Genomic DNA, 60,438 nt, shown 5'->3' with positions numbered 1-60,438 from the left:
CGCCGCGAGTACCCTGGCGAGAACTGTAGTTCTCTCAGCAGTGACCCCAAATTGTTTATATTACGATTCTTTTCTGTGTAGTCACATAATCTCTTGCCCCATCTTTACATGTATTCATGGGTACAACTTTAGGCAGGTCACACTCTGCTTGCATAAAAAACAACTCATACGATCCACGCGTTTGCCGCTAGTTGTACTCGACTCGTGGACGCCGCCATGACAGCTACCGGAGGGTAATGGATGACTCAATACGGCACTAAAAATTGACTACTTTCGCTTGCTGTGCGCAGGCATCGCATGACGTAATGCTACCGTATTTGGTCATTCGGAAAACTGAACACAGCGGAAAGTTGAAACCGCCACACCGGTGGACGGCATTCATGACATCCTGAACCCTTCTCGCTGGCGTCACACTTCTACAGCAATGCAAGAGGTTTGCCATACAGGCATACTGTTGCACGATACGAACACGCAGTGCTGTCCAGCATTGCGTTCAGTGGCACATGTGTATGGTTGAGAAAACGTGCGTGCATGCCGTGCACTCGGTAAAACTGTGACGTCATCTGAAAGGGTCTCTTACTCCAAGTAAAGACCAAAAATTCCGAAACACATTGTAAGAGCAGTGCAGTATGGTGCCATTAGCGAAATCCTCGTCAGACGATTACACATACGTTAATAATATTGCAACGTCAATTTTCTGTGATTTTTTTTCTGCATAGTGAAACCCGACGACCTGACACCTTTAACGGTTTTTATACAACAAGGAAGCCCCGATAGATTTCATCTGGTCGAAGGAAGTTTATATCCTTTCGTTTTCTCTGGCGTTTGAATTCAACACACAATTCCTTGTTTAATATAAAGTACAACACCCCGATCATCTTGATGTTATCTTGTACGTACAGCGGAAATACGACAACATACTCGATGGTTATAAAAAAAAACACTCAACACTAAACAGATGCGGTATTGGATGCTGCAACATGCAACCATGGCATATTTTCATGTTGTTTCAAAACAATTTAAGAGCTCGTTTACGTAGTACTACAACACACTTCCTATTTGCACAAATCACCTGGCGACCTGCACACTACTATAAATACGGTTGGGCTATCATACGAAGTGAGGTCCTCACAAAGCAGGGCTTTTAAAAACTATGTTGACTATAAAACAAGTCCACACAGTGTTTTCACCAGTAGGAGAAAGTGTACAGAACAAAAGAATGCAACACAGATCCATGGATAAGCATTGTCGACCTGAACTTAATAGGTCTTTTATACAAGGCAGTGTTCTAAACACCATGTGGAGCTACACATGTCCACACAAGGTTTTCACAAGCGTTGAAGAATATGATTTACCTTGTAGATCTCAGGGATGTCCACAGAATGAGTGCAACCAGATGCCCTACACTCCGTATTACTTCACATACAATTTAAAGATGCTATGTCAGATTTTTGGCCCCAAACATTTTTTTTTTGAGTGAATGGTATTTCAAAGAGTATCACCCGCTCTAACGATAAAAAGTTTAACTTTTACTTTTAATTGTCAGGAACCATGACAACAATTTAAAACGTTTCTTATAAAAGATATAAAAATTGGTCACGTGATATGTTGTCGGGATCCCTACAAAAATTTAGAGCACTTTATTTCACTGCTGCTAATAATTGGCGGACATTTTCGAGCAATGGCTCAAATGAAAGCTTGTAACTTTCTCGACCCCCATCAAAATACCTATTGAATTTTAAACCAAAATGTTGGGGTCAAATCGGCAAAAAATCTGACATAGCTTCTTTAACTCAACATTTTGTAGTAGTGTGCACTTTTCACTGTGCCTCTTTTTCAATCGTAGCCCAGAGTCTCGAGCCTGAACCGCTGTTTGGTAAAATCCACATGGACAGACAGAATCCCCTCAGTGTCAGTGTCTGTATGGAACAATAACAGACCTAGAAGTTCTGCTATAATCCCTTGAAACTCCGATGGGACTGCGTCATACTAAATCCAACCTTCAAGCTAAAGCAAATCAGGTTCATTCAGAGTCGTTGAACGGTATCAATTAATTAGCAATCGAAGCTAATCTGTGAAAGCCAACCAGGGAATTAGGAGTTTGGATAGAAGCCTTTCGTTTTAATGTGCAATTTATAATTATGGTAAGCAAGGTCTTATATGTTGCGTGTCAATTGAATCACTGGGGTTTTCATGGTACGGAAGAAAACACACATGATTTGTTCTAGATGTCGAGAACTCTATAATCGAAAAAAAAAAAAACATTCGGCAACAAAATATGTTAATGTCGCTAAAAGATAGCACAACAACATTAATTTGCTTTCGTTTAAAGGAACGTTACAGAAGTGGTAAGAAACAAAACTCGTGAAGATCACAGATTTACATAAAACTTACACGGTCTAATGATGATGATACTAGAAAACATCCCTTGAAATATTTCTGTCTGAAATGTTATGTTTGATGAGAAATAAATAATCTAATTTTGCGTTTTGAGTTTATCGCTCAGTATTGTGTTTTATTCATTTATGTTTTGGCATCAATGCATTGCAAAATATATAATCGTTCACTATTCTGTCGTGACCCAGATAGCCGATCGATCTCTAACTTCTACAGGTTTGTCAGTTTATGTATATGGTGGATTACATAAAATACTGTGCTTACACTGCCAGCAACTTTGTTGCTAGAAAAACCAATGTTGCAATGTTCCTTTAATAAGAAGTTCACAGTCCAATGGTCAAGTTGTATAACGTCAAAACACCCACGCTGACTTTCTTTTTTATGAACATTAAATTTGAGCAGAAGAAAAATTACAAATCATAATAAGTCATGATACTTTTGCGAGAATGAAACAACCAACATTCAAGGTGTTTGATTACGGCGTAATCATCATAATAAATCATCTTGTCATAAATTGTTTGTTCGAGGTCTCTGCTCCCCGGGTAGTACCAGATCCCTGAAAGGGGATCCCTGCTGTCACTATACACAACGGGTCGAATAGCAATCCGGGCTCAAGACAGGTCATGGCAGTTTATTACGGAAACACATTAAAAAAAACAATTTAAAAAAACATGACTGCAAAAACAGTGAATGATATCAGATCGTTCATTTCCTCCTTTGCTCAGCGTCGTTTCCCTCCAAAGGCCAAACATTACTGTAAACTATGTTAATTCTATTCATTGTTTATATTATTTCTGTTTAAGAGCTTCATGCTTCACTGTATACATTTTGTATACATACATAAACATTTAATGACAATTAACCATGCGACTCGAAAATGTTATGCACTGTATAACCTCCGTTCAGTGTTGAGTCTAAGACTAAGAGTAATGCCCAAACCATCACGGCTGCTCGTCAAACACAATCTACACCCAATACGGCAGAGCCTAAACCACAAACATCAGGCTCGAACGCATGGTTCAAAGACAAACGCAAAAACTTCATGATTTAACGCATGTTCCTATTGACAAGTTTGACAAACAGCATTTGAGGGTAACTTTACCTGAAACACCTGCGTCGTACCAGCGGACTCAGTTGGTCCAAGGCTTCCAGCTCGGCTTCCTTCAGTTTCAAAGATCCGGCAGAGGAGGAACACCCCTGTTTCGCAACCGCAGATATTCTCTTATCCACCCGGAAGATATCCATGGTTTAGAGGTGTGTATAAAGACCAAACGGAACCACAGCCTCTTCTCGTGTTTTCAGCACTCGGTTATTATCACGCATCCACACATCAGAGGCAATGTAAAGACACAATTTTAACTATAGTGTGGTGATGTATGTATGTATCACTTATACCCCGCCCCGGTGAAGAGAGACGCAGCGTAAATCGCTCGACCAATCACGAGAGCTGATGTGGATATATTGCAAGTTGTGAGCGGATCTGTTATGATTGCGTTGAACTACGGATGCTGCTTACCACTGCAGCCAGTGCCCGCTGCTCGCTATGGGGAAATGACCTGATTAAAGCGTTATGACGTCATGACGCGTTTCATTAAACAATGCTATTCGCATTAGTGATAATTGTATTTCACCATAAATTATTCTACAAACGAAAACAGCACCTGGTACGAGCATTCCGTGTCAATGGAAAAAACAACCATAGCTGAGCCGTCGTTCTTGCGGTAGACACGTTAGATAGGCTATGTCAGTCCCCTCAACAGAGAGCAGAACTGATGACGTCACACTCGTATACGTGTCTCGCTGAATAGGACATGAACTTTTATCTAAACCTGCTGGTCACCATGTTGTTTCTGAACCTGACATCACGAGTGCATGGTGGGTGATACCCTTTTATAAATAGACCACCTCATTGTGAACGACTGTCATAACTCTTGTTTGTTTACTGCAGCAGCAACAACAACAACAACAACAAAAGCAACACCATCATTAACAGCATCAGCAAAAGCAGCAACAGCAGCAGCAGCGGCAGCAGCATAATTACCATGGCAGCAGCAGCCTCATGTAAACAACAACAACAACAACAATAGATGACAACAATTTTCTGTCTCATTTTTAAAGTAGCTTTCTTTAGTACCTTCTGACTTGATGTGCAAAACGTCCGCAACTCAGTTTTTGGTTGCCATGGATGAATGAAATGAAAAAACCATCAATGAATGATTGAATGGTTAGCAACAATGACCTGTCAACCACAACACATGGGGCAAAAACAGTCAGTAAAAACAAAAACGAAAACACCAACAATGTCAGGGACAAGGCAAGGTCGTAGACCCGCTACTAAGCCCATCAGGGTTCGCTCAAGTGGGCCCAACGGCACTGCCGAGTGCCATGTTAAATTATGAACGATGGACAAATAACGACATTAAAGCATGGACGTGTACAGCATTCATGACACAAACCCCGACCTTCAAAGTGTCTATCAGTAAAATAATTATGCTCATGGGACAAGGTGTCAAAAGGCCACGCTGTGCATTATTTATGAAGCTTTCCAACTTCCTAAAAGGTAATAGCGTTCTTTCAATTATGTAGCCTCTCGCAGCTATAAAGTCCAAATGCCAGACAAGTCAGTCGTGCATTTCTTCCGGATAAGCATCTTAAAAATAATAGCGAATATTCCTGACACAATCTGGAGAAACAAATGATGAAATAAAACAGATCGGAAGGCTCGTTATAGGTACTTAACCGTAGCCTTGATAAATTTGCCATCGGTCCAAAAATAAAACAGTAATAACTGAAACCTGCTAAGTTAATCGTTCTGTCAAGAAACGTTCTATACAAAAGAAAGTTCCCAACCACACCGCTCGTTTCCCCATTAGCACAGCATCATGCTGAGTTGACACCGTTTACACGTTAGAGCACTATGCAGTACATACAATGTTCATTGACTGCAGCAATACTTTGGAATCGTGAGACATTGATCGTCAATAACAAGACATCAATGTTTAGTTAAATTGGTTTTAGGTTTCTCTATTATAATCACCGAGTATACAGTGCTAACACACATTGATGTAAGGGTAAAACCAAAGAAATCAATTCATTGAATTACATCTGTTGAAGCAATCGCACAACATCGGTAGTATTGTCTAAAGGCCCATATTCGGTGTTTCACAACTTATATACAAATTAACAAACCTGTGAAAATTTAAGCTCAATCTGTTATCGGAGTCGGGAGAAAATAATGGGAAACCCAGCCTTGTTTTCGCACGTTTCGCCGTGTCTTGGACATGTGTTTAAAATAAATCCGTTATTCTCGATATCGAGAATTGAAAAAACTAAACATTAGATTCATGTTTTTTTCTTCTTTTTTTCTTCGAATGTAAACCGCTGCAATGTAAACCGCTGCAAAGCGGAAAGAAAACACCGGACAAGGATGGATAGCATTTAGTATGTACAAATCCCAGAAATATCCGCCGTGAATTTAGCTTATTTTGTGATCGACTGCCGATCACTAACGCTAGATGGCGCTCCTCACTAAAACTGACAATTGACAGTTGGCACATAAATTATATCATTGACTCGCAGTCAAACCAGACGATTGGAAAATGCGTTTGCCGATCACTAACGCTAGATGGCGCTCCTCACTAAATTTTACAATTGACAGTTGGAACATAATAAACTATATCATTGACTCGCAGTCAAACCAGACGATTGGAAAATGCGTTTGGCGCCCTCTCTTGAAATCCAAACGCAAGCCACTGTGCCTTGGAATGATCATGGAGGTTCTTTCCTCAATGGAATGATTAAACGTTAAAGCATGTTCGGGCTAGCCTGAATGTCTGACGTCATTCTTCGAGGCTCGTGAATAACGCCAGAGACCGGCATCAGAAACAGCGTGTAGTTTAACCTATGACCTCCAACATTTCACATTTCAGGCGGCAGTACTGCATGTACTGTTTGGGCATCATGTCACTGCACGTATCCAATGATACCAAATGTATCTGGACCAATGGAATCACTAGATCTAGTGGTGGGGACCTGTCTTCCAGGGGACCAGTGTATGTTCGGGCTAGCCGCTGGTTTAGGAATTTTCATTTATCAACGGCTATTGTCGGAGTCGTGAGTATCATTGAGCCCTGCTTCGGGACATCAACGATCCACACTGGATCCACTATAACCTCGCACCAACCTCACAACTGAGTGTAGTACTCACCATTTGAACAGTTTGCCTTTTACACTTCAAAGTTCATTACGCCCATTGGTCAATAAGCAAACTTATTCAAGTACAATGCAAACCGCAGTTGGAGAACAAGACGTCCGTGACTTTAAATAAAGTTGAAGGGACTCTTTCTTACAAGAAAGGAGAAAAGAACAGAAAGATATAAAAAGATTCTTTGTAGAGATCCCTTTACTTCCATACATTATTTCTGTTTCAGAGATTAATGTATGGGGATGATCAAACGGTAAATAAATGATGGCGCTGTCCAGTTCAGTGACATTTTGAGACTCTTGACTTGATACCATAGGTTTGCAAAAAATAAATGTTTGCGAGGTGTGGGTGGGGCCCATGTCAGTTTAATATAATATATCTCTGCCAGTTGGGTTACTGTGACCGTAGGGTGTGTGGTGGGTGGATATATTTGGGGTGACCGAGGAAGCCGTTCTGATGGTTGCGTCATTGGTTTGTGTAGGTGGGGGTGAGACCGCGGGGATATTTTTTTAAGATCCCCTTTTGAAACCTGCTTGCTCCACTGTCGCTACGTTTATGGCACTATCAAGTTTTCATACTGGTGTCTACTTTACCATCTACAGAGTTTTGGTAGACTGTTATCAAAACAGGAAAGTGCAAACAAATAACCAAGAAGTTGAATAAACAAACACTATCTTAACCTAAATGATTATGAGAAACTGGACGGGTATCAATCTCAACCCTTCAGCAAAGAGGGCAAAACAGCCAAGGATACGAATCGAAGCGCCCTCTGTCACATTTCTTTGGCCATTTGCATTTAGAGTAGGACTACTTTCCCGTCTTATGCCACAACGTTTAATAGCCTGAACGTCCGACTTCAAAACTAACGGCCAAAGTGACTACCGCCCTCTATCGCGATAAACTGTTTACTATTATCATGATGCCGACTCACAAAGAACAATAACAACAGTGTATGGGTAAAAACCAAAAAATAATATCATATATTCCCGATGCTAATCTAACATCTACTAATAACAACAGTGATATTCCTCTATAAATTAACGTAATCAGCTACAAAAAAAAAGAAAAGAAAAAAGAGACAGACACAATCCATGAAGAAACAGCTGTAACTGGGATAAGATGAACTACACAACAACGTAACAATGACATTCAAGCTCATTAGCGTTTTGCTTCAGCTTTTGCAGATAAGAAACAACACAGATCCAATGTCGTTTTTACTTGATTGAAGATAGTCATCACCTAAATGCATTTCTGCTTCCCGGTAAATCTGTTACCGCCTAAAGTACAGCGGTGAGCCACCTGCAATACGGATCCTCAGGGAGACCGTTCATCAATGTTTAGAAAACACAATGTGCACAACTTCTGCCCTACACTAACCCAGTAGGGTTTCCACTGATGCCGTTTAAAGGGATTGTATACAGTGGTTTTGTTTAGAGGCGATCGATTGTTTTAGTCATAAATAAAAATGTATTGTATACAAAACCATTATCTTTGATAACTCATTTCAAAGGATGCTCGCGTGTTTCAGCAATAATGTCCATACGGGAAATACAATCCCTATATGATTACACACAGTCTGATAAACTTCTTAAAGTTTTTGTTAATACTAATTTTCAAAGTCATAAACAGACCGTTGGTTTAATCAAAGTCGTTACAAAACATTTGAGTTGATGATATCACAAACACTGCACATGTCATTACACAACATTGTGTACACAGTTTTCCCAAAGTATCTACTTTGTTAGGTTGTAGCAGGAAGTGTATGTTACTTTATGGTTATTTCATCCAACCACATGTCAGTGTTCCCAGGAGAGACACGCCGACGGTTAATATTTAAGGGTTTTCAGGAGTTGACCGTAGGCATGTTCGGCGGCATCAACTTCACAATGAAGCTTACGGTTAGAATGTTGTTTTTTGTTTTATTGATGTCGTGTCATCCCTTTGAGAGGCGGTCTTTTACATTAATTTCCGCAGCCGGTCGACTTGACCTTTAATGCCATTTGCCAAGTACCAAGAGAGGGCTAGAGATCAAGCACCACTGAACTAAAGGAATATTAAAGTCCGTATCCGAACTGGCGGCTATCGGCTACGACTGTTGCTAAGTGTGTTACTAAGGACGTCCCATACTTTAATGCATGATGATGTGGAAATCTAGCCGTAGCCATGAGCTGTAGCCGCTAAAGGTCAGGTTATGCTTGTGCATTTTTGATTAATCAGCAATACAGCACAAAGGGAAAGTCTGGGACTATACGAAACGCTCACTGAAATACAGCACCAAAACATATCCGTTGGCAATACCACCAAGATGGACCCAACAAGATATACATTTTGATCGCCAATATCCAGACCAATATCCAGACCACGGGCAAGACCTTCCAAGAAATGGATTGAGCGCGTCAAGGCAGAATGCACATCTAGAAACCCAAGATGTCTAGCTGTGAGCTACCTGACTATCACATGATAAATTGATCTTGCAAAAATGAGCAGTCATGAAACAGAAGCCGTAACACATATCACGATGGATGGTGTAGAAGGCTTTGCCTTTCGCCTGTTTTTGGGGGTTTTTTTTATCATTCAATTCAATTTCAACGACAAATCGAGATTGAGAGTATACTAATCTTGGGAAGCTTACTTAACACTGCACATAATGATTAAACGTCTAAGATTATTGAATTAAACAATTCGAGAAATTGTGATTCAGTAACTAGACGACAACACCCGATTGTGAATTAGCTTTTTATAGTAGAATTCGAACCCATAACCTTGTGGTTGTAATTGACCACAGTGAGCACTGAGGTACCATTATGCAATGGCCAAACTACCAAAGTACACAACAATTATGAGAACTTTTTGTAAGGGGTCATCATTTTTGAACAAACGTGGGGAATAATTAGTGACTGACTTTCACCAACGTGTAATGCATGACATTCGTGCAATGCTCTGCCTAATGAATACACTTGGGCACATTTGTCAAGCCCATGGGCTGAATTTATAGCAAGGGAACGTTATTGAAGCCAAAACCTTTACCATTGTGCCGTTTTGCTTGATGAACTATGAGCATGCACGTGAACAAGGCGGCTACAACCAATCAATTACTCTCACGAACAAACCCCAATAAGATTGAACCAAAAAACAAACACAAAACAAGAGAGTCAAAATGTAAAATGTAATATAGTACAAACCGAATCAAGGGCTATCATAGTCTGTGTCTACGTCACTGCAGCCAGAAAAAAGGGCGGTGGGGAAATTACTTTGCAAGACTGCTTTGCCTCGGAGTTGGAAATAATAACTCTTCGATCTTTCTTAGGTCGTCTGGCAGATGTAATTACACGCACAAACATATCCTCACAATTTATTCAAAATCGTACCGAGACTCTTTGTTGGCATTGAGCCAGCAGCTACGGAATAAATATAACATAATTCATCCACAAGACATCAAAACATATATAGGCAGAAGCATGTTATTATAGTAATTTTATTTTACACGAGAAATTTGATACTTATTTTGTAGCCCGAGGTGGGGACAATTCATCACTGGCACGACACCTTGACTGACCCAGTGCCTTAACTTGTTAATAAATTAATACATATTCAATTAGTCTCATGAGGTATGCAAGCGGGAAATGTCACTTTGGAAGAAAGAAATGGTCCCTGCCCGGAGCGCTATGGTTAATTACATCGTGCAAAAACAGCCTCCAATATTCAATGATTGTAACACAAGAAGATGGTCAGGCGAAATTCTTGCAAAACAGGTCCCGAGGTAAAATTGAAATGGAGGGGTGCTGCGGTCGTCATTTTGATGCATGTTTTTGTGCAGTGAGCTCTGGTAAATCTCCATACCCGTTATAATATTTGTTATATGTGCTTTTTATGTTTTAGGAGTCGTGTTTAGATTATTTTTTACCTTGTCGTGCTAAAATTAATTTATGCAATTAATAGTCTGCTCTTGTAATTCACACTCTCGACCTGCAGACGGTTGAGGGAAATACTTTTTTTTTTTTTTTTGGGGGGGGGGTGTTTTTGCAACCAGCCTAACACCAATTTAACCATGGTGTTTAATCCCAGTAATTAAACCCACTTAGAAAGGTCCACTCTAGGTACAGGGGTCGATTTCACAAAGGTAGTCCTAAATTAGGACTAGTCCTAAGCATGCTAAGAGATAGGACTGGTCCTAAGTTAGGACCAGTAACTCATCCTAGCTTAGGACTGGTCCTATCTCTTAGCATTGCCTAGGACTAGTCCTAAAGTTAGGACTACCTTTGTTAAATCCACCCCTGGCTCCTAAGTAAGCCACAGGCTGTCGGCAGACATCTTGAAGACTGCTACAAAGGTCAGCATTGTTGCTCTACTACCAAACAGTTTGATCTGGGTATGTCTGTTTATAGATGTAAGTATATGAGTGAACATATTTGTCAGCTACCCTTCAACAAATAACATAAACTATTACATAAATGGCACTGGACCCCTCCCCCCTCCCCGCCCCTTACATATGTGAAATAATCTAGTCTAGGATATTAAGGTTTAACGTATGGTGTGTAACATTACCAACACTCACTAACGCGGGAAAAATTCGTATGGTGATGAAAAATAAATGCACTCTTCAAGACTAACTGCAGGAGTGCTTTTGTGCTGTGTTTTTTGTCTTCAGTTTGTTGCTCCTTCTTGCAGCTTTGAAGGCTAAACTAGCGATGACCTACTGTACCTGTATCAGCCAGTGCAGCAAGGTGCCAATTGAAAACAAAAACTCAATGGATGTGCTGAAAAAGTGTACTAAGTGTAGCAATGAACGTAATGATATTTAAGTGAATAAAAGGGTAGTGACGAGTTCTTTCATGGCCATTTAAAACAGGCAGGGTCGTTGCCGTGTGATAAAGGCCCAAGACGAAGGCGAGAGCCTTTATCACACGGCACTGATCCTGCAAGGTTCTAAACGGCCGTTAAGGAACGAGTCACTAGGCCTACTTTTTATTCCCATTCATATCCATTCATATGCATTTTTGGTTAAAAGGCGTAAAAAAATAAGAAACTCTGTAAAACTTATCCATTTCTGGCGCGCTTGAGCTCTGTATGTACATGTACGACGTCCCTGTGTTGCATTGTTATGACTGAAACGCCTATAACCAACAGTTACCGGTTCCGTTCGTGCGCGTTTTGTCTTGGTGCAACACGTTCTTGTTTTCCTTTCACACACAGCCGGCCAACTACTCCTTATTGTTAATTTTTATTCATAAATACCTCAGACAGTTTCACTATTCCTTTTGGTGGAGTGCGTGTCACGTGGGAATGTTTAAACCTTTGATAATGACCAGTGTTTAAAACCGGTTGTGAGCGGATTCTCCGCGCTACTCTTTAAGCCGTTTTGTTTAGCCAAGAATATTTGACTTAACAAAATGCCTAATTTCGAACCCTGCCGGCGCATATAAATCGTTGCGTTTCGATTGTTTTGTTACCGGTTTTCCTCTATAAGATAGCGGCTGGATGGCATCATTGCAAGGTCAATAGGAATGTAAAGTACATTAAAGATGCTATGTCAGATTTTTGACCCCAAACATTAAAAAATATATTTTTTTGAGTGAATGGTATTTCAAAGAGTATACCCACTCTAACGAAAAAAAGTTTAACTTTTACTTTTAATGGTCAGGAACCATGACAAAAATTTAAAACGTTCCTTATAAAACACATAAGAATTGGTCACGTGATATATTGTTATACTATTTACTAATTTTAAACACTTTATTTCACTGCTACTAATAATTGGCGGACTTTTTCGAGCAATGGCTCAAATGAAAGCTTGTAACTTTCTCAACCCCCATCAAAATACCGTGAATTTTAAATCAAAATTTTTGGGTCTAATCTGTCCAAAATCTGACATAGCAACTTTAAATTACGAGACATTTGTGTGGGGATTAATTTTGTTCTGCTGTTTTCTACTAGAGTTGTGAGGAAACAGTTATCAGTTCCTTAAATTAAGGCTGCTATTTTGTGCCCAATTATTCCTAATGTCCATTTTTCTTGTAGAATACTATGATGTCTGTACCAGTAACCCATGTCTTAATGATGGCCACTGCTCTCTGATTGAGTACACTAATCCCCCATCATGGCGTTGTGGTTGCAGAGAAGGTTTCACTGGTTCATCCTGTGAAACAGGTAAGTACATGTACTGTAACCATGAGTACAGCCATGCCCCAATAGAGTTCAAATTGTACACTGGACCACAGGACAGATGCCAGAGTTGTTTTGACTGGACAGGTTCAATGGAAGTTTTGAATAGACATGTTATAGGCCTAAAAACGCACAACCTTGTTCAAATGTTGATTGGTACATGTAAATGGCCTAATATATTTTATTTCTGTTGAGTATGAAAGTGTCAAATATGCCCGTATATTTTATATGACAGTGAAAATAACCCTTCTTTTAGTGCATGTTGAATGTTCAGATAAAAGCAGTTTTTATTACCTATGACGCTGTGCAGACTGCTCAGATTCTTAATTAATGTTACATGTACCATGTACACTCCAACTTTACATCTTTAGAGACCAATATTGTAAATTGTAGTATGAAAACATAAATATTGGGCTACCATGGGTCTGCTTAAGCACGGAACTCTACCCTTACAGCCCAGAGCACTATGTGTTCAACAGTTAAGTTGAGAACACTCTCTAAAGCCCGACTGGCTATCCTACAAAATAAAGGAGAAGCTATTACACAGAATCAGTCATAATAGGCACTCTACAAACAGAAGAAACCCGTAACCAATGCTACTTAAAGGATTTGGGTACTTTTTCAAAATTTCCATAGATTTACATGTACATTAAACTTACAGGGTTTGAAGATAATGATAGTGGAAAGCTTCCCTTCAAATCTTACTTACTGAGGTGCTGTAGTTTTTGAGAAATGAGTAAAACAATGTCATGAATATCCGTTTGTAATGATTGAAATAGTTTTCGTCTCATGAGACGAAAATTATTTTCATGCCATTGTTTTTACCAATTTCCCAAAAACTACAGCACCTCAGCACGTAGTATTTTCAGGGAAGCTTTCTACTATCATTATCTTCAAACTGTGTAAGTTTAGTGTAAATCTGTGGACATTGTGTATTTTGTCCTACAAAAGTTACATAGTCCCTTTAAACAGTGGTCAGATTGGTGGTAGTGTTTTGCCTCCCTTCCCGGAATCCTGGAAGTATTGAATATACATACAGGCTTAAAAACTGCACCTCATCTTAATAACCTTAAATGTTCAAATGTTGACTGGTACATGTATGTGTCCGTACCCAATGCTACTCAAACTGTGGTCAGATTGGTGGTGGTGTTTTGCCTCCCTTCCACATCTGGTACCCCGGTTCAATCCTACCGGCAGCATTACTGTGGATTGAGTTTTCACCCCCTACTTGACTGTATATAGGTTTTCCCAGAATAATAAATCTCTTTGGTTTTCCTCCCATACACCTGTATCTAAAACTGAAATTTCTTCATTGTCTTCTCTCTCCTCGTTTAGCTTTAATAAGAGCTTTGAGTATTATTTCCAAATCCAACAGGGTAGGCCTACTATTTTTGTTTTGAAGTGTGTGATAGATGTACCAATGTGTTGTTTTCTGTCTTCTTTAACAAACATTTCAAAAGTGTACTTGTAAATTGTGATTTGTTATGCTTTTAGAGTTAAGACCATTTACAATAATTGGGATAATTGTTTTTTTTTTTTCTTTTTTCACAGCAACAATCGCACAATCATATTGTGCCCGTACTTCTTGCTTAAATGGAGGAACATGTTACCATGATGACACTACACTTGAAGGAGTTTACTGCCTTTGCACTGAACAATATCATGGAACCTTCTGTGGTATGGGAAACTAAAACATGATTTTATACATTTATGGTGAACAGAAAAATTGGCGTATCTCAACATCCATTCCATATCTGGATGGATTGATTGCCCTGAGATGTACAATGTAGTTTTTCATCTAATTTGTATTAAATGTGTTTTATGATAATTGAAGGAACACGTTACCTTGGATCGGTCGAGTTGGTCTTTGAAAAATGTTTGTAACCGTTTTTTATAAAATGCACATGGGTAGAAAGATGTTGTAAAAGTAGAATACAATGATCCACACAAACATGCCTCGAAATTGCACGGTTTTCCTTTTACTTTGTAGACTAACACGTCCGCCGTTTATGGGAGTCAAAATTTTGACTCCCATAAATGGCCGACCGTGTTTGTTCGCACAGTAAAAGGAAAACCACACAATTTTGAGGCAAACTTGTGTGGATCATTGTATTCTACTTTTAAAACATGTTACCAAACATTTTATGCATTTTGTAAAAAAGGGTTTCAGACGCTTTTTATAGACCAACTCGTCCGATCCAAGGCAACGTGTTCCTTTAAGAGTTTGTTTTCTATTTGTCAAACTGGTATTTGTCAAATAATTTTCTATCCACAAAATGCTTTGCTATTATGAAATTGAACAAAATAGACTACAATTTTTGCAAATACTTAGTTCGTTCATATTATCCATAGAATGACGCACAATGCTTATGTGGTGCTTACTGTAGTTAAACCAGTGTAGTACATGTGTGTAAATTAGTCCATGAGGAGTCAAATTTATAGGGCTCCAACATAATCCTGTGAGTGCTGTTACAATAATTCAACAATAATGTTTCTACCCTTCATTAGAGAATGCGCACCCGTGTAACAACATCGTCTGTCAAAATGGTGGTGTATGTGATGCTGACCATGGTGACCCAGTCTGCCTCTGCCCTACAGGGTACTGGGGAACAAACTGTGAAGCCAGTAAGTAAATCTCACATCTTTCATGGGATTTGGTTTAACTCTTGCTTGCAAAGGCACTGAGGGGTGGATTTTTCACAAACAGTTATAACACTACATTGAAATCTTAAAATTTTAACATCTCCTAGGACTAATATAATGAAATTGATCCTTGATACAGTACTATGGTAATTGTCAAAGACCAAAAGTCTCAGTTGGTGTATCCCAACACACACGCATAAAGGTACAAATCTGTAAAAAAACAAAAATTGTGCAATTGGAATCAAAGCTGCAAGAGAAAAATGAAAGAAGAAAAAAATTGTGACACAAATTTATTTACTTTCAGACGCCTCAAAAAGGCCTAATCAGACCCAATGATGCCTTTTAACATTTAAGTGAGAAAAAAACTCTTTCTAAGAAACTAAGATACTACAGAGGGAGTCATTCTCACAAAATACTATCAACAGTTCTCAATTGTTGGTTACAGAGAAAAAAAGAAAGCAAGTTTTTATGATAAGTATTTTGCCAGTGTCCAGTGCCCGAGTCTGCCTTCTCCGAAGCTTTGAGTGCCTGATTTCGTTATTGATCTTTCAGATACTCCTAATGACATTTGCAGTTTCTTTAATCCCTGTGTGAATGGTGGATCATGCTACACTTACTTAGATGATGTGTACTGCATTTGCCCAGAAGACTTTATGGGTGACAGCTGCGAGACTTGTAAGTACATCACATTAAAGGAACACATTGCCTTGGATTGGTCGAGTTGGTCTTTGAAAAGCATTTGAAACTGTTTGTTATGAAATTCAAATGGTTGGATAGATGATTTAAAAAAAAATATAATGAGCTACACAAGTACAGTATCACTCGAAAATGCACGGTTTTCCTTTTACGACGCGAAGAAATACATGTACGATAGGCAATTTTTCATGGAGTCAAAACTTTGACTCCATAAAATGGTCGATTGATATGCGTGTTATTTGTATTAAAAGAGTAGAGTAAGCATATAAAACATGAGCTAACTGGCACCCCCGAAAAAAAGATACTGGCAAAAAAGGACACTGCCAACATAGGGCTGAAAAACATGGGGCTCAGTTGGTGGTTCGCCAGCATAATAATCCATAGGTCATTGGTTCAAATCCCTCTCTAGTCAGTTTGTCCTTGTCTATCCCCAATTCATGTAACATTTACCCAGTCAGTTTCTCTTGCCGTTTATTATTTAAGTTGGTAGTTCGCCAGCATAATAATCCATAGGTCATTGGTTCAAATCCCTCTCTAGTCAGTTTGTCCTTGTCTATCCCCAAATCATGTAAAATTTACCCGGTCAGTTTCTCTTGCCGTTTATTATTGGATTGATACATTTGTTTATGCTTTTTTTTCATGGCAGACCAACCCAATGGGCAACCATGCGGTTCTAATAATCCCTGTCAAAATGGAGCTACGTGTGTAATCGTCTCAAGTGATGGGGGTGTTGACAACTTGCATTGTCAATGTACTTACGGATGGACTGGACTCAACTGCAGTATTTGTAAGATATTTATACCTTGAGATATGTTGATTAGGCCTGGGGGGGGGGGGGACACCTAGTGCAACCAGTGTCATACTCGCGACTATTGATTGATTAGTCGACTCCTGATTTTCAACTACTGTACTTGTTAATCCTGCCGCCATGACTACTACAAAATTAGTCGCAACTACCTGTTTAGTTAACCAATGTGTCGCTCAAGACTAATCATGACAACATAATTTACTTACAAAACACATCTGGGCATCAGTGACACAATCAGTCCTTTCAGCTTGCTATAATTGCGCCTGCGGCAAACTTTGCCGCAACTTGGTTGAGTACTAAACTTCACTAGTTGTCCAGGCCTAATTTGGTTTTACTCTGGATGTTCATTGATTCTTTTCTGGTTCATTGACCAGGGAAAGTGTAACAGAATTCATCGAAAGTTTTGATGGATGTGAGTGTTGTTTTTTTTCCACAGCCTCTACTCCCTGTGGTATATACACCTGTTTAAATGGTGGGATATGCCGTCAATCATACTATGGAGAAACCACCTGTGATTGTGTTCCAGGATGGACTGGTCTGGATTGTTCACAACCTGATGGTAAGTCTCAGGGTTTGGTCATCCATTTTCTTATTAAAAACTAAAAACACAATTTTTTTCTAATTGTTTATTTTTAAGAAAGAATACATTATCCACCCTTAGCATATTTGATATAAACTTCTGGTACGTCGTAAATCGAAAAAGGAATATGTTTCTTGAAAAATAGGCTACTTGTTGTCCATCTTGGAGGTTTACCCTACAAACCTAAATTATGAGTCAATTATGCCTAAAAACAGAACAAACAAAAACCTAAAAACTCAAAAACATTCAAAACATCTTGTCTGTTCCATGTGCAAGTTCTTTTCGTGTCATGGCCGAGCGGTTAAGAGCACCGGATTCAAGCTCTGGTGTTTGATCAGCAGAGTGTGGGTTCGAATCCCGGTCGTGACACTTGCTACATAAAACTGGGCAGTTAGTGCTGTCTGCTCTACCGGCCAGGCTTCAGACTGATGATACCCAAGCCTACATCCGTATGGACTGTAAAGGGCTAACCCCGTTTCAGCCCTGTAGGTGGCAACGGCCTCTGGAAAAAACAATTGTACCCCACACCTTGAAGTGGCCTTCAGGCCTTGTGTGTCTGGCGACTTGCATAAAAGAAAAGAAAAATTCAAGAGTTGTATGCACATGCCATTAATAATCCTTCTTTAGCATAGGATGCTGTATCAGCTAGTTGATAAATAACAGTAGATCTGCTACATTAGCAGTGACTAAGAGAATCAATGTGTGGTGAAGAGGTTTTCAACTTGTGGTTTAATCCCAATGAGGCCTGGTTCTTGATAGTTTTACCGAGACAAAGTCGAGGTAAATTATAAAGAACCAGGCCTCGGCGAATTTAAACCACTAGTTGAAAACCGATTCAATACACTTTGATTCCCATTCATAAATACCTTTTTGGTAAAAAAACATCATCACTTTTTGGTCAAAAAGTAAAATAATTGCAAAAATTATAATTGTTAAATGATTTCTTTCAACACAACACCCCTCCAGCAATAAAATGGTAAAGCCCTCCGCCGCCCTCGGGTAAACAACTCCTTATAAGGGAATGCTGTGCGCGAATCGCGTGATGTGGCACAACTGTTTCAGCCATTGCTCTCGACCAATAGGAATGAAGAAACTGTATAAGAACAGGTGCAAGGTCGTGTGTCACGTCCATGAATACACACTTTTACCGGTCATAAACAAAGGTTTATACACACCCACGTGACGCGCTCTCCACCAATAGGAATAGCGAAACTGTCTGAGGTATTTATGAATGTGGATTAAGATGAATTTCCATGAAGAAATCTTTCCCACATTTTGTGTATATCAGGAATAATGGTGTTTACAATGTATTTATTTTTGTTTTCTGTGTAGGTGACACCAGTGCTTGTGACACAATGGACTGTAACAATGGCCACTGTCAAGAATTGCTTGGATATGCTTTTTGTATATGTGCCCCTGGATGGCAAGGACTGAACTGTGAAAGAGGTCTGTATGTAATCCTAGATTATCAATTGAGACTTTGTGATGATTGTCAGCAGCAAACTTCTGAGTTGAGTTGCCGCAGAAGTTTTTCAGCAAGCTTGGTTTACCTGGGCAAGTTGCTGCCTCGAAGGATCATCAAAAGTCTTTCATAAATTCTATCCTTCCTAGCATGAAATTCAAAGTACAAACTAAAAACATCCTTCTTAAAGTGGTAGTAAAGCTGAAAGGAAGACAAGCGGGCTTGAAGTTAACATGACTTGATTACAAGATCATGTTGCGATCAGGCACAGCTTGGTAATTGTCAAAGGCCAGTCTTCTCACTTGGTGTATCTCAACATTTGCGTAAAAAGAAATATAACAAAAAATGGAAATTTTAGCTCATTTGGTCGGCGAATTTGCATAATAATAATGAAAGAAAGAACACCCTTGTCACAAAAAGTTGTGTGCTTTCAAATGCTTTGACTTTGAACCATCAGCTGAGGTCTTGATTTCAATTCAAATTTGTCAGTGAGAAATTACTGCTTTCTCAAACACTGCATTACTTCATAGGCAGCTGTTTCTCACAGAAGGGCTCAAGTTGGTACAGAATTTGTTTTCTTTTTCTAGTCTGTTTACACTTTTGTCCCTCTTTGTTTGGATTGCATGCAGAAGTTGGTTTACTTGTTTGAGTTCCATTTTGGTGTCCAAAAAAGTTGTGGTGATGGTGGAGAAATGAAACAATCAATATTTGATGACTATATAACTCATGCAGTGTAGCTAGAGTTGTGTTATAGTTTTTTCTTTTCTTTTTTCTTTGTACTTTTCTCAGACTATTTGGATCCATGTTTATCGTCTCCATGCAGAAACTATGGGTCATGTGATAGTGGCAGTGGTTTGTACGTCTGTTACTGTCTCTCTGGCTACTATGGTAATGACTGTTCCCGAGGTAAGTTTAGTATAAACGATGTATTTACTTCATAGTACAACAATTTGTTAGATCCGGTTCCTACCTTTTGTGAGTGCAGATGTGAGGGCCTTATACGGTGTCAGGAGAAAATAATGGGAAAACCCAAGCTTGTTTGTGCACGTTTCGCCGTGTCATGACATGTGTTTAAAATAAATCCATATTCTCGATATCGAGAACTGATATTGTTTTAATGTGTTCTCGAAACCCTGTAAGTTATTCGTAAATTTGTGAACTTTTAATTTTTGTTCTGTTCAGAAAGTGTCCAGAGAGTTCTGAGAAGATTAAATAAGTACTAAAGTATTACAGTGCTTTGGACACATTATATTATATTGGAAAAGCTCTTTTGTTCAACATTTCTAAACAAAATCTTAATAAACTCCAACATGCCCCGAATTCGGTTGTACAGAAACTTAATTTCATTGGTTGCCAAAACGCGAGCCTGTTCAGTTCAAAATATAACGTTTAACATTGAAAGTAGTTTAATGGATTAGCACCAGGCTATCTCAATGGGCTTAATTATTTCACAATACATCCTCAACGCAGCCTGATCATCAAACAAGTGTCTTCTTAAACAAGGACAATAAGGACTCACACCTCTAATGGAAATAGTTTTGTTTCATTTGCAGAACCAGGCCTCTGGAATACTCTACCAGTAGGCATTTGCACAGCTTCATCCTTAATACAAGAAGACACATTTATATTTCAACGGAAGACCTTTTTCACCTAGAAACTGAAAACATGAGTGAATTATTTATTCATGTTTTATTATTACTCATTATGGTGTCACAGCTTTTATACAATAGCAAAACAATATTTTTGTACTAATTACTTCTCCAGAAACGGCCTCATCGTGTGCGAGTTACATCTGCCAAAATGGTGGCAACTGTACAGAGCTACTGGATGAAGCGTACTGTATCTGTCCTGCTGGATGGTTTGGACTCAACTGTGAGACTGGTAGGTGACCATACCCATCAATAAATTTATATTGAATGACCTTTGTGTTCTTCAATCCTTTTTTCTTTAAAGGCAGTGGACACTATTGGTAATTGTCTAAGACTAGCCTTCACAGTTGGTGTATCTCAACATATGCATAAAATGACTAACCTGTGAAAATTTGATTTGAAAATTAATAATGAAAGAAAAAACACCCTTGTCACACGAAGTTGTGTGCGTTTAGATGGTTGATTTCGAGACCTCAAGTTCTAAATCTGAGGTCTCGAAATCAAATTCGTGGAAAATTACTTCTTTCTCAAAAACTATGGCACTTTAGAGGGAGCCGTTTCTCACAATGTTTTATACTATCAACCTCTCCCCATTACTCGTCACCAAGAAAGGTTTTATGCTAATAATTATTTTGAGTAATTACCAATAGTGTCCACTGCCTTTAAGTAAATTTATGTAAGTTGGCATGGGCACCATCCTAACGGTGGGATTGCTTAAATGACAAAAGTGGATGAAAACATTACTACAGAAATTTTGCTTTTGTTTGTATTATTTTATTAAAAAAATATTGATAAAGCGCATTTCCAAAATAGACCAATGTGTAAGAGTTACTACATCTAATGAAGACTTTTTCGAAAAAAATGTGGCAGCTCGTGATAGTTTTACTTATGCGTAGGAGAGTTCTGATTTGTTGGAGACTGGTCACAATTGGGGGTTAGTGAAATGTGGTAGAAAAACCCGCTCTACTGTCGGCTAACAATAATGCCCCTTGAGAAACATATTTTTGTGTAAAAGTTTGTATCCATTGTTGTCCATTATTGTGTGAGCTGTCATCACCATAAAACTTTGTTTTTGTGTTTTTTCGTCTTTTGCTATTTGGGTGAATGCTCCAACAATTCTGAAACCAACATAATCGTAAGCATAAAAACCAACTACCAACCAAAGTATTTCCAAACATGGGCTTTTTCTCAAGTCTCGGCTTGGACTCTAGCACTATGTATGGAGTCCTTTATCATTTGAAGAGTAATGTGTACTTTTCATGGTGTTTCCAAAGTCAAAGAGAGCCTGGAGATGTAGCCTAAGCCAATGTTTGGAGAAAAAAAAACATTCTCGCTATAAGTTTCAGTTCAGAGCCAAAAGTAGTCTGGTTCTGAACGTATGCATTTATAGTAAATTATGTGTAAAAGAAAAGACGTGCCATACCAAACTGAACCTATTCTTTTCACAAGTTCTGAAGATGTTTACATTTGTTTTAATGGGGAGGTCTTCGCTGTGAAATGACCGTGCAGGTTGGTGTCTGGCCAGTGTTAAAGGACCTCCTTCTGCTTGGAACAGCAACCAGCCACAACCTGGGACGATTTAACAAAGAGCTAAGATTAATCGTAACTGCAAATCAAGTGTAGTTGCTATGTAAATAATGTTATCACAATACAACTAACTATGGTGATACTGAAAATTTGTCTTGTGATGAGTTTTACTGCTTTGTGAAATAGACCCCTGGTCATACCACTCATACTGAAGACTAGGTCATCGACAAAAGTATTTGATCATGTTTTCAATTTCTTTTGTTTGCAAAAATATTTAACTACTGCTGTTGTTTTATCTTGATAGCGGATCCTCACGATCCCTGCTTACTGGATAATCCATGTCAGAATGGAGGGTTATGTCAATCAGCATTTGGTTTAGTCTTTTGTTCCTGTTGGGGTAACTTTTTTGGTGAGCACTGTGAAAATGAAAGTGAGTACATTGTTTCACATTTCCTGTCTAATAATTATATTAATAATAAGTTCCTTTAGACGATAAGACCTTTGTTTATCTTCAAACCGCCCTCTACTGACAAAACACTGGATACGTCATGTTTCACCGGGCAAAAGGTCGCGTAATCATGGTATAATTGCATACACTTTCTAGCTGGCTGCCAAAACACAAAGGTTTTGCCCGGCGGTATGCGCGCGAATCATGTTATGGTTTTCGAGTGACGTCAGAGGGTCACATCGTCTACATGTATATAGCGCATTTCACGAGCATGAGTACAATTTTTTTTACATTCCTTGCCTAATATTAAAATTAATAAGTTCTTATATACGTAGCGCGTTTCACAATAACGTCTTATCACCCTTTACATTAGTTCCATAATCTTTCTTCTGAGCTCCCTGCCAGCCTGGGGAGTATACAGCCCTTAGCTGCCGTGGTGCCCCATTGTGGCTCTTCCAAACACAATGTCAACCTCTACCCTTGCAGGTACTATACCCCTTGGTGAAGAGTAGCATTTTTTTGGAAACCATCTTGCTCAAGTGCCATAACACTCAACCACCAGAACTTGAGTTTGATGCTCTTTACCAATCGGCCATGACACCCTACCATGATTCACTGCTCGGCCATGAAATCCTACCCTAGTTTGTACCAAAGCTTGAATGTGTATTACTGTTTTTCAAAACAAGCCATGTTTTCATCTGTTTTTTGCTCAAGTTGAGATTGCGCTTATATATACATCATAATTTTGAAGCTTGACTTAAGATAACCAGTTTAATTGAAACCTGTATTTTTTTTTCTTATTAGTTCCAACAAGTAATTTGTGCAAAACCAGTTTAACCAGATTAATTAAGACCTGTATTTATTTTGTTTTGTTTTGTTTAACCAGTTCCACCATATCATGTGTGCGAAAAATGGTATACCAACCCTTGCGAAAATGGGGCAACTTGTGATCGGCTTGATGATGGTGGTTACTTATGCATTTGCAGCCCAGATTGGTTTGGCATTAACTGTACACAAAGTAAGTAAACACTACATGTATGTGCTGTGCTTGGTAGTAATTTTTACATTGTATGTTGTGTACCATGTTTATTTAGTTTTGTATGAATGCAAAAATATTCTGATTGCGCGGTTGTTGTTTTTGCTTTTTAAACATTGGTGAATATTAATTATCATGCTGGAGCATTAAACACGACCACGGGAACAGCAGTTCCCGTAATATTCAAAAGTGTTTTGAGATTATAAAATGGGAAGAAAATTGCTTAGGCCAAACAAAATAAATGCTGTGTTTACGGTAACCCGACCGACCTAAATTTTTTGCGGCCAAATTGCAGACCTCGAAACATTTTTTCTAAATATTTTTTGAGTTGGTAAAATTTAAATTGAAAATTTTAACATGTTGCCTCACTTTTAAACTATTTATCACGACTTACCAGTGTAAAAAAGTCCTGATGTCTATGTAAAATTCATGCAAAGAAATAGCATAGCACCCAATTTCACGCACGTATGCACAACAGCAGATTTCAAGCCCGCTAGTCGTTGTTCTTTGCGTGCGACAAAATATACAAGAACATTGAAAGCTAGAGGGCGCATTTTGAAACAATGCGATAGCTTGAGATTAAACGCCCTCTATTGGTAAAATTTCGCGAACCAGCAACACACGCTTGAGACGACGACTTGACGTGTCTGCACATGCTCCCCCACGATGCATGCATAATAGAACATGTAACGTACATCATGTCAGCATAGTCGTTGCGCACCGCATGGATACTGTATGTATTCATTCTGTCAACATCGTGTCAAATTTGAGCAGTTAGGTTAGCGTCTCTACGAACAACTACACAACGTGCATGACCAATAGTAGCCGTCAGGCCGTATGAACAATAATATTATTTTATTGTTTATTGTAAGTTTTGTTCTTTATTTTGTTTATTTTGTTAAGTTAGATGAATGCTTTCTTTTTCTGTGGGTTTTAGTTGTTAGTGCATTGGGTATATAATGAGGCAATTGATTGAAATGGAAAAATTGGAAGAACTGTTTTTTACTGGCATCTCGGACTTGTGTTTTTTTCAAATTGCCTTCGTGCCCTTTGAAATTTTTGGAAATTGCCTTGGTGCCCTAAATTTTTACAAAAAGTCAATGCAAAACTGCCTTGCCCCTTAAAAGCTGAAGTATCAGGGCTGATAAGGCATTTTTGCGAAAATCATGGCGATATCAAAACTTGTTTCAAAATATTAACAAATACCTCAAAATTCAAGAACTTAAAGCCATTGGGCACTTTCGGTTAACAGTATTGTCCAAGGCCCACACTTCGTGTATCACAACTTATATGTATAATAACAAACCTGTGAAAATTTAGGCTCAATCGGTCATTCCATTCCGAAAGCGTCCAATGGCTTTAACAAATAAAAAAAACTAACAAAATAAAATTAGTTTCCTACCTACATGTACCTACCTGGAATTTTTTCAGGCCTTTACCGCAAACACAACATTTATTTTGTTTATCCTTACATGTATGCCCAATGGTCATTTGTATTTATTGTACTATTGCTAGTTTAGCATTCCACTCATCAATTAATTTTTACATATTATGTTTTTGTCTGGCACTCTTACAGCCCTTTCCCCCTGTGGATCAGCACCATGTTTAAACGGTGGTCAATGCTTCTGGAGACACACCGATGTCTACGAGTGTCAATGCCCATATGGTTATTTTGGAGATCTGTGTGAAAATACAAGTAAGATAAACATACTTTTGAGCTTATTGCTTTGGTAAAGTTGTGTCTTTAAATAACAAATTTAAATTGGCATTTGAGGTTAATTTGAGTGGCTACAAGGTTCCTAGCAAAGAGGAACAAACAGATATTAGTAAACTTAGTTGTTTGTTTTAAAAATTAACGGAAACATGAAACCTTCTCTGTTTGTTTTATTAAAAAAAAAAAAAAAAAAATATGTATTTGAAATTTTCTTAGGAAAAATCGAAGATCATTAATTTTAATAAATGGTGCAAAACTCACGATACAATTCGTATCCACTGACTCAGTAACTCCACAGTGCTGTATCATTGGAGGGCACCTTTTCTGAATACTGAATAGAAAAGGTGAGGAAAAACTGGCCAGAAATCACTCCAAATTTTACAACAGCATTTACATGTAAAATCAAACATTTTCATGAGCCCCCATTAGAAGTGAGCTCCAGAACCCCATGCCTTTTTAAGGACTTTGCACTTTGCGCTGGCATTTTCTCCTAAATCTACTTCTCATCCAGGCCTGCAACCATTATTGTTGAGCTTCCTAAGGGCCTGGGAGGTGCTTAAAAGGTCAAACGCACCCTTCCCTTTTTACAGCTGTGTGTGTAACCCAATGTTTTTGCTTTATCACTTTTGTTGACAGTCGACGCTTGTGACAGTGAACCTTGTCAGAATGGGGGGATCTGCTTTTCATCCCTTAATTCTTCATTTGTTTGTATTTGTGTAACTGACTGGAGTGGCTTCACTTGTGAAAGTGGTAAGCATCACAACATTTGTAATATAGTTTGTTTCTGTCAATTTTGGTAAAAGTACAGCCATTTTGATTTTCATGCTTGGAATTAAAGCGATTTTGCCAGGCCCAATTGTTCAGAGTTTATGCATTCAATTTTGTTTTGTGTCATTCAAATTCCTTAAGTAATGTGTTAAATTTAGCATAACATTCAATTTGGCAACCTGTTTGGACTGGAAAAGCTCCTGCCAATTTGAACGTTGTTTTGTTGAATGTTAAGTTGGATGTTTAATTTGTTAAATAGAATTTATATTACTTTCGCCTAGGCTCAACACGAAATTAAATGAACATTTTAAGCAGCATTAATTTTAGCGCGAATAGAATGGTTTGGTGGTTAAATTTGCTTTCCAAAATGGACCGAGAAAATATATATTTGTCTATACTAATGATAGTTATAGGGTGCGGTGGCCGAGTGAATAAGAACACCAAACTCAAGCTCTGGTTTTTCAGTTAAGAAGAGTGTTGGTTTGAATCCTGGTCGTGACAATTGTGTCCCTGAGCAAGACAATTCACTGCTTCTCTCCCAGGGATAATTAGATACCTGTGAGGACAGATCAAGATGGTTCGTGTGATTGATTTAGCTTTAATAGTACCGGTTGCCAGTATTTTTGCACAGGCTACAATCCCGGCCATATCTCGTTGGGCCCCCTGCCCCTTTTAAATCTTGGTTCCAATTGGCGGTCTTCTTCTGCATTACTAGTCAACATTGAGCGAAGGATGGGGGCGAAGGATACATGTTTATTGTCAATGGGAACGTTATGAATGGGTGCGGCTCAATCATTTTGGTCGGGATTGTAGTCTCCCCAGGGAACCGAGATGGTTTAAAGAATTAATTAAATGGCCCAGTTTAGAGGTACTAAATATTGTTGGAGGCCCTTTGAATTTCCCTTTGGTGTGAAAAGTACTGTATAAAAATTGGTTATTATTATTAATAATATTAGTTAGAGAAATTGAACAAAAAAGCAATGATGCAACCTATATGCAAACTTGATAAATTTCTTTTTTAGTTTCTGGTTAATTTGCCTCACAAATTCCAATACAAGTCTGAAATTTCTTTTTATTCCTTTAAGTTTTCAAATTTAAAAACAAGCAACGATGTAACAAAACAAACTTTTTTCCAGCATATGTTCAAAGGCTGTTGCCATCTACTCCTAGGGATAACATTTACACGGTCTATACGAATGTAGGCTTGGGTATCATGTATCCGAAAAGCCTGGCCGGTAGACATGGTACAGCAGAGTTACCTCCCCAATTTGACGTAGCAAGTGTCATGACCGGGATTCGAACCCACGCTCTGCTGATCAAACACCAGAGCTTGAATCCGGTGGTCTTAACCGCTCGGCCACGACACGCCACAATTGATTTGAAAAGTGATCCTAACATCTTCACTTATAAGCGTTATAATAAACTTATTACTTGTTTTATTATCCTATTGCAGCAAGTGGTGATACATGTGCTTCAGCGGGTGTTACTTGTTACAACGGAGGTACATGTGTTTCCTATTATGGTTTGTCCTGTGTATGTGCTGATGGCTGGTCAGGACCTCAGTGTGAAACATGTAAGTAGTTTTATAATTTTATAATTTAAAATTTTACAATTTATAAAAAGCACAAATCGTGGACAATTAAGGGCCCAAATTCCTTGTGACTGTTTTGTGACTTTTTTTTATGAAAACATAGCCCTATAAAACTTCTGTTAAAAAGTACTTCCACAATGGACGTTATTGTAAATTAATAGATTAATTTTTACAAACTCAAAATTATGTAGATCTTCCTTACTTATAATTTGAGTAGTTACATATCATTAGCTTAGGAGCGAACGATATCCGTTGGTATAAAACACGGAACGAGATTGGATGAACCTAATGTTTCGTGGTTTGCGAAAACTGTGTTCGTGGGCCAAATAATTGTTGGTAGTACTGTAAACTACTTAAATGATATGTAAGTAACATCTACATACATTTAATTTATGGTCATCTACAATCCAGATGAACTTATATAATGATTGGACAGTATGACAGTTTTTCTTGTCAAAGATAACTGAAACCTTAGTAAATATTTTATCCATGTTCCCAAGTGGCTCTCCAAGTTAACGCTTGATGATTTTTTTTAAAGTGTTTTAAGAGAACCTCGTTGAGGAATTGAGGAACTTCTGTTGTAATGTTTCTTTGGGCACTTGCATGCTGTTGTCTCTTTGAAGGTTTAGGTCTGCATTAGGCACTTATTATAATAATAATAATAACAAATTCTTATAGCGCATTTCACAATAACCGTATCATTGTGCTTTACATTAGTGCCCTGGTCATAGGGCTAATAACATTTCTGTAATGTTTCTCAATTCTCTAGTTAGGGAGTATACAGCACTGCCTGACTCTCTGGGTTTGACAGTGTAATATCTGTTAGCCAGGGCCCCAATTTCAAAGAGCTGCTAACATGGCTAAGCATGACAATTTGCTTGGCGTAATTTTCATTTGTTGCATATTGCTTGTTACTGGTATTCAGCTGTTGTTTGCTTGGGTTAAAAATCACATGGAAATTTGGTTGGTATTCCTGTTGTTATCAAGAAGAAAAAATTCATGCTAAGCTAATTTTGTGCTGAGCAGCTCTATGAAATTGGGTCCAGGTAGTTAGCTCATGACTCAACACTTTATTTTGTATTCTGTTGAGCCCCACTAAAGCTAATGAAAATTCATAATAATGAGTAAATTTTCGACCAACTTGTCAACTACATGTTAGCAGTTAAAGTTTTATTAGGAAAATTGTTTAGGTAGGCAAGAATATTTTGGATTCTGTCCTAAATACATGTAGGGCTAATTGGGAGCATTTCTTGCTAAAATCCATTTTCTTTTTGGCTGTATTGCTCATGACCAAGTGTTGTTATTAGTGTACTAACAAGCTGAAAGGTCCTGCCAGGACATACCAATAATTTACATTGAAACAAGTAAAAACAAAGTTTCAGGGGAGATAAAGTATCAAGCAAAATGTACATTGTATTTTAGTGTTTTATTGGCCAAGTACTCAAACAAATTTGTACTTCACCACACAAATACTCGCCTGAGTCTTCTTTTAATTATCTAATTAATACGTTCATGATTCTGCTACTTACTATTTTTATGTACTGAACTTGTTGAAAAACATTGTTTTCTGCACTCATTATTAAATTGATGGTGCGCGTTTATCATTTTCCTAAATTTGTGTTTTCAATAATACATGTTAATAATTATATAACACATGAACTAGGTGTTGTCAGGTTCCCCATTGTTACCAATGGAAGTATAATTATAAACCCTCGGTATTTTTGTTTATCTAAAGCGGTTGAGACAGCTTCGTGTGATTCTTGGCCCTGTTATAATGGCGGAACGTGTTTTATTACCTTTGGTAAAGCCTACTGCGAGTGTTGGTTTCTTGACTACACTGGAGAGCATTGTGAAACGGGTAAGAATGATAAACAGGGACTGTAGCTTATTGGGAGGGGCTTGCTAAGACCCAGAATTTTCATGAAAGGGTTGAAATAACTAATGACTGAGTACAGCATACTAGGCCTAATTGTGACGAAACGACTGATCATGATACAGTGGGTGTGTGGGATTCACCTTGGGGGCCGTTAATAATTATCATTCATTTCATAACAGTACAAACCGCAGGCTGGGAGGGAGGGGGTTAATGCCTGTGTCTCAGGGAAATATGACCGCCACAGATTCTGTCCCCCATATTGGAAACTATCGTGGGCTGGAGGAGGATGTATCGAAAGGGGGTGCTATCAGAAGACATTTGTATACTGTTTGCTGCATGGGTCCATACAGCAAACCGTCTCTGGGCGGACAGAATATCTTGCCAAACCCGCCATACGGTTTCGTTTTCCGAAAAGGTTGTGAACATGGAAAACTTGCATAGCTTCATCAGAAGCGATGTTTTTTTTTTTCTTTCTGTGTCATCTTTTGAAAGTCAGATAAGCTGCGTGTTGTAAGCAGGAAAATATTGTAGTCTTTATTTGTTTATCATGAATGTTGTTATTTTATTTCTGATATCTGTGCACATAATAATCAGGATTTTACTTGCAATTCACATTTTAGTTTCTCTATCTACAAAGGTTCGAGATAGTGTGAAAAAACACCAGCCGTTTTCTTCGTAATATTTTAGGGGGGAAGGAGGGAGTATTGGAAAAGTATTTGGTTTATGTACACGTTTGTGAAAAATTAATGGTAAAAAATGTAAACGATCCTTTGCTTTTTGAGTATTGCGCATAGCACTTGTCAAATTCTATGAAGTTGAGATACATGTATGTAATTCATTATCCCACAAGTAGGCTCTATAAGTAGAATAATAGTGGGAAAATGTAGTGTTTCTGTATCTCCTGTAAAATCGTACCACATGCACACTTTTATTTCAAATATACCACAAATTTAAATAAACTCTTAGCAATGTTTTTTTTTATAGTAACAGGCAACTTATCCAAGGTGTACACTTTGTAAATGTTATTGACCAGATTAAATGTTATTAATCACATTTTGAATGTTCAGTTGGGCTTTTGTTTGTCATGTTTGTAGCACACCATTTTACTCATGAGCTTGAAAGTTAAAATATTATATTTACTTTCAATGAGACTTTGTGGGTCTCGTTTCATTCAAGCAAAGTGCGGCCTAGTTTTGTCGCGTTAAAGTCAACTGGAAATATTATTTTTATTTTTTCAAACATAAGAGTATACGTAAAAATAACAAATATTTGTAGTAATTGTTTGTCACAATTTATATGTTTAAAAGGAGGGTACATGTTTGGTTATTGTCAACGACCAGTGTTCTCACTTGGTGTATCCCAACATAACCATAAAATAACAAGCCTGTGAAAATTTGAGCTCAATTGGTCATCGGAGTTGCGAGAAAATGATGAAACAAAAAACACCCTTGTTGGACAAATTTGTGTGCTTTCATATAGGAATAAAAGACTTCTAGCTAGAGGTCTTTTAATATTTTAGTGAGAAATTACCGCTTTCTCAAAAACTATGTTACTTTAGAGGAAGTCATTTCCCACAATGTTTTATACTATCAACAGCTCTGCAATGCTCGTTACCAAGTCAGTTTTAAAGTCAATATTTGTCTTGAGTAATTACCAAACATGTACCTTCCCTTTAAAAAATAGATATAGTTGACTGGGGGATTGACTTTGCCTACCACTTTTGTGACATCAATCAACGCAGACTTTGCATTGATGCATAGAGTAAACACGCGTGCAAAGTACATGCAAGTCGTGAGTTTGTACGTTTTGAAAAAAGTTGTTTTCTTGCATTTTTCCGGCAGTGCCGACCAGGTGTATTGCTGCTGGATGCAACTAAGATGGGGTCAGTTTGCATGGTTGGTCAGACTCTCAAGAGCAATAGTGCTCGAGGTCCGGTCCGTCATCTTTTTCAACCCTGTGCAGCATTTTCTCCTTAAATATCGTGCCTTGATTGACATCATGAACAGCGCCCTCTCGGGTTGGGGCCTACTCTTATATTTGTAATAAATTAAGAACTAATTTTTTAGAACCTTAGTTAACTGTTAATTTACATTCCACTCGTCAAAACACATACTACTGACAACAGCTTTATTTTAACAAAATACCACTTCCAGGTGACTTTAAAGTAATGTTTGGGAACCAAGTTGAATGGTCCATTTGGAAACTTTGGCGTTTACTTATATTATGTGGTCTAAGTTTATTCACTTTTCTCTCTAGAAATATCGTACCCGTGTGATGACATACAGTGTTTGAATGGAGGCTATTGTGATGACTTTTATGAGTCCCCAATTTGCGATTGTCCTTACAATTGGACTGGACAGAGATGTGAAACAGGTAACGGAATTTCAACAATAACATATCAGAAGAATTAATCTGTTGTGGAATGTATATAGGGAGCCTTAAGAGTTACTTAAGATGCAGAGTTATTGACAGATTTTGAACAATCGATCTTAATTTCATTCTTTGTGGTTGTCTTAACTACATTGTATACGTCTTGGGGACATGTGAAATTTACTACTTGAATAGTCATGCTCCAACAGCACTTGTGACTTCGACACTAATTTCTATTCCCGAAATGCTTTGCATCGTGTTTGCCCCAGGCGTAGTTTAGTAAAGTTCACATTGACAAAAAAAGAAGGATTGTGTGACTGATGTCTTATAATTGTGTGTTGTCAGTAAATGATTACCTTGTCGTGTATAGTCTTGAACGACACCACATTTTGGTTCATTCAACAGGTAGTCACGATTGACCAAGTGTTTGAAAAATGGTAGTCGAAGGTCTTGACTAAGCAATCAATAGTTGCAACTACCACTACACTAGTCGCCCAGCCCTATCTGTACATGTACAATCAACTAGCTCTGCAATTACAGTTTTGTTTTAAAACTATACCCCCCCCCCCTCCATTGCAAAATACATTTTTTTTTTCTATTTCTTTCTGTTCTTATGACACTAATTAAAAACAAATTGAATATAATTGTTTTCTTGAAAAACTTTGGTTTAATACCTCATCTTGATCTGTTAAGTTAACCAAAAGAGCATAACAATGAATTGTAATTGTTTTTGTCTGTTTCCTTTTTCCTTTTTACAGAACTTACTGATCCATGTGATAGTTTTGATTGCCTCCCCAATGGATATTGTTACTCCTACTATTCTGATAGTGCATATTGTTACTGTGATTATGGATGGACTGGAACTCACTGTGAAACAGGTATGTGAAAAGTTCTAGTTGTAATACAGGCAGGAAAAAAACCACAAAAATAATAAATTTTATCAAGTAAATGGTGTAATTCTTCATACTCCGCATACTGTTCCCTTTTGGTTTGCTCTTGGGTTGGCTCTTATGATTCATGGAAAGACTGGTTCCAGGTTTTTTCCCTATGGCTTTACACTATTGCGTGTTGTGTGTGTGAAGTTATCTATGGAAGTGTAGGATAGAGTCAGGTCATCCAATGAGAGCCTTTGCTGAACAGACCGATCTATTAAGCTCCGCCCCATTATGTATTGACCAATCACAACCCATATTGCACAACCAAAAGTCTGACACTATAAAGTCTGATGACGTGCTTGCGCGTATGCTTTGCGCGTGCGGCAGAGTTGTGCAGAATGGCCTTTGAGAGGCTCACGTGTTCTTGCTCACACGTGCACCATGGGCGGAGCCTTATGGGTCGGTGTATTGCAACAATTGGTGTAAAATTTTGTGTTCGTTTTCATTGACAAATAGGTATTTGTGTTGTTATTAAACTATTTTATAAGTTCATTGAAATTTAATGATGACCAAAAATTTGAAAACTTTATTAATTTTAAAAAGAAGGGTATGGGAATTAACTAGTTACTTTTTCCCCAAAAAGAGTTATACCTTACTATAGTATGGCAGCGTTTATTGTAAATACAATAAAAAAGTGATGTCAGTGCAGTACTGCTGTTTGATTCCCAATTAATTATAAACTGTGAGTTATTTGAGGAGAAAGTCATTTTTATTTGATTGATTGCAGAAGTAAGCAGTCCTTGTGATGAACTCGATTGTCAGCATGGGGGTTATTGTTTGGGTGATTACTACTTCTATGGTAGCTATGGTGAGGCATTCTGTACTTGTTTGCCTGGCTTCACTGGTGTCGTATGCGAAACAGCACTAGGTAAGTAGAATATGCATTTTCGAAATACTATGCATGAAGCCGATTTGTCAAACTATAAAGCAGATTTATGGCAGTGTATAGGTATACATGTACATATATATAGGATTTGTGGCATTGCATGGTGAGGTATCAACGGTTTGCGTCAACACCATGTGTATATCTAGTTGCCAGGTAGAGTTTGTTCTCAGTGAACTGTCTTTCTTTATTCTACTTCTGCAGAGTAGATTTATTGGATGGTTGGGAGACTTCTTAGTTCTGAAAAGAAGTGTATACATGTACATGTAGGTACTTTTAGAAAAGGTTTTAACATGTTTAAGAAGGTCAGTAAATTGGTTCGTGGGCACAATTATCAATGTGTGAAGGCCTTAGCAAAAGTGATAATGATCACTGAGCATAAGTCTTGCTCAACAAAAGCACTGCTAATTACATCACGTATGTTCGGACTGCTACAATTGGTGCACAAAGAAATTTACACAATCTTACTGTTGGCTTTATTTGATGAAGCCTAAAAGAGGCAATTTCTTTTTTGTGAAGCTCAGTGTTGAAAAGTGTTCATCACACATACTTATTATCAGTATAAAAAAAAAAATGATTTACTGGGTGAAGTATAATGTACCTCTCCCAGAGATTCAATCCAGTTAAATACAATGTCTCTTTGATCATGTTCAACCCCATCATCACAACTAAGGGCAAAAGTTCAGTATTGCATAGATTAGTTAACATCGGGATAGCGGTAACACTACAGAAAAAGGGGACAGAAGTCTCTGTCAGATTTATGAGTTTCTATCTATCTATCTAGCCTATATGTCTCTCCACTTCAGAAGGAAGGCCGATCTTCATCACCACTCCACCTTGATCTTTCTTCATGTTCTTGTGCTTGTCGCGGTTCCCTGATGTCTATGAGCATTAATGACTAAAATTGTTGTCGAATCATGTGTTCATTCCTAACAGAGGACACATGTGCTTCAAACCCCTGCATGAATGGCGGTTCTTGCTATGACTATGGGTTCGGGTATCCTCTCTGCATTTGCGATTCAGACTGGTCTGGGCTGTTTTGTGAAGATCGTGAGTATAATGCAATTTTTCTGCATTTCCCCATTTTTCATCAATGAGGATATCACAATGGACACTACTAGAGAAAGTGTTTTACTTCATGCATTTAAAGTCACTGGAAGCTATTTGTAATTCCTCAAAAGAAATTTAACATAAGAACTTACTTGGTAACAAGCATTGGAGAGCTGTTGTTATATAAAACTCTGTGAAAACGAATTCCTCTGAAGTAACGTATAGTTTTTGAGAAAGAGTTAATTTCTCAACCCAAATATTAAGAGCCTTTTTAGGCTTCTGAAAGCACATACATTTATGCAACAAGGGCTTCTTTTCTTCTATAATTTCCTTGCACCTTCGATGACTAATATGAAGTCAACATTTTCACAGGTTTGTCATTTTGTGCATATGTTGGGATTACACCAAGTAAGAGTACTGGTCTTTGACATTTACCAAAAATGTGTCCCGTGCCTTTAAAAGAGATCATTATAACCAAACAATGTTAATTTTAAATGGCAAATGAGTCGGATATTTATTACAAGCATGTATGAAAAAACTGAAGTGTTTTCTATTTGAAAAAAAAAACTGCATTTAATAATAGCCAGTATTTATATTGCGTTTTGTCACACCTGAGGGCTTCTCATAGCAGAAGAAAAGAAACTCTAGATAAATAGACAAATTGTGGGTACAACCATGTGTAAATCTCTCTTGAGTGAGTCTTGGCTCTGAAGAGAACTGGTTTGGTCTTGACGTTTCCAACAGTATACATGTACTCTGCTCGTCTTTATAAGTGATTTTATCAATATGTTTCACTGATTCAGAATTTTGAAGAAGCACAATTATTTTTTTAAATGCAATCAAGGTGAGAAATTTAGTAACATGTTTTACTTTTTTGTTTGTATCTATTTTATAGAAAATGAATGTGGTTCATCCCCATGTCTTAATGGCGGGTATTGTTACCCAGATTATAGCGGGGCGGCTGAATGTGTTTGTCAACCAGCTTTTGTTGGACTCAGATGCGAAACAAGTAAGTATAAATGCAAACACACCATTGTTACATTGTAGGTGTCTTAAAGCATCTCGTCAATCCTCAAGTTTTGAACCTGGAGGGGTGTGAAATCAGAGAATAGAGTGGTTTCGCAGAGTCGCGGATACGAATACGCATACAGATATCGAACCGTACGCGTTCGCGTCAAGTGAGCTGTGAAGTTTTGTTTCGCAAAATTCTAACGAATACCCTCAACTTGAGGCTGAAGAGGGTGCTATTAACCAAATGGCTGCACCCATGGACAGTCGCCATTTCTCTTTTTCTGAAGCATGGTGGTTAACAAATGCCCAACTACATCCATGTATGATACCTCTAATAGACATGGTGAAAACCTGGTACATTAAAAAAAAACAATCCGCTACAAAAACATGAACAAAATATAATCGTTGTTTACTTACGTGAATGGCGAAAGATTCCCGTTTTGAGCGACTGTTCTAACTTGTGTACAACTGTTATACGTCACATGGACCTCAAAAAGTGATGACGTATTATGACGTATCCGTTCGCGTAAGAGTAATGTTTGTTGGTTGTTACCATTACAGCAAAGTGGTTAGTTCAAGAACCTGTCGATCTGCAGTTGAGTTTTACGATTATTCATTTAAAAAAGTTCATTAAAGTTCAAAGAAAATTTAGATGGACTTTCATGAAATTTCATGAAGTTCATAAAAGTCCAATAAATGTTCATTCATTGAATGGATGAAAAGCTAATGAAGTTGGTTCATTCATGAATTGCTGTGGTGAACATGTTATGGTGTTACCGCAAACCAAATATATATTGATACCTGACCATGCAATGCCTCAAATCCTATGAACTGTTGATGCATATGTTCATGGACTGATCATGAACAGCTTTATGAAATTGAGATATGGTGTACGTGCAGACAATACCACTTGTGACATCACAAGAGTCTTTAACTGGTTAGTTATTTAGTTATTTTATTTATTCATATATAGCCATTGAATGCTCTGGTGTTACATGTTTGAATGGTGGAACATGCTTATCTGATGGAAGTGGTGGGGCAAGATGTATCTGCCGAAGTGACTTCATTGGTATAAACTGTGAGACATGTGAGTAAACCGGTCAACAACTTCTCAAAGATGAAGACAAATTTTGCAATAACTTCGATGAATCACCGTGTATAGCAAGAGAAGAAATACTTTAAGCCAACTTGAGTGCTAAAAGGGTTAAAAAACTTCAAGACTGTGACTAAGACATGTCCCCCGATTGTATAAGTAAAGCCTGTGAGCGTAGTAACAACTACTGCAGCTTTATAGCTAAAATGTCATTGACTTAAGCTTATAAATTCAACCACTCCCTTTGTGCTTTGCCGAGAAATTTTCTAAGCACTATTTTCTGCTTAGCAGGTTCATGAACATCTGACATCTAGAAGATTGATAATAATGCTAGATACCGGCCATCAGGACCTGGCAGGATCATGCCAGATATACCTTTGACAATGCACTCACACACTCAATTGTTGTCATGTGCATTATAACTATATCAGTCTTTATGCATTGAATGTATTGTGTGGTGCGCGATCCTATGAAAAAAAACAAGCCAAGAAGTGCGCAAAGTGTTTTTCGGATAACACAGTATACTGCAGTAAGCATACAGAATTATGAATAATTTCATTTTCAAGTATATTGCTTTTTTACTCACAATACAAAGTGTTTTCGGATAACACAGTACAGTATACTGCAGTATGCATACAGAATTATGTATAATTTCATTTTCATGTATTGCTTTTTTACTCACAATACATAATGGACACATTCCAGTGTCATAGGGAAATCTGTCCGCCGGAGATTCTGTCCCCATATGGGAAATTATTGGCTGAAGGAGAAAGATTCAAAAGAGGGTGCTATCTGAAGAAGCTTGTCTGAAGTTTGCCATGGGGGGGGGGGAGAGAATCTTAGGAGGACAGAAATCTCCTGCCAAACTGGCTGTAGGCTACACGTCATTTGGATATTCATCCTTATTCTGAAACAAGACCATTACCTGTTGATAAAGACAAGGCACCAGTCTAGGGCCATCAGGCCACGGTCCATAAAGCATTTCAGAAGAAAAATGCTGCTTAGCAAACTATTTCGCCACCCACAAAGCTAGGCACATTATATGACATTTATGGCGTAACTCGCTTTTTTTTTTTTTTTTTTTTTTTTATTTTCTTGTGGTGACCAATGACATTTTACTTTACAGAAAATTGAGCTTACATTATCTTATATTTATAACTAAATGAACTTGCAAACAATCTTTATGTGTTTTTTTGTTCTCTGTTAGAAAAATACTTTTTTTTACAAATTAGGGCATAATTTTGTCATCAATTCTACATGTTTTTGGTACTAATTTTTGTTTTTCAACATGGTTTGATAGTACAGTATTTTGTTTTTATGTTTTAAGATCTGCGTTTTACCCTTCCTTAAAGGCACTGCTTGACACTATTGGTAATTGCACAAAATAATGTTGTGCATAAAAAATACATGTTAGCGATCAATGGAGAGATGTTGATAGTATAAAACATTGTGAGAAACAGCTCCCTCTGAAGTAACGTCGTTTTTGGAAAAAGAAGTTATGTCTCACTAAAATATTTTAATTTTAATTTGAGACCTCAGAATTTGATTTTGAGGTCTCGAAATCAAGCATCTGAAAGCACACAACTTTGTGTGACAAGACTTTGACGACCAGTTTCACAGGTTTGTTATTTTATGCATATACATGTAAATGTTGAGATACACCAAGTGGGAAGACTTATCTATGACAATTACCGAAGGTGTCCAGTGCCTTTAATAGGTAGTTTGTAGGTTTCCCACAGACTTTTCTTTAACTTAGCTCAAATGGAAGTTAATTTAGATTTCCAACTCTTCTTTTCATTTCAGCGAATCTCTGTCAGTCAAATCCATGTCTTAATGGAGGTGTATGTCAATCTGACCAGGCGTCATTCAGATGCAGTTGCTTGGCCAATTATTTTGGCCCAACATGTGAAACACGTATGTAGTATTTTAATTGTTAATTATACCCATTAGGTTGTAACTGGCATCTCCACAACAGGTTTGCAATCTACTACTTGTTATAATACATGTATAAGTTTGAAGTACTGCTCAAATGCCATATTAATTGTCAACAAACAAAGTGTAAGACTGTCATATTAACAACAACATGTGCAATTTTGGTGTTACTTTTGATATAATATTATAAACAAATGGTGGTCAGAGGGTCATAGAGTGTCTACAGTATAAAGCAGTTCTTTGAGATTGCAATACTATATGTACTTGTCCAAAAACCACAGCATCCTAGAAACATTGCATACGAATTTGAGAAAAATTCAATATAATAACTTTTTTATATGTACAATTTTTGATTTGCAGTGACTGGCTGTATGTCAAACCCGTGTCTCAATAGGGGGCGATGTTCCCCAAATAGTATTACTGGAGCTGCTGAATGTACGTGCCTATCAGATTTTGTCGGCGTCAGATGTGAAACTCGTAAGTATAACACGTATATAAATAACCCCTCAATGGTCTGTATGGGAACACACTATTGCATGGTGTGAGAGAAGTTCATCTCAGGTGTCTGCTCCTGTTAAGCTGCTTCTATGGTATTCTCCTCTGGCAGGGAAACACAATTCCTTGTGATTTTCCATTAAATAATAACAGTAACAAATTCTTATATAACGCATTTCACAATAACCTTCTCAATGTGCTTTACATTTTGTCCCCAGGGCCCAATTTCATAGAGCTGCTAAGCACAACAATTTGCTTAGCATGAAATTTCTTCCTTGATAAAAACAGGATAACCAGTCAAATTTCCATGTGAGTTTGAGGATAAGCAAACAACAGCCGAATACAAGTAAACAGGCAATATGCAACAAATGGAAACTTGTTGGTAATCCTGTTTTTATCAAGAAAGAAATTGCATGCTAAGCAAATTTGTTTGCTTAGCAGCGCTATGAAATTGGGCCCACTGGTCATTGGGCCAATAACACAATATCGATCTCTACCCTCGCAGGTACCCATTTTTACCCCTGGGTGAAGAGAAGCAATCATACATGTAGTTAAGTATCTTGCTCAAGGACACAAGTGTCACAACCGGGATTTGAACCCACAATCCTGTGACTTTAACCACCAGAACTTAAACTTGATGCTTTTAACCACTCGGCCATGACACCCCTTTCTCATCATAATATGCTACCAGTCAATGAAAGAAAAATAAGTTTAATATCTTGCTTTATGTCAATGTATTCATGCACGGTCAAAATCATAACAGGGCTCAAATAAGTTGTACTCGGCCAAAATTTATTTTTCTAGACAAGAATCATAATAAGTTGAATTCAAGCATTAAAGATAAGATCTATCCCATTTTGTAAAGGTTCTTTGATATTTTCACCAGGATGGAAAGATATATATCAGACTCATTGTCAACCCTTTTCTCATAAAGATATTACACAAGTGGGGCAACGACATCATTTCTGTATCAAACCATTCATTTGTGCATTTTTTCCGATCTAATGTGGAAAGGGGTGGGGGTAAGGATTCTAAAGGTACAGTGTAGGGTGCTATTCCACCCTGGACTTACCACTATGGCCAGTTGAAGGGAGTATACAGGTTTTTATTCATAATTTTTTGGCAGAAGGTGTGCTGCCGGTTGCTGGTGTGACATCTGTGCAAGGCGAACATACTGGGTACTGGTTTTTAAATTGAGTTATTTTATTTTTTGTTTCCATTATGTAGACATTGATTGCTCTGGTGTAACGTGTCTGAATGGTGGAACATGCCAAGCCTTTGGAGGTGGCAGGACAACATGTACCTGCCCCAAGGAATTCACTGGTAGAAACTGTGAAACAGGTGAGGTTAATATAAGGGATGGATGGAGGCAATGTTGCACCAACCTTGGTTGTATTGTCTATAGCGAAGAAGAAGTAGCCAATAACTGATAATAGTCCAATATTGCAACTGACTCTTACAGGTCAAAAAACTTGGACTTGGACAAAAGGCATGGCCTGTGAGAACAACTAACACCTGCTTAGTAGAAGTACATGTATAGGTTATTATCCAGAGTGCCATCACATTTTATTACAACATGCACCAATTTCCGGTCAGCAGGAAAGTTTTTGAAGAACTGTTTTCTGCTTGTAACACCTCTATGAAATTGGCTACTTGGGAAGTTAATTACCAAGCTTAAATTTTAAGTTTTGTATGAAATGAGTCACTGCACTTTTTATTATAACATAAAAGTTTGTGGTTTTATTCAGTACTATTTATCTTATTGTCCAGCATTGTCCCATCCATGACCTTAGTAATCTGAAAAGAAATAACAAGTTAACAACCAACTTTTTTGTTTTTGTCTATTGAAACAAATTAATTTTTTCCTTCATATTTATGTATAAATTATAGAGTATAGTATGTTGTACCAATATAATTGGTGCCTTTTAAACAATTTTTGTGCGTTGTAACTGGTGTATTTTGCTGTGAATAGAGAGCTTATAGAGACTTTCTTTTGGAGGCGTTAGGCACTATAGAAATACAGTTATTACTTTTATTATTATTAAAATAAGTATTTCCCTTACCTAGCATGTATTTTTGTGGCGTCTCTAACAACTGTTCTTTGCCAAAAATAGTGTTATGGAATGAGATAAAGTTGTCCAACATCCATCTTTGTTTTTGCAGCGAACCTCTGTCTGACGAACCCATGTCTTAATGGAGGTGCATGTCAGCTTGAGTCTGCAGTAGTTAAATGCACCTGCCTGCCCAATTATATTGGCCAAACATGTGAAACACGTGAGTTCTATAAATATTTAAAATGTTTTAGGCTGGACGGATGCAAACATAACCCACTTCTCAAGTTGTTATGGGCAATCATTTCACCAATTTGGCACTCTATTACCCCTTATATTTCAAATGTATACTGATGTCAATTCTCTTTTCACACTCAAAAATGTTGGACTATAAGTCACTTTTGATGTAAAAATACACCAGTGGTATATTTTTAACACCACCTGTTTTAATTTGAGCATGTTTAATGGTTATACTAATAAGGGACATTTGCAGTTGCACCATGTGGATATATTTTTGTTTGTAGTTTTGGTTCTGAAAAGAACCAGTGACTGAATAGATATTCACATGGTGTTACCGCAAACCTCTATACTTAACCATTATACTTCCACCGCTTTTGTTTAATGGTGGCCAGATGTGGTGTGTGTGAATTGAATTGAATTGAATTGAATTGAATGGTTTATTCGTCAAGTATATAAAAATACTTTAAATTTACAATCCTATTGTACAGCAACATATAAAATATTAAAATGTAAAATTGCACAAGAATTACCACATTACTACATAAACAATAACCTTAATGTAAGGGTCTGTAGGGTGAAGAACTTTATTTGTTGTTATACAAAGTGACAGCATCCTAAAAAACATTGCATATGAGATTTTGTGACTACCATTGCTGTCATGTAGAGTTTTTTGTTTACATAATTTCTGCGAAGGAGTTTCTTATGTAACATTATGTTACGTCTTTAAATGTCTGATTTTTTTTCTCTGATTTGATTCCCAAAGGCTTCCCTTTTTATTGCAATTGTGTCTACTGAACTTGTGCCTTCTCATTTTCTATTTGTATTTGTTTTTCTCCCACCCTCTTGATATGTCTCTTGACATTGCAAACTAATTCTTGATAATTATTACTTTTCCATGTTGCTTTGTAATAGTCATGATACCTATAGTGCTCTTACACTTTCTTGTAAAATGCACAAAGCGTTGGACATATTTTTCTGAAAGTATCTGCATATTTTCATGTGTTTCATATTTGTGTATATAATATATTTTTTGGACTGCAAAATGTGTATATTATTCTCTTTAATTCTGCAATTGTGTATACTATTCTCTTTAGTTATGCGTTTTTGCATATATTCTGTAATTCTTTAATTGTGTATATTTTCTTTAATTCTGCAATTTGATATATTCTCTTGTATTCTGCAATGATTTATTACATGTTTATTGCAACTGTATACATTCTCATTTTTTTCTGCATTTTGAGCATACTCTTTTGTATTCTGCAGTTGTTAATGTTATGCTCTTGATCACTTGCATTCTGAAACATTTGTTTATTTTCTCTTACTTTTCAGGTTTTCTCTTGCTTTCTGCAATTCTGTGTTATTCTGCAATTGTGTAAATATTCTCTTGTATTCTGCAATGAATTTTATAAATTTTGTATTCTGCAACTGTGTATATTCTCTTGTATTGTGCATAAAAATGATGTGCTTTCTCTTGTATTCTGAAATTATTATTTATGTTCTTGCTTTCAGAATGTGTATATTTTTTCGTACTTTGCAACTGTTTTCTCATTTTGTGCAAGTGTGTACTATATTCTCTTGTATTCTGCAATCATTTATGTTTATCTTTTATGTTGCATTTGTTCATATTCTAATGTATTCTGAAATTATTATATTATGCTCTAGCATTAAGAATATGTGTGTATTTTTTGTGCTTTGACAACTTTTCTCTTTCTTTCTGCAATTTTGAATCTCCTTTATTCTGCAATGTGTATATTCTCATGAATTCTGCATTTGTGCATATTTTCTTGTATTCTTCAAGTGATAAATCCTTTTAATATACTAATCACTTGCATTCAGAATAATGTGTATAACTTTCTTACTTTTCTTTTTTTCTCCATGTACAATTGTTTATGAATTATTCTCTTTTTATTCTGCAGTTTGATTCATTCTCGTGTCTTCCGCAATGAATTATTTCACGCTGTATTCTGCAACTGTGTATATTTTTTCTCAATGTACTTGGCATTTGTGCATATTTTCTTGTATTCATCAACTGTTATATTGCCCTTACATTCAGAATAGATGAATTCTTGTTGTACTTTGATACCTAGTCTTTGTTTTCTTAAAATATTCTTTAAATATGTTCTATTTTGCACTCTATTCTATAAATTGCATTCATCAAATGTGTATTATTCTCTGTATATTCTGCATGTTTCAGAGTAGGCCTACATGTACTCTCTTGTATTCTGCAATTATGTATATCTTTCAAATAATGTGTTTGTGTTCAAAGGTACTTTGATAACAGATTGATTTTAATGCTCTCCAAGCGCACCTACTGAATAATTAAAAACAACTTTAAGCCTTGGATTTTTTTTAATTTCCATAGTTTGTTAGTATTAGGCCTATTTATGTGTTGTTTGCTATTCTATAAAGTATAACTTGACCTACATATACATGTACGTGATGAAAGATCGACTAATAATAACTTGATTGGTTTTCTAATTCCAATACAGATGTCAGTTGTGCTGATGTAGCTTGCCTAAACGGTGGTACCTGTTATCCAGTAGGGGGTGGCAAAACAAAATGCAACTGCAGAACAGGTTTCACTGGTGATAACTGCAAGGAAGGTAAAATGACATTATTTGTTTGTACTTGATACCCGGCCCCTCTCTATGTGCAAAACCATATTTTATTTATTTGTCTTTCTTAGAAGAGGATTTTGACATAAACATCATGCCGCCTTGGCAGGACTTTCTTTGGCTTAATGCTGCAGGTGTGGTCAAGCGTGGTTTCCCTCACTGGTTTTCTGACTTCTTACCCATTGTTGGTGTTGTTTTTAAATGGTGTTATTATTATTGTTTACTTGGCATTCACTTGATATGGTCATGTATTGTTTCGTTTACATTGTCTCTGCTGCGCCTTGAACATCTGCCTAGATTGATTTGGCGCATTACAAATACCTATCATTATTATCTCAAGTTAATTTGGTTTGCGTGTGTTACTGTTTATCTGTACCATGTATAGAGATTTAGTCAGGTACAATGTTTAATGCTCAACAGACACTTTGTTTCAAGTGAAATTTATTCAAATTGATTTGTCGAGGATATTTTGTGACATATGGCGCTTTTGCACTCAATGACATAAAATCAGGCAACAGTTCTGTATACATTTGATCAATTGATTGGACAGAAAAAGTTACCACACGAATACCTTCTTGTGTGTATCGATTACAACAACCACAGTTTTTTTATTTTTTTTATTCTTAGGAAGTGATGTCGATGGACCTGGTACAAGAGGTAGGTTGAGAGGCTAAAGATACAACCCACAGTTTGGAAACATTTAGTACTGATCCCAATATAACAACATGCAATAAAAAGTTGTCCTTTGCAATAATGATGAGGATTTTTTTTTTTTTTTTTTTTTTTTTAATTAGTACTTTCAATTAAATTCTTCTTTCATTGTATATTTGTTACACAATTTTGAGTAAATTACCGTTGAGGTTTTTGATTGAGGTATTTGAGTTGTTGTGTGCCCAACAGGTGCTCAATCCACAGGACTGGTTGTTGGATTACCACTTGGACTTATTCTTCTCGTTGTAATTATTCTGATCGTGGTTGTCATCATGTTCAAGGTCATGCAAAAACGAAGGTATGAATTTGCAAACTGAATTAAAGGGACTGATGACCTAGTGGTTAAAGCCATTGGACCCTTTCGGTACAGAAAAAAAATAAAAAAATCACAGATTTACAAATTATTTACAGGGTTTACAGAAGGTAATGGTGAAAGACTTGTCTTGAAATATTAGTCCATGAAATGCTTTACTTTTTGAGAAAACGGTAAAACAATACAAATTCTCGTTAGCGAGAATTACGGATTTGTTTTATAAACACATGTCATGACACGGCGAAACGCGGGAAAACAGGAGTGGGTTTTCCCGTTATTTTCTCCCGACTCCGATGTCCGATTGAGCCTAAATTTCCACAGGATTGTTATTTTATGTATAAGTTGTGATACACGAAGTGTGGGACTTGGACAATACTGTTTACCGAAAGTGTATAATGGCTTTAAGATCAGCGAATTCAATTTCTGGTGGTTAAGTCATCAGAGTGTGGGTTTGAATCCCGGTTGTAACAATTATGACCTTGAGCAAGATACTTTACTATAATGTGTTTCTCTTGGGGTACACATGTAAATGGGTACCACCAAAGAGGTTGATATTGTGTATGAAAAAGCCTATGGAGCGCTAAGGTTGCCCAGGTTTTATATAGTGGCACAATGCCCAGGGCACTATTAGTCAAGCGCATTGGGATGATTATTTTGAAATGCGCTGTACATGTATATTGACCCCTTGCACGCGCGTCACACGCGGCGACTGATGCCACGCTTACCATGTTGGTGGGCAGTGTCGATCTTTTTGAACTTCTAAGAAAAGCACTTTTTCATACCATAAGTATTTCCTTGGGTTTGATCGTAAGTGTGAAACGGCCGGGCATATTCCTTTGAAATAGTACTCCCGGAAGTTACCTATATAAAATGGGATAGTGAGACCAGTTGCTGTGGTGACGGTGGGGTTAAAAACTCCAGGGATTTTCCCGAGAGTTTATGAAAAATTAGTGCCACCGATCGCCTGCAATACTAAAGGGCGGGGGGGGGGGGGCAATATTGGTCCATTTCGCGCTATTTTATTTACTTATTTATTTATTTATTGTTGGTGAGCTTGTTAAAGACACTGTACAATCAAAACATAAATTAGCATACGAATTTACTTGGTAACGAGCAACGGAGAGCTATTGATAGTATAAAACATTGCGAGAAACGACTCTCTCTGAAGTAACACGGTTTTTGAGAAAGAGGTAAATTCTGACTAAAATTTTAAAAGACTTCTGACCAGAAGCCTTTTACTACTATCTGAAAGCAAACTATTTAACAACAAGGGTGTTTTTTACTTGATACTTGAGTGGGGGTTGGGTGTATGTGGGGTGTACATTTACTCGAGGGACACACATGAAGAAATAAATGTAGTCAATAAATTAACACAAAACTAAACAATTCAAACGACGCATAAGAGATAGGGGGGGGGGTCTACAGAATTCTACGCTAAATAGTTAAAGGTATTTAACACGTTTGGTAATTTGTCAAAGACCAGTAATCTCACTTGGTGTATCCCAACATATGCATAAAAATAACAACCCTGTGTGAAAATTTTGACTCAATTGGTCATTGATGGCAAAAAAAAGCTGAAAGAAAAAACACCCTTGTTGTACAATAGTGTGCTTTCAGATAGAAATAAAAGGTTTCTGGTCAGAAGTCTTTTAAAATTTTAGTAAGAATTTACCTCTTTCTCAAAAACCATGTTACTTCAGCAATGTTTTATACTAATAGCTCTCAGTTGCTCGTTACCAAGTAAACTTGTATGCTAATTTATATTTTTGATTATTTATCCCCCCCCCCCTTTTAGCATTGCACGTGATCGGCGACACTAATTTTTCATAAACTCCTGGGAAAATCCCTGGAGTTTTAACCCCAGCAACTTCCGGGAGTACTATTTCAAAGGAATATGCATGGCCGTTTCACACTTACTATCAAACCCAAGGAGATACTTATAGTGAAAAAGTCTTTTCTTATTAGTTTAAAAAGATTGACCAAACGTTCCCTGGGAATAACTATAGAGCGAAAAAGTTCATGAGATTCCACACTTCACTCAATTCAATTTGGCAGGTTGAACCAACTTCATGTGGTTACGCGTGTCGGGGCTCTAAACTGTCCCACTGCACACGACTATCTCTTCTGTCAGGAGGTATGCCCATCCTTTGTGTGCCACAATTGGACAATTGGGCTACAGATTAATCTGGGCCTCGTAGTTGTGCGCCCTTCAGACCGCCTCTCGGACAATAAAGATTTGCATACATGTACGTTCCAGTAATGAGGGGACAGGCAGTGCTGCTGGTGCAAAAGTATCGAGTGACCAATCAAAATTCTGGTTACACGCCCGAGCATTTACCATACGTCCTATTTAGGTTTCCGTACGTCCTTTCGTTTACGTTCTGGTACATCCCTAGTGAGACTGAGACGAAAAAATTTTTTGACGTGTTTTTTTTTCTTCTCATTTCTCAAAAACTACATGTACATCTTTGCACGTTATGTTTGAATTAGAAAAAAGTATCCAAATCCTTAAAGTACAATGACCTTGTTCAACCTTAATGTGCTTCAACTTGCCTTATAATACATAGATGTATTATGAAGTTACTTTATGAACATTTATTTGTATGATTTTGTTTCTTCTTTTATTTTTACCAGACCACGAACCCAACCTGGGCCGCAAGACGGTGGTGTGCCCACTCCTGATCACATCTACAACTCTCGCTTCTCCAATGCTGGTCTAGCGTACAACGCTAATAACGGCACTGTTCAAGGAGTGCCAACTGGGGGTGCAGAGGGGGGCTCTGTCAAAACTGACAACCCCTATGCCGTTCCCAATGATGTGGCATTCAGCCAGCTGCAAAGCAAGGAAGACAAAGGCGGGTATGACAACCCATCTTACATGGGTGCAAACCAACCACCTGCTTACTCCACTCGCCCACTTTCTACATCATCTGATGTGTTTCCGCAGCCAGATACTAAATCACTCCTGAAGTGAATTCTGTTCATTAAATGATTGCAGAGTTTGAAGTTATGCAACTGAAGATGAAGATATTGATGTGATTATTTGAGATGATAATTCGTTATTTCGGTATAACAGTTTCGAATAGCTTTTGCTTTTAAATTAGTTTAATTTTGAGTTCTTATCAGCTATACCTATAGTTCTTAAAAGATGCTGTTTTAAAATTCTGCATTATTTAAATGTTATGGGTTTTACTCGTCCGAAAGATTTTAAAGCCATTGGACCCTTTCGGTACAGAAAAAAACAAAAAAGTTCACAGATTTACAAATAATTTACAGGGTTTACAGAAGAAGGTAATGGTGAAAGACTTCTGTTGTGATACACGAAGTGTGGGACTTGGACAATACTGTTTACCGAAATTGTATAATGGCTTTAAACAAACGATTTTCATCCAAGAGGGTTTAATTTGCATCAAATTAGTTGTGTGACTGTGAGGTACATAAAGCAATTTTTTTTTTTAATATATAGATATTGTTCTTTTGAGTATGGTTGCTGGCTCAATATGCTAAAAAAAAAAATCACTGTGATGTTTTGAATTTAAGATTGGATTGCACACTATATAAAACGCTGCATACACTGCGCTTAAAAGCAGTGGACACTATATTGGTAATTACTCAGAATAGTTGTTGCCATAAAAACTTATTTGGTAACGAGCATTGGTGAGCTGTTGACATATAAAACATTGTGAGAAACGGCTCCTTCTGAAGTAACGTGGATATTCCCTCGAACATGATTTCAAGAGGTCTCGAAATCAAGCATCTTAAGGCACACGACTTCGTGTCACAAGGGTGTTTTTTCTTTCATTATTATCTTGCAACTTCGACTACTAATTGAGTTCCAATTTTCTCAGGTTTGTTATTTTATGCATATGTTGAAATACACCTAGTGAGAAGACTGGTCTTTGACAATTACCAAAAGTGTCCAGTGGCTTTAATGGTTTATTCAATGTTTCAAGCATAGGCCTAGTGTTTAATAGTGATAGGCTTATTATTAGCTTAAGTGTGGGATTTTGTGATAGAATATCTTTAAGCATTGAATAGGTATTGAAATAGTCATGGGTCAGAATTCACCAGGACAGAAAGCTTATAGGCCTATGGGGCAGTTCTATTTCCAAGTCACAGGGGCATATATAGGGTTAATACTTTACACTAAATTTTAAAAACAAGTTAAAGCTAAGTATACCCATTTGTAATGCCAAATAAAAGGTCTATAATTTCTCTGGCAATTTTGTTTGCCTTTGTGGATATAGACAAGGGTCTAGTCTAGTGTTGGTTCCACAAGATACATTTTTCTATCATATTGCAGCACCAGAGGAAATTATGTGAAAAATGAATTTTGAATGTTGTTGGGATGTAGGTTGAGATTCACGGAACCGAATGACTGTAAATTGTCTTGTGTCACATGACCTTGAGTAGGCCTACCATAATATGGCTAAAGCTTTTAGTGAAACATGATGTTTATATATTTTTTGATTAATAAACTGGTGGTTTTTTTTTGCTTTTAATTTTTGTACACAGATTTGAATAAAACCAGCAGACAATTTTTTTAAATTGATTGTCACAGCCTCTGGAAACTGTTTTTATTGCCAAAACAAAACTGTGAACGTTGCCGAAAAAACAATATAGGATAATGTATAACCATTCACACCCAACAATTTTGGCCAGTGCCTGGCTTTTTCTTTCAACCACAACCACTATAAATTGTGCAAGTACCTGACTTCTTCTCCCAACAACACACCCAACATACTTGGCCTGTGCCTGGCCTCTTCCAACCCACCCAACAAATTTAGCTAGTACCTGGCTTCTTCTCCCAACTACACACTCAACATACTTGGCCTGTGCCTGGCCTCTTCCAACAACACACCCAACAATTTTGGCCAGTGCCTGGTTTTTTCTTCCAACCACAAACACTATAAACTGTGCAAGTACCTGGCTTCTTCTTCCAACAACACACCCAACAAAGTTAGATAGTACCTGGCTTCTTCTCCTAACTACACACTCAACATACTTGGCCTGTGCCTGGCCTCTTCCAACAACACACCCAACAATTTTGGCCAGTGCCTGACTTTTTCTTCCAACCACAAACACTATAAATTGTGCAAGTACCTGACTTCTTCTCCCAACAACACACCCAACATACTTGGCCTGTGCCTGGCCTCTTCCAACAACACACCGTACAAATTTAGATAGTACCTGGCTTCTTCTCCCAACTACACACCCAACATATTTAGCCAGTACCTTGCTTCTTCTTCCAATATACACTTGACATCCACCATTACTGGGCACCACGCCTGAAATAATTAATTGGCAAATAATTGCCATACCTCAACTTTTGGCCAACACGGCTTCTTCTTCCCATATTTGGCCAGTGCCTGGCTTCGCACACGTGACAACCATAAAGGATTTGGATACTTAAAATTCACAGATTTACATTAAACTTACACTGTTTGAAGATAATGGTGGGAGAAAGTTTAAGCTTCAGGTTGTTTCTTCAACTTAAAGTGTCCCGACAGCCTGTTCTATTGCAACGTCACAACAAAAGTGTTTGCCAACCTGAGAGAAACTGTGAAAACCTTTAATGCAAATCGAAAACAGATGACGTAACAATGAACAAATTCAAACTATGTGTTGAATTTATTGGAAAAAAGCAACCAATCATGGGAGTTTTTTGTTTTGTTTTTTAAGTTTGCAGAAAATATTGAATTTGGGTCAAAAATGTGTGCTATACGATTGAGTGTTTTATTAACGACAAGCGGTCCATGGCAGCGCGGTTTGTTTGTCAACATTGGAAATGTCTTTTGATATATTTTGCAAAATGTACTGAGAATACACGTGTTCAATGCCAGATGAATTATGGACGTTGGTTTCGAAGCCTTCCGAGTGTACAAAAATGTTTTTTAATACTTTTTTTTCCTGTTGCGGTTTGTCTTGTATTGTCAAAAAATGTCCCGTCCCTATTACATCAGAAAGTTTTGTGTGAGGGATTTTGCCCCCACCCCCTGACTACGCCACTGCTTACAAAAGCTATGCCATGATAGGTTACAAGTAACAACTGTTTGATGAATGCCAACGTGAATAAATATGGCTAAGAATCTCATCTGGAACCAGCTCCCACCAAATTATAAACAAAAACTGCATGTATTGCAATGACTTTAACTTGCTATACATGTGTATCAGTAATGTACTCTTTCCATAAGTTCATTCCTTTTTTTCTTCATTATAACACTTATTTCAATGTATAAAAAAAACGAAATTATAGGAAGTGCATGCAGGAAATATACTTTTATATTAAAGACACTGATGGACACTATTGGTAATTGTTAAAGACCAGTCTTCTCAATTGGTATACCTCAACATGGTCGTCGAAGTTTCGAGCTGGTTATGAAAGAAAAACACAAAGTTACCAAGTAAGGTTTTATTCTAATAATTAGTTTGAGTAAATACCAATAGTGTCCACTGCCTGTAAGGTGCAAGTGCAACTAGGCCCTACTAATAAATTTATAATAAATTTTAAATTGTAATCATTGTGTCCATGCAGTTTCTGCCGGAACAGTGAGAAGAATAACATTATTTAGAACTGTAATCACACAACCTTTATTAATCATAATATTAAATTTGTGTAAACTTTGTTGTTTCTAACCTTGTGACCTGACTTTATGAAAAGGTAGGGCCGATACAGCTCAGATCATCTCACATGTTCTGTTTCACAGTTTCATAACGGAAAACAATACTGAATGTGCATTGCTTAAAATGCACATCGGTGTATGGGTTTAAACCAAGTTTCTTTATCTGATGGTTACGTGGTGTATGTTCGTTAAAGGAACACGTTGCCTTGGATCGGACGAGTTGTTCTGTTAAAAGCAGTTGTAACCGTTTGTTATGAAATGCATTAGAACAATGTTTTAAAAGTATAGAATACAATGATCCACACAAATTTTTCTCGAAATTTTTCCTTTTACTTTGCGAACTAACACGGTCGGCCATTTATGGGAGTAAAAAAATTGACTCCCATAAATGGGAGACAGTTCACACATTTACACATAACTTAAATGGTAGAAATAAGGGTCATTATGAGTCTCTTATATGTTTACAAACCTGAAATGCATTTTTAGTTTTTGAGATTTGAGTGGAACCATTCATTTTTATATATTCACGTGTTGTGGTGTGTTGTCATATTTTTGCCTTCAAGAAAGACTCCGCTATAGAGTCGAAACTCATACCTAATTTCTTTTGTTACGTTTTATTACCATAAGGGTTCGCCTTATATACGGACAGTTGTTGTCAGCACATTGGGGACGTTTTAAACCTTTATTGGTACCGTTAGCGATATATTCACCATTAAGGTTGATCTCCGTTGTACCTCCCCCGCTACAACCTTTGAACCACCAGCCTCCCGTCAACTCTTCGGCACAGTTCACATCACTGTCACCACGGTTGTCTCTGTCCCGTGTCGAAAATGGCATGTTGTTTGCAGATAGAATCGTACCACCTAATGCAATTGAGAATTCAGAAAGATTGTGTTTATACTATTGTAATGGTGTCGAAAAAGGGGTTCATGGTTTACATTTGTTCAGCGATGGTTATTGGGTAAATTTTAAAGCCATCTTCGAGAAAATGCCTGCCACTGACATTGTTTGCCGGTCAGCAATTCTTAGGGCTGTTACCAATAGAAAACATGCTTAAAAATCAAAGTGTATCTCGAAGCCGGTCATTAAGATTGGCAGCATTTGTACCCCTCTTTCTGCTTGTACAACTTGAGAATCACCAGTAAGTGCGTGATTTTTGCTCGGCTTTTTAGCAGTGCCTATAAAGTGAGTATAATTATTTTGCTAATGGCGCTCTGTTGGCAAACAACGCCTGTGTAAAGGGCTTTTAGAAAATTGACGGGTATTAAGAATAATACCAAAAGTAAAAACATGAAAAATCAGCTCCTGCTTTATACCTTCTACAGAAATTGAGTCATTGGCTTGGAGAGTGTAGTTTTCTCCCAAGAGGCGAAATTTCTGAATTTTTCCTTCGAGAGATTTATTGCCCGATCCATATAGCCAACAGAGGACTTGTATAGTCCAGGTGTTGGTTGTATCTTCAGTCAACTGACGAATCTTCTCGTTTCCCAGCCAGAAATTTTGCCCAGCTACGTCACCAAAGCCATCTTTGTAATCGCCCCAGCCGAGGTTGAAATCGAAATCTTGATTTTTATGCCTCTGGATAACCTTGAAGAGCAAAATAAATGGCATAATACAAATCGTTAATAGGGCCTAGATCATTTTTAGTTTAAATAGCTACTTGAGCGGATTTGATTAACGAAAATGCTATTTTAACTTCTTTATAATGCGTTTGTTCACCATTTAAATGTAATTTTGATATGTGTAAACTTCTGAATTTTTTGTAATTATCAAATACAAAATCAAGCCCAACCTCAAGGAAAAAAAACCCACTTCAGCCGTTGACGGCGCGTGTCAAAATCACATTGCTTTGATGTCATGTTTGGGAGTGTGCTTTGTTACATCTCCACGCTGCAACTAAGCCGCTATGCAAATTGGAGCTCCCATCTATGACGTAACGAGTGATAAAGTAATGGAGTCTTTCGCGAATCTTTCAGAAAAGAGCTGGATAAGGGTATTCCAAATGATTTTTTTTTTTGTACAAAATTAAAATCTATTTATATAGTCATATAAGACTCAATTTCCTTATTGAAATCATTTGAAATGAAATTTAGCAAAGTTCACGAATTGACATTTTCGTTCAAGAAAAGAACTTACAATTCCTGGTCCCCGGCAGTTTACTTTAAGGCCTCGTGGATACTTGGATGTGTAAATTGTGCGAACACGGATCCCACGTTCACCATCGCTGGAGTAGTCTTGGCAGTCGTAGTATCTGGTATCTAGAATTGAATTATAAACAATAACCATACGTAAGGCAATAGTATGAACAATTACACTATGCCCTATCCCCTTATAGCTGGCTGATTTACGTTCAGACTGTATCGAGAAGGCTAAGCAGACAATTATACAAAAAATAGTGTTTACCATTTAGCCTCTGTACCGCCCAGCCGCATATAGCGATACACTGTATGCGGTACGAGGAAACCTCGCTAGCTTGTGTTTGTAGAAAAAAGGAACATCAAAAGAAAACTCGATAGTCATTAGTAGGTCTACGCATTTGTTAATATATCTAGTTGTTATAGATCGTTATTAATTCTCCCTTCACAGTTGACTTGTCGAAGCTAATGATGATGAAATAATTTAGCTCTTACGAAAAATAAAACGCTCATTAGTAAACAGGAAACTGATCATCATTTATGATGATATTGTCGAAAATTAACGCCTTCGCATTTAATCAGTATGAGCATTGAGCCAGGCAAAAGCCTTGAAAAGCTATTGTGTTCATTTTATCCGTGCACACAAATATTCGCCATAACAATTACCGTAGCCGGTTAACGAGAGGCATTTATTGTTCCCATGAGAACTTGTACTTTTATACAAATATTACCGAAAGGGTAAACAATTTTGCATACACATTAAGCCATGGCTATCTTTTAAAATTTGAACTACGATTCCAGTAATTTAATGCAAGAATATTGAGAAATTGGATTTCAGCAAACTCGGGCGGTGCAGGGACTAAAGGGTTAAATGCGTGCGATCGTTTCTCACCACAAACGTCCATATCTTAAACGGGTAAATCAGAAAATCCCATACTACGTGTCACATTGCGGCTTTATACGGATTGGAAGTATAACCCAGAAGCGTTTCACACTACGGCTTTTAATACGTGTCGGACTTTTCAAGACTGAGTGGGAACTAGTAAACCCTACTACGAGCAGGGTTAGTTTCGACATGGGGTTAAATAAGCGCGTTAAATAAGTGCCGTGTCGAAATGTTGCAGTGTGAAAAAGGTTATTATTATTGGTTTATCCATTTAGCCGCTGGACCGCCCAGCTACCTATATGTATATATATTGTTGCCTATTCAAGAGAGCAGTCAGGTGTGGAATGGGGCTGTTTTTATATCGACTAGTACGGCATCTAACAATGGACAACATGTTGGAATTCCTCAAATTGTTATTTCTTGCTGGGGGGTACCAAAACTGATGGATAGTTTTTCCAGCCATATCAACCATGGGGGGAATATCAATTAGCTGACAAGTGTCCTTATAGGATTGAGTGTAAAAATGGTTATGACCAAGGATGACCCGAAAGGCTTTTGTCTGCAGCTTTTCGAGGCAGTCTTTTTGACTTTTAGTTAGACCACTAAACCATGCTGGAGATGCGTACTCAAGTGTTGGTCTCAAATACTGTAAATACACTGTTCTAAGATCTGCCACAGGGATATTACAGCGTTTTAATTGACGTAAAAGGTACAGTTTGTTGGTAAAACCTTTACATATATTGTTAATTTGGGAATCCCATTTAAGATTATCCTGAATATGAATACCTTCCAGTTTCACACAGCTACTTTGAGCAAGGACTGAGTTCCCAATATGAAAATTAGGTAACACAAATGTGCCTTTACTTGCTAGTTATCACGTGTCGGACACGTGTCCAACACGGAGATTTTGTCGTAGTGCCAAAAGGCCTATAGCTCAATTTCAACATTTCTAACACAATTAATAAATATGGGGGTAAAAATTAAGAAAATAAAAAAAATATAGCTTTATTTCATGAGCAAAAACTTTCCATTGGGATTACCAAATGCGTTGACATGAGTTGGCAGAAAGTCTGCTCGTTCCACTCACAAGCGAGCAAAATGTCCCGAATTTTTATTTATTTTTTCATCTCGAGCGATATGGATTTCATGAAACAATCGTAGTATTCAGTGATTAAGAAAATATTGGGAAGAATTAAGAAAGAAGGGCATGCTATTCACCAGTACAGGTATTTCCCATCCACTGTTTCGGGCATGTGCACGTGCAGGTTGTTTTATTGAAGGTACCGTTATTCTCACAGCCAGTCAATGCACACTCTGAAAATGATATAGTTCTTAGGGTAAATCATTTTAAACGCAATTTTGTGTGGAGATGTAGGTGATGTAAGAAAATTACTAAACTATTGTTTTAGTCCATTTTTCCATGGAACACAAATTTTACTGTGACTACCGAATTATGTTTATTATATGTATGCAAACAGAGATGCAAAGATTTGACACATTATACAATTGTTGCACGCTGTGACGGGGTCCATGGCGTTGTGTACACCCGGGGGGGGGGGGGGAAGGTTTGGCACCCGAGGCGAAGCCGATGGTGCCATTTTACCTCGAGGGTGTACAAAACCCATGGACCCCAATCACAGCGTGCAACAATTGTTTTGTTATACCTTGGTGACATTAATATTCTTCTTCTCTAAGTTCTGTTGTTATCTTCAAACATTCATTGTTTAATAAGCAGACGAGCAAGAAACAATTCCTCACTGTTCCCTCGAACCCGCGGGTGTTTCATACACAGCGCTGGAAATCGACCAACACTGGGAACGATCAATGTGATGTACACCGACCGGGGTACATCACTTTTCATGTTACCCGACCCCTGAGCCATGTAACATGCGTTTTTGTTGCACGTCACACGTGATTGGTTCTCGACCAATCAAACTTCACAGTTTGTTACCGCGGTATAACAATGAATGTTGGAATATTATTATCAGTAAAGTGTCACATGGACGGGGATAAAAACAAACATTGCTCCGGAATTCTTCTCACAATTTGAGCAGGTGACGTTTGTTGGCCTTTGAGGTGTCGCTCTAAGGGGTTGTGTGGTGGTTTATGTGATGCATGTCTATTGTTTGCTTCTCTAGAAGAATTTCAGACTTCTTTTGCTTTGGCTTAGTTTTGCTGTTTATACTTACTAGTACATGTTTTGCCGGTCCAGTTTTGGGCACACGAGCAATGGCAGGGATCGTCTATGAATGTACCTCCGTTTTCACATGTCAGTGAACAATCTGAGAGTAATAATAAGTATACTAATGAGTATAGGATTTGAAATTTTGCATTGTGGAAATACGATATAGTACAGGTTTGCGGTAACACCATGTATGATAACCTACCTCTAATTGAGTTGGGGTGATTCTGAAAGAAGACGATCGTCTCCAGAAGACGATCAGAGCATACTGATCAAAACGTCGAGTTGAAACCAACAGGTCTTTTCTAGAAAACCATCCCTAATAGAGATGATCATTACATGGTGTTATCGCAAACCTTTACTATATATAAAAGCACTAATATTGATCATGGAAATCGCTTTTTTATGAAGAAGTCAGGAAAATGTTTTGTACAATGAACCTCCGAAGTAAAGTACAGTAAAATAACAAACAGTACATTTCACTCAAGACCGTAAAATCAGATGGTACCAAATACAAAGTCAATTGTTGCAACTTGCAAGTGATTAAAAATGTTTTAGTAAGTTATTATCAAAACGTAGCTACCTGTTCGAGATTGTCCATATAGTGATGAGGGCCTTTTGTGAACATAGAAGTTCGCTGAGAGGCACTGAGGTTCTTACCATACTTGTTTACGTAACTTTTTAAACATAACAGCCAATCATTTTGATTTGGACACATTTTCTTTTTCTTTTTTTATTCAACAATTTTTGGTCAAAAATGGGAAGTGACGAATAACAACAATGACTTTATAAGAGATGTTAAATTTGCATCGGGGATAAATAATATTAATTTTGGTTTTTACCCGTACGCCGATGTGTGTCAAACAATGACTTTGACGTTGATTTTTGTTTTACGTCATCACGCAACATTCGCTTGGACAAATGCGCATGTGCCAAAGTTTGTTAATACAAAATTAAAAGAATAAAATAAAAACATACTGTAGTAGAATTTGGAGGGGGCATATACTCCTCTTAGTTTCTCGTAAGTCTCCCCAAAACTCCTTGTCCCGATTTAAGATCATGTCATGTATGTGATGGACATTATAGGTCTTATCCACCTTTGGTCCACACTTGCTAGGAAAATTACAATGTTTTGTTTCCCACCCATCATCAACTGTGTCCATTAGTTTGTAACAATATATGCAAGCTACTCACTTTCACACTCGAAATAGTTGTCAATTTCTATTTTGAGGTCTGTGAAGAGAGGGCGATCGGTGTAAAACGGATCAAACCCTCTGTCGGGTGTATACGTGTTCATGCCCCCAGGGTAGATGCTGGTACACTGGCATCGTAGGCGGTGATTTAACGGCATGACCCACCGTATAATGCCGTTCTCCTTGGGGTTCGGTTCCCTCCCGAAGCTGCAACTAAATGCTGTGACTGATGCAAACCCATACCAGCATGCTTGGACAAAAATCAGTTTCTTAATGTAATTATGGTTATAAAATAAAAGAGAAATTATTGTAGTGTGATCACTTAAAGGTTATTTCAAGGTATATATTTCAACTTCTTTTGTTTTTGATGGTTGGCATAAAATTAGATCGCTGTTAATGGACCGAGCGAAGCTTTAAGACACTGGACACTACTGGTAAGTGTCAAACCCCAGTCTTCTCACTTGATGTATCATTCTCAACATATGCATTAAAATAACAAACCTGTGAAAATTTGAGCTCAATCGGTCATAGAAGTTGCGAGATAATAATGAAAGAAAAAACACCCTTGTCACACGAAGTTGTGTGATTTCGAGACCTCAAATTCTTATTCGGAGGTCTCGAAATCAAAGTCGTTGAAATTACTTATCTTTAGAAAACTACGCTACTTCTGAGGGAGCCGTTTCTCACAATGTTTTATACTATCAAAAGCTACCCATTACTCTTAAACCAACTAAGGTTTTATGCTAATAATTATTTTGAGTAGTTACCAATAGTGTCCACTGCATTTAAATAACTGAAACAAAATAAAATAATGTACCACTGATCAGAATTTGTGAGTTTCCTATTTTTGGAACGGTTCTTTTCATGACGAATGGTCAATGTTGAGGTTGATCACTTTTTAATTGCAGCTAATCTCTGCCGAAATCCAAAATATTATTCTAAAGCTCAAACTTTGAAGGCTTTTTGCTCTGTTTCATTCAACATTGCCTCTAAATGGCCCAAGTTGCACCACGGAGCATCTATACAATAATAATAAGTATATTATAAGGGACATGTCAGATTGGAAGGGAGGAATCGTTTTCAATCTATTAGATGACCACGAAGGAGCGATTGTCACAGAAGGTTTAATGCTTTGTTGTTAATTTCCACCCATCGTTTGATGTTGCTCATCAAAGTGATCACTCGGGCATCAAAACATTAGAATTTCCTGGTAGTTAATTAGCTTTTGGTACATCTTTATACAGTTTCCCAACCCACGATTGTTTTCGCCGCAATTAAGGTTGGCACACACAGTGACAAGAGCTTGTTGACCGAGTAATGCTTTTGTTCGTTAAAAGGTTAGGCAATATTCACCAAGTAGCTGTATAATTATTTGTTAATGTGGAAATAATAAAAGAAGTAGTCCAAATAAAGTACATGTTATTTTAAACATGGGGGATAAGAAACGACGTCCAAAAATTTAGACATTGAATTACTTCAAGATGTTTAACAAGAGTTCGTTTTAAAAAACACAACAAAATGAACAAAACAAACAAACCGTGCGTCCCGTGAATTAAACCTATAACATGAAACACCCTTCAAAAAAAAAAAGATATAAAAATAGAGGGAGGAAACCACTCAGAACTTTTACAAGCAAACTGCAGGAAATATATTTGTTAAATGCTTTTCCATGTGTGACACTTTTTTTTCTGCGACCAGGATACTGTGTCACGATTATGGAAAATTCTGCACCGATTTCTGACAACTTTGTTCGTCTTTTTATTCTGAAACACAAAAAGGGCTGTTTATCCAAGACATTCATACGTTTTGCCTCATTTTAATGAGAATGAATGGCTAGCCAGTGCAAGTCTCTTAGAATAAGAGACCCAGATTAATGTTTCCTAATACCATAAGACGAGCTGCAGAGTTCTGCACAACCTGCCTCCCAAGGAGGGATGATGAGCTCCAATATTAATATTTTGTGATGAACTCATTTCCCAAATCCCGATAGATTAGAATCCTTATAGAAGTGGAAAGCAAATACAAGTATCTTTGAAAAGCCATAGTGTTTCTTGCGCCCAGTAAGAAATAATTTGCAAACCATAAAAAAAGAACCACGGTCGTTTATACGTGACCTTTCAAATGCATTGGTCAGCACGCTTTTGTGCGGGAATTTGGGG

At 37.5% G+C, this 60,438-nt stretch overlaps 2 protein-coding genes across 2 annotated transcripts; one reads left to right on the top strand and one right to left on the bottom strand.

The window, feature by feature from the left end:
• The first annotated feature begins 12,561 nt into the window (after positions 1 to 12,561).
• On the top strand, positions 12,562 to 48,502 carry LOC117290442 (fibropellin-1-like). Its single transcript, XM_033771854.1, has 29 exons — positions 12,562 to 12,748; positions 14,315 to 14,440; positions 15,272 to 15,388; positions 15,959 to 16,081; positions 16,749 to 16,889; positions 17,347 to 17,469; positions 18,823 to 18,936; positions 19,742 to 19,858; positions 20,717 to 20,833; positions 22,433 to 22,558; positions 23,463 to 23,594; positions 25,189 to 25,308; positions 25,963 to 26,076; positions 27,548 to 27,667; positions 29,421 to 29,543; positions 31,818 to 31,934; positions 32,690 to 32,809; positions 33,594 to 33,734; positions 34,686 to 34,799; positions 35,695 to 35,808; positions 36,784 to 36,897; positions 38,707 to 38,817; positions 39,196 to 39,312; positions 40,558 to 40,671; positions 41,494 to 41,604; positions 44,111 to 44,224; positions 44,864 to 44,893; positions 45,137 to 45,245; positions 47,895 to 48,502. Exons 1-29 carry the CDS (start codon positions 12,601 to 12,603, stop codon positions 48,232 to 48,234), a joined length of 3,627 nt encoding a protein of 1,208 aa, XP_033627745.1. The 5' UTR covers positions 12,562 to 12,600; the 3' UTR covers positions 48,235 to 48,502.
• A 3,706-nt stretch (positions 48,503 to 52,208) lies between these two features.
• On the bottom strand, positions 52,209 to 58,510 carry LOC117290780 (angiopoietin-related protein 4-like). Its single transcript, XM_033772331.1, has 6 exons — positions 58,281 to 58,510; positions 57,094 to 57,186; positions 56,123 to 56,218; positions 54,020 to 54,141; positions 53,200 to 53,470; positions 52,209 to 52,746 (listed from the first exon to the last, which is right to left on the bottom strand). Exons 1-6 carry the CDS (start codon positions 58,435 to 58,437, stop codon positions 52,478 to 52,480), a joined length of 1,008 nt encoding a protein of 335 aa, XP_033628222.1. The 5' UTR covers positions 58,438 to 58,510; the 3' UTR covers positions 52,209 to 52,477.
• Positions 58,511 to 60,438: the final 1,928 nt, after the last annotated feature.

This window comes from Asterias rubens, chromosome 5, assembly GCF_902459465.1.
Source record: "Asterias rubens chromosome 5, eAstRub1.3, whole genome shotgun sequence".
Classification (NCBI taxonomy): domain Eukaryota; kingdom Metazoa; phylum Echinodermata; class Asteroidea; order Forcipulatida; family Asteriidae; genus Asterias; species Asterias rubens.
The sequence above is the reverse complement of the archived record's forward strand: the minus strand, read 5'-3'. Positions and strand labels throughout refer to the sequence as shown.

Coding starts and splice junctions, on each gene's coding strand:
- LOC117290780 (XM_033772331.1), bottom strand. CDS start 58,437: ATGCCGTTAAATCACCGCCTACGATGCCAGTGTACCAGCATCTACCCT. Junction 56,219..57,093: donor GACCGGCAAAACATGTACTA/GTAAGTATAAAC, acceptor TATCATTTTCAG/AGTGTGCATTGACTGGCTGT. Junction 52,747..53,199: donor TGACTCAATTTCTGTAGAAG/GTATAAAGCAGG, acceptor CAATTGCATTAG/GTGGTACGATTCTATCTGCA.
- LOC117290442 (XM_033771854.1), top strand. CDS start 12,601: ATGTCCATTTTTCTTGTAGAATACTATGATGTCTGTACCAGTAACCCA. Junction 23,595..25,188: donor TGGCATTAACTGTACACAAA/GTAAGTAAACAC, acceptor GCACTCTTACAG/CCCTTTCCCCCTGTGGATCA. Junction 40,672..41,493: donor TGGTAGAAACTGTGAAACAG/GTGAGGTTAATA, acceptor TTGTTTTTGCAG/CGAACCTCTGTCTGACGAAC.